This window comes from Eschscholzia californica, unplaced genomic scaffold, assembly GCF_041429995.1.
Source record: "Eschscholzia californica isolate CP2 unplaced genomic scaffold, dmEscCali1.0.p SCAF_3, whole genome shotgun sequence".
Taxonomy (NCBI): Eukaryota; Viridiplantae; Streptophyta; class Magnoliopsida; order Ranunculales; family Papaveraceae; genus Eschscholzia; species Eschscholzia californica.
Genome location: NW_028238420.1, coordinates 41,538,169 through 41,609,647, shown reverse-complemented (window position 1 = coordinate 41,609,647; position 71,479 = coordinate 41,538,169). Strand labels below are relative to the sequence as shown.

Genomic DNA, 71,479 nt, shown 5'->3' with positions numbered 1-71,479 from the left:
TGGTGAGGGTTTGAAACCCACTAGCCGCAAAATTAATTTTAATTCGAAAATCTACTTTTAGATTTTAAATTATATCTTGTACAAAGAAAGAATACATCTTAACAAAGAAATTATAGCTTGTCCAAATTTTGTTTGTAGTTTTTTTTTTGTTCAAAAAGGTCCAGATTCAAATTTCGCACTGGGCCCTTAAATTCCCAGGCACGGCCCTGATGCACTACAAAGTTTCCGACCATGATGGGCGTAAATCCGACGAGATTGACTATGCCAACTACTTTTTTCTCTACATTTTAGTATTTATATGATTTCATTATAATAATTGTCCTAAACCATGAACAAATAACACATTAAAATGAGTTTGGAAAAGAATGATAACATTTAAGCAACAAATTTATTTAAGAAAGAAAAAATCATCTCCATATTTTTCGTGTGTGTTGTTCTCCGTATTCAATTTATGTAATTATTTTACTTTAATTATTCACAATTTAGTTGTGTCATCCTTTTATAGAAGATTTTGGTTTTAATTTTCTTTCGACCATAGTTTCTGTACTCATTTCTTTAATTTATTTTTCTTATGTTTTTATTTTAAACAAGTGTCCGTGACATTTTACTAGCATGGTCAATCTTGTCGTCAAACACATTTATGGATAAATTATGAGTTACTATAATCTATAATTATTTTAGATAATTAAAAAAAAATTGGTGTTTTGGTTAAGTATAAAGAGAATTTTACTTAACCAAGATTTATCCCATGTAATTTAAGTTATAGATAAAGTAAATTATGTAATAATTTGTCAGACTTTAGGCCTCTCTTTGTTTATGGGGTTAAGCCTCTTTCATTCTTGGTTTAAATTAGGCGGTTATCGTGCTATTACATCTTCATGATGTACCAATGCCTTGTTACGACTAATGTAGATAGTAGTCGAATTCTCAAAAAAAAAACTTACGCCAGTCGTGGTCGAAAACTTTCATAGTATAAGCACGGTGGGTTCAAGCATTCACTCGGATGCAAGTACTTAGTTGTCTACGTAAATCGTCGTCTGATGTCAGACTGACCCGACGAAAATGTAGACGTGCTAGCACCACATGATATTAAAATAAGCATTCAAGTGTCTAGAAGATAAATTTGCATCAGTTAAGGAGCTCATATTACTTCCGAAGGTTCGCTCGCTTTCAGAATATAGAAGTGCTATCACAATTTTGAAAGGATAGGCGTTGTATCCCGAAGTCATACACTTAACTATTGGTACTGTTACAAAGGTGTAAAATGTCTTAACGAAAGAGAATTTATTCTCGCATCGACTACAAAAATTCTACTTCTTATTCTCCAATTGTCTTGCTACGTTTGTTTAATTCGGCTAATTCGAAAGCAGGTCTACAGATAATTCAATATTTAACTTATTGTCTATCTCTCTATAATTAAAGAAACGAAGTTTTCTACTTCAAACTGATACTCTGTCTTAATCAAGACAAGGTAGAGAGAGATCGTAATCACGTCTTCTAACTAGAGGAACAATAGTTATTGTTTTTGAGCTTTTGAATTTGACGATTCGGGTCGAACTAAAATTGACTTCAATCCCATGCAAAAAGAAGAATCATCTCTCAATTCTGCATAGGAAAATAACCCTTCTGCCCAGGGGATGCTTTGTCATCCTATAAAATCAACATAAGGGTCCACAATTCGTTTTTTTTGTTTTTGTTTAAAGATCCATAATTCACCTGGAAAGCCGTAGAACCAACATTTCTTTTTCACTTTCTCTTTCTATCAACCAAATATTGGGTGGTTAATTACCATCAATTACCATCAATTGACTTTTTACTCACCAAATTAACACCTCCAACTCCCTCTTAATTTCTCTCTATAAATTACCATCATCTTAATTACTTTCAAACTCCTCTCATACTCTCTCTCTAAGAAAAAAAAAATGGGAGAACCCAATACCAATAAACAAAGCCTAAACCATGTAGTTGTAATAGCATTTCCATATGGTACCCATGCCATTCCTCTCCTCAATCTAGCTTGTAGGTTAGCAATTGATGCTCCATTAACAAACTTCTCATTTTTCTCAACATCAAAATCAAACCTAACAACTTTTGGTCAAAAACCAATCTCTGATACCATCCTTAAATCCAAAAACTCCCCTCTTAATCTTCCTAGTAATGTGAAAGTTTATGATGTTGATGATGGTGTTCCTGAGGGATTTACAGGACACCCAATGGCTGAGATTGGTTTCTTTCTTAAATCAATGGATAAGAATTATCGAAAAGCGATTGATTCGGTTATGATGGGGCATGATGAGAGGAAAATTACCTCCATTATTTCTGATTCATTTATGTGGTTTGCTGGAGAGATGGCAGAGGAAATGGGTATTCCATGGACAGCTCTATGGATTGGTGGTGCTTGTTCTTTGTCTACTCATTGTTATACTCAACTTATTCGCGAGAAAATGAAACTCGGAGAAAATGGTAATTTTAATAAGAACAAATCGTTGTCACATAACATTATATCATTTTTCGTACTAGAATGACTAAACTCAATCCCATATTTATGCTTTCGTATCGGAAATGAACACAAGCGTCTGTGCAAGAATAGTCTCACGTAGACAAATTTCCTGTCTTAACCAAGAATGTAGTATCTATTATCTTCCGGCTCGTTGCTAAATGATTTTGGGATGGTCGTCCACAGACTTAACATGGTATCAGTGTTAGGTCAGACACGTGATAGACCCAAGGCCAACATTTTTCGTGTCGCCTTAAAAGACACGTTTTAGACTCATAGAACACCGTGTTTGGAAAAAATAATCTGAGACTAGTCCCAAGTAAATAATCTGCCATAACCAAAAATAACACATCTAGGCAGAGCATATCTGCATATTGCTAAATTGGTTTTGAGTTGAAATTCAGAAACTTAATACAATTAAGAATGACATAAAAAAAATTCGAACTTCTCAATTTCTTCAAAATGCAGGTATTGCTGGACGCGAGGAAGAGCTCATCGATTTCATTCCAGGGGTATGTAATATACGCATCAAGGACTTGCAAGAGGGTATAATTTTCGGAAACTTGGAGTCCGATATATCGATCTTGTTGCTTCATATGGGCCATAAGTTAGAAAAAGCAGCAGCTGTGATTCTCAATTCCTTTGAAGAAATAGATCTTCCAGTACTTAATGATCTAAGAAAAAAGTTTCAAAAGTGTCTTACTCTAGGACCCTTTACTCTAAATTTAGCTCCCAAATCTAATAATAATGATGTTCATGGCTGCCTTCCTTGGTTGGATACTCAAAAACCAGCTTCAGTTGCTTATATTAGCTTTGGGACAGTTACTACTCCACCACCTAATGAACTTGCAGCTTTGGCAGAGGGACTAGAAGAGCTTGGTGCACCATTTATATGGTCACTTAAAGACCATAACAAGGTTCACTTGCCCAATGGGTTCCTTGAAAAGACTAAAGGAAAGGGATTAGTCGTCCCGTGGGCCCCACAAGAACAAATTTTAAAGCACACTGCTACCGGTGTTTTCGTTACACATTGTGGATGGAACTCGATAATGGAGAGTGTATCTTCTGGGATACCGATGGTTACACGCCCATTTTTTGGTGATCAGAGGATTAACAGTCGATTAGTATCTGACGTATGGAGAATAGGAAATAAAGTTGAAAACGATGTCTTCACGAAAGAATCAACAAGGAAAAGTTTGGATATGATCTTGTTTAGTGAAGAAGGAAAGAAAATGATGGAGAAGGTTGGTTCCCTTAGAGGTCTTGCTAGACATGCTGTTAGTACTAAGGGAAGCTCTACCAAGAATTTCAAAACTCTTTTAGATATTGTTGATGGAAAAATGTGAATGTGGAATTATTTGTTGTAACCCTAGTTAATGAATGAAATGACAACCACACATTTATCTTTTCACAATAATTCTTTTCTACGGTGAAATATTTAAATACGTCAGTATCTAGTACGCTAAAGTATCATAGCTCAACGTGAATATGTGACGTCTCGTTTGCATATAACTAGTCATGATAGATTGCTAAAAACTGTTCTGAACGAGATCAAATTGAGTTTTCATTGTAAACATTAGCTAGCCGCACCTCTTGGCATTATGTTAATACATGTCTTACAAGTTGCTCAGTTGTCCTCTTACAATATACTATATAAATGCCAAGATTTACAACGCGAGCAACCCCATCCCAAATTCATGTTTTCAAATTCTATCTTAATTATTAGTAATTATAACTAATCTTTAATCTTACACCCCACAAACACAAATTAAACGATAACATACCGTTCGAAAATATAAACCCTAAGAAGTATTTAGTTGTACATTTGGCACAGGACATCATTTTTCATTGTTGTAGAGATTTGAGAACAAGTAACTTGTTTGAAGAATAATGTCTAAAGAGATTGAAGGCTAAGATGGATGAGATAGTAGACATCAAGATTGATGCAGCTAAGCTACAGAAAAGTGAACCACCAATTTGAAAACAGAATCTTGTGTAAGTGTTACAAAGTTTCATCCATTGGAAGCTATCTGCACCTGTTACGGCTAGCATTGATGCCTGAGTTGCTGCCGATGTTGCCGCCAAGCAAGCATACGCAGCTACCTGCTCATCCATTAAGAATTCAGTCTATAGTTGTCACTGTTATAATAAAACTGTATCTTAAAAAAAATAGAATCTTTTTATATCAGATTGATCTTCGAAATCGCTCCAAAAACGAAGTACTTTTAAATGTGTCTGACTATCAAGTTTGAATATAATGGTTGGGTTTGGTCTTTGGAGGCATTCCCCAGCCTCCCCTCTAATTTGGGACTATAATCTTTAAATCTCAAGAATAGGGGAAACAATAATAGAATTATACATTTTCGTACTTGTGCAAAACAAAATTTCTGATAACATTACATTGTTGCTTTTTCGAAAATAACCCCGATAAGTAACCTTCTAATCTAAGTATGGAGTAGTCCTGTAAAGTGGGTCAAGCTATCCCGAGCCAGACCAAGCTCAACCAGTGGCGAAGCCAGAAATTCTTATGAGTGGGGGCACCTTTTTGTTATAGCTAATGAAAGAATTTCATAGTACACGATTAAGCTAGAACCGAAAAGAAAATATAACAAATTTTATTTATAGTTTAGATATTCAATACTATTTTAGATACATAACAAGCAATCTCAAATTTTCTCATCAATATGGCTCGAGGATCTTTCCCCAACTGGATTCCCAAAAGATATTGAAATAAAAAATAAAAGAGGGGATGAAGAGATATTGGTGAAGATTGAGAAGAAACAATGGTAGATGATGACGAGGAAGTGATCGTAATGGAAGAAAAGATGAGGATAAATTTTTCTTTCTAATAACATATTTACTATGACAAAAAATGTAAAAAAGACAATTTTGAAGTCCAAAATACAAGTCATGGAAAAATCACACAAAATCAAAATTAATGGGGTTGTTTAGAAAACTCTTCATATGCCATTTTTTTTTTTTTTTTGAAAATTCGACTACGGTCTACGTTAGTCGTTACAAGGCATTGATGCATCATGGAGATGTAATGAGCACGATAACCGCCTAATTTAAACTGAGAATGAAAGAGGCCTAAAGCCCGACAACGAAGAGGCCTATAGCCCGACAAATTATTACATTATTCATAGCCTAAATTACATAGGATAAATCTTGATGGTAACTGCTTCCACCGAGACTCGATCCCACGACCTCATGGTCTTAAGAGGGGTGTCCATCCGTTACACCAAAGGGTGGTGAACCATATGCCATTTTATTTAGTTGGTGACTTTGAGTAGGTCAAAATTGAGTTATCTCAATTAATAAGAAGCAATTTTAAACCAAGCATACTCTTCATAATATATTTTTAGTGAACAATTCCAACTAATAGTAGACATTCTAGAGAAAAATATGTTAGTAGAACCTTCTAGAAAAAAAAGTGATTTGCATGGTTCTCGATCCCCTGACCTTTGTGATGTAATTCCACTGTTTCACCGCCTAAGCTAAGAAAGGATGGTAGTTATAAATTGAAATAGAGATATATAATATAGTAGCACATGAAGTATAACATAAGTGAGTCACATTAGGGTCGTGGGGGCCTGCGCTCCCACGGGTCCCTATGTGGACTCGCCCCTGAGCTCAACACAACCTATTGCACAGTGTGTACCGCCTTGATAGGGCGAGCCTGTCTGCCTGTGTGACCCCTGCAAGAGTCACCTCCAACTTAATTTTTTTTGAAATTCAATAGTTTAACGGGTATTTTCTTTTGTCACCCCCTGAAGTGTTATTGGCACTCTTTTTCCTCGTACTCCCCTCAAAATTGGTCTGTTGTGTGGGGAGGAGGGGCGGGGTTGAGATGAAGGTCAAATTATGTCGGGGAACCCAAATTTGGTTGGTTACTGGGGATTAAGCCGCCTGACTCGATCGTAAAGACCAGTTAGCAATGAATATCCAATCACAACTATCCGGAAAATAAGGTTCCACACTACCAGAGGGAGATAGTGAAATTTTGGACATAGATTTTTTTTTTTTTGCAAATTGGACATGTAGGTTTGGATGGTTGGTTTGTGAATAAATGCAAAGTTTCTAGATACCTTCTATATAAACTTCCATACACATTTCTAGTTAGATATTTATTGTTATGGTTATTTATATCTACCCCATTGAGTGATGATCCATCACTTTCTACTGACCCTATCTGAGGGTAGAGGACCTGTCAGTGTCTTCCTTTTTAACTATTATATATATGAACTGATTTCCTCTTCTTCATTTTTCATCTGTCAAGTCTCTTTTGTCTTATTTGTCTCTAGGCCTAGGGCATTAATGAGTATAAAGTAGATCATCAACTAGGCAACTACACAGTTTAGACTCATTGATGGACTTCACAAGATGATAGTGATCAAACCTCATACCAACCTAGGTGAAGGGTTTCTTTGGCTTTGAACTTATAAAGTGGACCAAATTTTTATCTCTCCAACTTTTACTCTAAATATGATTTACTCTTTACAAATTATGCTATAGTCCCTCGAGAAATAATGACGAGACGTCTTCCGTTTCCTCTTGTTAGTGACTTAGGGTCGAACTGTAACATGCCTCCCAAACTGAACCAATGCTTACTAAACTCTAACTACACAAACAATCCTCAGTGATTATAATGGGGTAAGACGTAAGAGGTCTCTCCGGTCCCAGTGAAGTCAATCATTCACTAGGAAGCTACAGAAAGGTCTTAGGAGGATCAACTCCAGGAGTAATTACTAAGTTAGATACTACAAGAACCACTATGCATTGTAGTCTACCCTCTTAGAGAGGGAAGGCTAAGGATGTAACGGTGTGATAGAAGCAGTGGTTCGAGTAGTTGAAATGGGAAAAAAGCATATAGAAAGGGTAAAAGTAGAAGAAGGAAGCTTTAAAGACCTTCTCATAGAATTATGTTGTTAGTTAATTTTGGGTGGTTTTGCCAGTTAGACTAATTTTGGGTTAAAATTGTGAATGGACTAAAAACAAGGAGCAATTGGGAAATCAACTGGCTTTTTATCCAAACCCTTTCAAATGAAAATTTGTATAAACAAATACTCTTATTCTTATAACTTAAAAGCAAATCAGATTCAGCCTTAAACACAATAAAATGCAATTTGCGTTTCATTGCGGACCGAACAAACAATTTAATGAGCGAGAGTTGATACTGTTAGCAGATCGATCCTTGTCTGATGCAACGATCATAAGAACATTTTAATTTTCGTATTTCGTAAAACTGTAAAGTGAAAACTCTGCATGGGAGCTTAACAATTTAATTTGATTTTTATTAGAAAAAATAAACGAACAAAATAAAGCATAAATGATAAATAAATAATTACCTGGTCTAACAAGAAACAAAACCAAGCCAGTTTTATGTTGATCACTTTTGGGTTTGATGATCTCTTGAAATCAGGTCTAATGAAGAAACATCTGCTTAATTGAAGGAAATTATATCCAGCTAACACAGATGCCACAATCACCAAAACCCTAATTAATTAACAACAATATTAACAAAGAAATATTAAAAATAAATAGAATTACATAAAACAAATTACGAAAAATGATACTTGGCCAAAAAAAGCTACTCATTACCCTAGCCTTGATGGATGGTGAGGTCGGTCAGGATGGGTCAAGTACGTATATCCTCTATCTGTAAGATAGTTGTTGCCCTAACCCTGATCGACCACATCAACTGTCCAGTTGTGTCAGCCTGTTTTTTCAGACCGACCACGGGTCGAACGGTGATGTAGCCTGTTCTAATTGGTCAAGACATTTCTTTCTCTCCATAGCCTCACCAATTGGGACCGGCCACATCACCGTGAGGCACGTTGGTTTTTTTTTTTGAATTGTTCATCGTGTGCTTCGAACCCTTGACCTCTAGGTGGAAGATTATACCTCTTACCACTACAACCAAAGGTTGTTGGCCGTGAGGCACGTGGTTGGCTCCTAATTTCGGGCCATTTAACATTTGTGAAATTTATGTTAAGCAATGAAAACTAAACATAGAGAGATTAGAGAAAGAGAGATATTAGTAACATACTGAAGAGCATCAAGGTCTTTGACGGTGGCTTTTCTTTTAACCATACCAAAAACCAATTGAGTTTCAGTATCTAATCCAACAAGACAAGCAGTAAGAATTAATAGAATCATTGAGAATATCCTTAAGAAAATCTCAACATTCAAAATCCCTATACTCTTCAACATCACCATCTCCATTTCATGCAATAATCTCTTCCCCCCTCTCTCTCTCTTTCTCTCTATACTCTCTATAAAAGTGACTAAGGAGTAGTACTAGTATATATGCTACTCAATTTATAGATTGTTTGAAGTGTACATGTGTGAGGGGCCACACAACCAAACAGTTGGGAGACATTAATTTAGGTCACAAAATTCACTTTCTTACCTACTCTCACTCTCACTCTCTTGAATGAATGAAGACCAAAAAGTTTGAAATAAATCCATTTTAGTCCACTAGGAGTTGATATATTAGGTGTTGATAATTGATGATGAGTTTTGTTCATTCATGGGTTCACTACTTCACTTACCGCACCATAGTGTTACCGCAATGATACTTCTCGTGAAAAATGACAAAAACTCTGACAACATTCATAATAAACGACTAAGATGTTAGTTTCCACATAAATTCATATAATCAAAATTGTTGTAATTTAGGCGTGCACATCTTTTTTTTTTTTTTTTTGTTGAGAAAGGCGTGCACATCTTGAAAATGTGTATTAAGAATATTGTTGAAGTTGTCATGATTTTTGTGAAAAAGTAGCATTTAAACAAAATTTATTGAACAGTAGGAATAGTTGATATATCATTTATTTTGAAAATTAATGATCAAATGGATTGAAAACAAACATTTTACTGTACTAACTTGAATGTAAGAAAGATTCAAAATAGGGTGCCTCTATAGGCGCCTGCATTAATTGCTGTAGGGGCCTCCCTCTGTTGGCGCCTCCCATACAGAAGGTTTTAGCATTAATTTAGTGTGTGTAGTAGTGAACAGAGACAAATCTGAGAAGCACTTCTAAGAATTATCATAGCATCAATTATTTCGATACCTGGTTCTAGGGTTTTAGCATTTGAAATATCACTAATTAATATTTGATCTCTTCAAATGATAGATCAATCACTTATTCTGATCTATTCAAACCACTAATCTCAAATTTGTTTGATCTTTCTCTCAAGAACAATAAGCATTTTAGATGGATAGCCCATTTCTAGAAGTAGAAAAAGAAAGAAAAGTATGAAAAAAGAAAATAAGAAGAGGTGCGGGAGGAGCCTTTTGGTACGATAGGGGAGGCGCCAACAGAGAGAGGCCCCTACAGCAATTAGGAGAGGCGCCTATAGAGGCACCCTTCAAAATATATTTTGAGCCCGATATGTGTTGGAAGTGAGGTGAGGTCCCACAACTGATGAACCTCGTGATATCTATTTTACTATCTTTTTTTGATGAGATTGTTCTGTGGCCAGGCCCGTGGATGGCCCAGTGCGGGCAGGGCGGCTGCACTGGGCCCACCACTACAGCAGGGCGCTGGGGGCCTTTTTACATTTAAAACGGTAGTGTGTATATAAGTGACTATTCCACACCCTTACATTAAAGAGTCAATAGCTGGGTTGGTGCTTGTGTTGTGCATAATTTGGTTGATTTGGTTGATTGTTTCAACGGCTAGGGTTCGACTCCCATTCCCAACCATTTTGTTTAATTTTTGAGATTTCCATCTCTTCTTAAAGAAGCTTGGGCCCAACTTTCTCTACCTATTTTATTTTATCCAAAATGGTTCTGGTTCTTAATGAAGTTTAAATCAAACTATGGTTGAATCAATCCTATTTCTTGAACTTGACACAATCTCTAAATAAATTCAAATTTAGCAAGCACTAGCTTGTCAAAGTAGAATTTTAATTTATAAAACTTTTCGCCTCTTAATTCTTATTTCTGGATATTAATTTCGGCCATTGTCTCCCAATTTCATTATGTTTAGTTTCGTAGTTTAAATGTTTATAACTTAACTTGTTTGTATCAGAGAGAAATTTACTTGGATAAGTGTTAGGTAGTAATTTGTAAATTAGTATTGAATTTCAGTTCGTCGACAATTTATTTTTATATATAATTGAACTGTAGTATAACAGGGCCTCGCCTAGACTTTGGCACGGGGCCTCCAAATCTTCGGCCACGGCCCTGTCTGTGGCAACCTTGAGTTGATGATATTTTGTTTTGTGATAACCAATATGTAACAATCAACAAAAAAAAATTGTTCTTCCGGCCTTCCAAGGGTCCGTAGCTCGCACCGTATGTCTTTAGCTGATATATGATCATTAGTAATTGTGGAATTCTTTTTTATGTAAATAATTATTATTAGTCCGGTGTAAAATATTAACACACAAAAGTTGACCAAGTCCACTTAGTTTCGTGAATGATTGAAATGTAGATATATTCACCAAGGGCCTCGTTGTTTTCCTTGCCCATCTTTACAAGTTGGGTGTCCTTTCACATCCAGAATTCCACTTGTGAGAGCAAGTCCAACCTCAGCCTTTCTTACGCTCTAAAAATCACTATTTCACCTAAAATTTTCAGCCTGAGTGCAGTCCCAAAAATTCAGCTCCAACCTCGGCCTCTCTTGGGGCCTTCAATTTGAATTTAAATTTTAAATTTTCTTCTTTTCTCCCCACCCAACGACCATATTAAATTTCTCTACAAACTCTCTTTCTCTACAAATACAACTCTCTTTCTCTACAAACTCACATCAAACTCTATCTTCTTCTTTCTCTACAAACTTGGTGTATTTCATCTTCCATATTCTTTTTTCTATACCCTATATCTTTCTCTACAATGAAAAATAAATTTACTTTATTGAACATGATGTTTGAAGAAGACAAATGGGTTGCATAAAGGGATGATGATGATCTTAGAATGTTAGAAGAAATGGAAAAGAATGCTACACGAAAACGTTCTTGTCATGTTGGTTCTGTTATGGGTTACCAAACGATAGATCGTAATAGACAACTCAGTCATGAAACCATTATGAGAGACTATTTCAATGAAACTCGAAATACAATGTTTCGCACATGGTACAGGATGAATCGTGATTTATTTTTGCGTATTCTAAATGTCGTTGGGGAATACAACCCCAAATTTACCGAAAGAATTGATGCAATGATCCAAAAGGAATTGTCACCTCTTCAAAAAATTACGTTTGTAATGAGAATGCTTGCATATGGATGTCCGACCGATTCACAAAAAGAATATTGCCGGATTGGTAAGTCTATTGTAATTGAATCTTTAAGAGAATTTGTAATAGGAGTCATCCATGTCTTCGATCCTAGACACTAGAGGGATCTGAATGAGTCAGATATATCTAGACTCCTAGCACTTGGTGAATCACAAGGATTTCGTGGAATGCTAGGGAGTATTGACGGTATGCATCGGGAATGGAGTAAATGCCCTGCGGCATGACATGGAACCTAAATTGGCTATGTCAAAGCCCCAACTGTCATCCTAGAAGCAGTTGCATCGTCAGATCTCCATATATGGCATGCATTTTTTTGAGATGTCTGGATCATGCAATGACATTAATGTTCTTGAGCGTTCATCGGTTTTTGATTAACTGTTAATGGGTGAGAGTCCCCCGGTTAATTACGTAATTAATGACAGACAATATGATACGGGTTTTTATCTTGCTGATGAGATATACCCTCCATGGAGTATCTTAGTCAAAACTATTTCTAATCCATGTGGCCCGAAAGAAGCATACTTTGCCAAAAGACAAGAGTCAGTTCAAAAAGATGTTGAACTAGCTTTTGGCGTACTACAAGCTCGATGGGGAATTATTCAGGGATCGTCACGTTGGTGGGATATAAAGACAATGACTGATATCATGGAGGCGTGTATCATGATGCATAACATGATTATTGAAGACGAATGACCAAATGCTACAACTAATGTCGAGGGGTGTGAGATGGATCTGATACATCGCGGAGAATCTTTACCGGACGAATTGCTTGAACGTATTGGTCGAGTTAGAAGCCAGGAAATGCATATCCTGTTGAAGGCAGATCTTTTTGTATACTTGTGGAATACGAGATCTGACGATGACAATGAATAAACTTTGATCGTTGGATTATTAAAAGTATATTTTGGATCGTTGGATTATCAATGTAAACGTTTGATTATTAATGGATTTAAATATTTATTATTAATGAGTCATAATCATCATAAAAAAAATACTTATTTTTTTTTAATAATATTTGTTAAAAAAAAATTGGACCGTTGGATGTGATCCAACAACCAAATCTGGTCATTGGATCACATCCAACGGCTAGATTGGAAGCCCCAACATGACCATTGGGGACATCCCCAACGGTTAGTTGGGGCGTTCAACCGGCCCTTAATTAAGGGTCGATTGGGGTTGGACACTGGGGAGGGGGTGGAAATTTAAATTTTCAACTCCAGCCGTCACAGGTTGGAGATGCTCGGGAGGAAATATATTTCCAAATCACTCACCTTGTATTAGAAAATAGAATTACTTAGGCAGTGCCAATAAACACTTTTTTATTAGCATTTTTTCACATTTGTGATATTGCAAACTGCGTTTGCATGTGCGACAATGCAAACAGAGTTTGCATTTACGACATTACAAAGTCAGTTTACACACGAACTCTGAAAAATGGAAAACGAAAGTATGCAGTCAAAGAGTTAATATAATCGAAACAAAATTCTGTCGAAATATCATTGAACGCCAAGTTTACAACTTATTTTACAACCCATGAATCTCTTAAAGTCCTTATTCGAATATGACATGGGCAACTGAGGATCTACGAGAAAAGGCGAGTACGTCCTCAATAATATTTTCTTTTTTTCGGAACCTTAAAAAGAAGTAATCGAGATAGGAAACAAATGAAAAATGCAGTCATTAAGATACTGAAGTTGTTTATTTGTGACCCTTTTTCTTCCACAAGTCGCCGAACATTCGAATTCCAGAGCCTTTCTTATTAACTTATCAAAGATTAAACGAGCAGAATCAACATCCCCTTGCTTTTCAATAATGAGAAATCATAATAGTCTATGAAACTTTTATTATCAGAGACATTTCGTCAAACATATAACTTACATTTAACATACTACCACAAGAACTATACATCAAAATCAATGTATTCCTGACATGAACATCAACAAAGAAAAAGGAACAAGTTCAGATAATGGCATAGATAATGGTGTCGGTGATAGTGAATTCCAACAAACAAGGCAAGAAGCATTAGATCTTAGCCAAGCTTCATCAAAACATGAGAGATGAAATAAAAGTGATGATAATCATGCATCATTCTCAACGATTCACCATAAAACAAGTACTATAATAATCTACAAAATTGTAACCACCATTATTATCTCTCTTAAGCATTTAATCATACACATCATGTGCAACATTAGTTATACAAAATTTAATTAGGTCATCCAACAATTAACAATCCATTACAAGCAAAAAAACTTAATTAGGTTCATTGGCATTTGATTTAGGAACTTTTGGATGCCAAAGCTTTATAATTTTGTTAAACATCTCTCACTTTGTATATGAACCTTGACTCAAAGTCAAAATCCTAAAAAAATCAAAACTTTCTCCATTTCCCTAACATTCCACCAACTAATCAACAAATAAAAATTAAAAATTGAACAAGTATCTCTACATTGAAAATTACAAGACTAATAGTACCATAAATTAGAAAGCTTTATCTTCTTCTTTTTATCTATTCAATCTCCTTCTCCCTCTAAAATCTGGAAAGAAGTAAAATGCAGTACCTCTTCAGAATCAAATCTTCAAACGGTACAATCAACTTTCAAACAGAAGAGCTCTTGAAAACTTGACAAAAGAGAATGTTAAAAAATCTAAATAAACTCAGTTAATTAACCTGGAGCATTTAAATCATAAACCCATAAATGTCAGTTCAAATCTCGTCTCAAAAAGTAATATAAAACTAAGGGTAAAGGGAAACTTCTTTGATTTTCATAACAAAAACAAAACATATAGTAGTAATAAACCATAAGAGTAAAGGGAAACTTCTTTGGTTTCTTCTTCTGCTTCTTCCTCTTAACGGTAGGGTTTCTGGAAACGGAAACGAGCTCCACGACCACCAAATTGGCAAATATCGAGCTAGAGTTATGATAAGGAAATGAAACTTGGATTCAGAGATGGAGATTGGAACAATAGATTCATCATCATCACCAAATGAAAAACACTAACCTAATCAGAAGAAGAAGATGAAGAACGGCAATAACGTGAAAGATAGAGAGAGAACATCTTTTATTACTTTTGGGGGTATTTTTGGGATAATAAAGATTCAAAATGACCTGATAAGTAATTAAGAATATTTTTTCTTCACTGATCATCAATTCAAATTATTATTCTATCACTATTTACTTATTTATAAAAGAACTTGGCTTTTTGAGTTATTAAGTAAAATATTCTGACCTGTACGGTCATTTTCCCGAATTTCTATAGCACGGCTGAGATTTTGAGGGTCCGGTATGAAAGTTTAGTTACAAGCCTAATATGATAATGTAAAAACGAATGTACATGTGGTATAATAAAGAAAATAATCGAGACAAATGAACTCTAAATAATATTGAAGTAAAATTTAATGATACTTTACTTCTCTTGTGTTGACGTAAATGTTCTACGATATCATGATTAACTTTTTGCAAGCTAGATGATTAGGTCTCTTATTTGGAGTAATATAAGGTTCAAGTCCCCTTACACTGATAGTTTTATTTGATCAAGAGAAAGATAACAACCTTCATCAAAAAAAAAAAAGAGAAAGATAACAGAATAAGACTTGGGAAATTTGGTCAAAACTCTCTATAAATTTTTTGTTTTGGTGAAACAAGATCAGTCAATTTTTTTTAGTCTTTATCACTCCGGATACTTTTTGAATTTGCGACAACTTTGCGACAGCTTTGCAATACCTTGCGATAGCTTTGCAACACCTTGCGATAACTTCACACAAATATTGAGGTTTTAATCAAATAAAATACAAATATTTAGATTTTTAACAAAAAAAATTACAATTTTGAATTTTAACAAAAAAAATATATAACTTGTCTTTTTAACTAAAAGAAATTTGAGATTGAGTCTTCACTCTAATTTCCTTACAAGATTTTCCATTGAGAATTGACCTTCTAACATCATGCATGAGAACAAAGATTTAATAAAATGGATGTGCTTGGAAATTGAAGAGGAAACAAAATTGGTGCCCAAAAGTATTTTTGGTTAGAGTCATATCTTCCCATTTCATAAAAAAGAAGGGTCATATCTTCCCCACATTACACAACTATTGAACTAATAAGACAAAATACTAAAATCATTGTCCATAATTTGTAATAGTTCGAGATATGTTACAATGGAGGAGCTCACTAGATGGCAAATAAACGTCTTGGGGAGGATTGGATGTGAAGATATTTCAATCTCTCCCTTACAATCTAAGGACTAGACCAGTAAAACTAGGCCCTCACTAACATACTTTATTTGTTGAGTATCTATTTGACAATAATATCTTCACACTACTTCTTATGGACCCTTTGGAGAGGGAGCATCCGGTGCCACCACACCTCTAGCACTCCCTCTCCCACATCCCTGCTACATTTGGGGAAGGTGGTGTGTGTATAACATTTGACTTGGTGTGTTAAAGATTTTTTCTTATGTTGTAGGTGTCTATTGGGAATTTCTGACGGTGACTACCGCTAAAAGCGACCATAATGCTTTTTGCTCGTCGTTTGATTCTTAAATTCTATTGGCGTTTTTTATAACCGTATCGACTGAATTAAAAGAATTAGCCATTTTATTTTTGTCTGTTTTCACCAATGTTTGAAGTAGGAAGATAAAGAGTACGAGAGACAAAAGAGTAAAGAAAAATAAGTACATACTAGTGACAATTAACACAAAAAAACTGTAGATGTAATTGTTATCATTGGAAACCCAGAAAAGAAAAATCTTGGGAATGCAGTGAGGACAGATTTTATTCCTTTAGACTTTAGAGAAGTTAGTAGTGTTGTCTTCTATTTTTAAATTCAATCAAGTGACTGAATAATATACTGTAGTAGTGGTATAGAGGTAGTGTTCTCAATTCTCATTCTCTTTTTTTTTTTTTATGGTGAAAGGTTCTCATTCTTCTATTTGTGGACATTACTATATCATATTATCATGTCAAAAATAAATAATTATGTGACTAACCCAAGTAGAGTGGGTAGAGATTGTAACAAAAAAAAAAGTAAAGTGGGTAGAAAGAGATTAGATAAGAGAGGGGTTGGGCAAAAGGCCCAAAATCAGCCCAACAATATGTATCAGGCCCACTGCAGATAAAGAATGAGGGGCAGGTCCAAAAAAGTCAGGCTAGGGGTGGAATTTCCGAAACACCCTTCTTCTTTTTGAAATTTACGAAACGACCATCGAAAAATTCCCGGGAAACTCGAAAATTTCTGACAAATAATCTGACACGCTTCCCATCAGACTGTGTACTTTCCATAAATTCACAAAATTGCCACCGAAAAATTCCCGGGAAATGCGATTTTTTTTGGAAAATAGTCTGATGCACCTGACATTAAACCTTGTACTTTCCACGAATTTACAGAATTGCCATTACAAAATTTACCAACTTGCCATTTTCGTTCTTTTTTCCAGATTTATTTCTTATTTCTTTTTTATTTTCTCCCACACATATTTCTCTCTCCAATCTCAACAAATTTCGTTCTTTTTTTCCAGATTTATTTCTGATCTCTTTCCAATCTCAACAAATTTCTTCATTTTTGGTAGTATTTCATTGATTTGTATAAAGAAATTTTCTTGTGTACCGGGAACTATTTAGTGTACTGGTCATTTTTTAGATATGTACTACACATTTTTGTACTGGGAATTTTCTTGTGTACCGGGAATTGTTCTGTGTACAAGCCATTTGGTTATGTACTAGAAATTTTTGTAGTGAGAATTTTCTTGTGTACCGGGAATTGTTCTGTGTACACGCCATTTGGTTATGTACTAGACATTTTTGTACTGGGGAATTTTCTTGTGCACCGGGAATTGTTCTATGTACTGGCCATTTGGTTTAGTACTGGACATTTTTGAACTGGGAATTTTCTCCTGTACCGGAAATGGTTCTGTGCACTGGACATTTGGTTATGTACTTTGATGTTTTTAGAGATGAAGAAGATAAAATGTGAAACAAATAAGAGTGATGAAGAAGAAAAATAAGAACATAAAACTTTTAGAGAGAGAAAGACAGAAAACTTTAATGTTTTTAGAGATTGAACGAGATGAAGAAGATAAAATGTGAAACAAAATAAGAATGATGAACACCCAAAAATGAGAACATAAAATTTTTAGAGAGAGTAAGAACAGAAAATTGATGTTTTCAGAGATTGAAAGAGATGAAGAAAATAAAATGTGAAACAAAAAAGAATGATGAACATCCAAAAATAAGAAAATAAAATTTTTAGAGAGAGAGAAAGAAAAGAAAATTTATGTTTTTAGAGATTGAAAGAGATGAAGAAGATAAAATGTGAAAAACAAAATAAGAATGATGAAGAAGATTTTTGGATGTATAAATAAGAAGAAAGAAGGAGTTCAAACAAAATATAATGGGAGGGATCCAAAAAAATTGGCTGAAATTTCGTCAAAAAAAGTCGCCATTTTTGAATTTTCAGAAAATCTGAATGTTTCTCTGACATGACGTCATGTACGGGGAATTAATTGCTTCGCTGTCGTCCGTCAGATTGTCAGAAAACACAAAACTTTCTCGTGGAGGGGTAAAAGAGGGATAAATAAAATAAAAACCAGAAAACTGTGAGCTGTCCTGACAATTTGGACTGGGTTCTAATTTTTTTTTTTGACTGGGGGTAATGCTTATTTACCCTCCATTCTTTGGGCCTCTCACTCAAAAATCCTAGAGAAGAAGGCATGTTTTGTGCAGTTTAAATGTTGTGGTCAAAACAGCAGACTCAATTAGAGATAGACAATAGATAGATGGCAATATTGATCGACTCCATTGATGAACTTTCCATTAATTAATGGAACAATTATTATCAAAATTTGGTCTTACCAGAACCTCTCTCTCTCTCTTACAACTATTATTGGTTGATAGTGAAGTTTGACTCTGAAACCACAACCACCCAATGACTTGATACCTTGCCCCTACCCAAAAATCAAAATCCACTTTCTTCATATGCTCCCTGATATAATAATATAGCACAGTGGTCAATTTTTTCTTTTATTATTTTTATAAATGTCTGAGTTTTTTTCTGGTTGAAAGGATAACTGTCTTCTGTTTATTCCAAATAATTCTGAGGCTAAAAATGTGAACGCCTTATTGAAGGATATTTGTCCTTAAGATCTAAAGGTATATCCTTCTGAAGGAATGTTCTTCGATCAAGATGACAATTTGACTCATAGGATAATGATGACTTTATCGGGAAGATCAATCAATCTAGTTCAATTAAGAGTCGTAATGCTTAGCTAGAAGGCGCTTACGACTGTCGGATCACTTCGGTTATCCGCGACTAACATAGACCGCATCCTATAACGGGTTACACATAAGAATGGTAACTTGAACAACGAGAATAGACTGATGGGAACTAGCACATAGATGAATGATCCAGTCTGATGGTGCAAAGGATAGAAAAGAACCGGGCTCGAAAGGGAAGCCCGAAAAGGAACCCGCTTTTGGGTCAACCAAGGAAAACCCTTAGAGGAGATCTCTGGCCGACCATAACAAAGGGGTGGGCCGGACAGACTAAGCCCATTAAGGGCTAGTCTGGCCGGCCATTAAGAGAAAACCCTAATTAGGATTTGATCCTAATAGAGAATCCCAGTTAGATAAAACTATAACTAATGTTTATCTTTTCTGAGGGACTTTTAGGAATCCTTATTTGAGTAGAACTCTACTAAAGTATTGCCTATATAAGGACCAACTTAGAGTTCAGAAAAGGTGTGGAATTTTCTCAAGAGAAAGTAATCTCTCTCATACATCTTAGAGAGAGAAGGAGATTTTAGAGAAAAACTTCCCATTCTATCTATCAAGTCTAGAAGAAGGTGTTCTTTATCTCAACCTTTAAGAAGGTCCTAACTGACTGAAACAAGAGAGTTCAAGTTATACATTCGGTGTCTCAAGTAGAGGAGCTACACTTGGAGCTCTTTATCTTCCGAATACTAGTCGGAATTTAGTTCGTGGGAAAACGAATAAGGTATTCTTCTTCCCTTCTAGTTCATTGTTAGTTCATGTATATGATCCTGGATAACTTAGTGTTAAACATTAGATGTTTGAGATTCCGCTACCAACACTAGTTAGATTATTATGGTAGTCTTAGAGACATGTAATTCACTACACTTATAACCCTATAAGTTTCTTTCTCTAATTGTTTACTTCTTCTTGGAGTGGAAAAAAGTCTAGAAGTATGATATTCGCCACGTTCACCCGAGTCTAAATGGACATGTAGACACAAGAAGCCAAGATGAATTACCTCACTGATCAACTAGATTGAGTAGCTAGACTCGGGTAGCAGTAAGGTGGAGGCCCCCCGGAGTCCGACTCAGGGTCGGTCTTGAGATTTGAGAGGTCCGAAGCGAGTTTTAAGAATGTGACATACACTCGTTTCACCAAATTTTTTTCAAAACTTTTTAAATTTTTCTTATACATAATGTGAGAACGTAACACTTATGAGGCCCTTTGGCCCGGGGGCCCGAAAGCGAAGCTTTGCCTGCTTGCACCCCAGGACCGACCCTGGTCCGACTTGATCTATCCATTAAGTTGTCAAGACACAAAGTTTTTCTTCAAATAGATATTGTAATGGATCCCAGCTTGGTTCTTGTATGTGCAGACTACAGAGTCTACCACTTGTTTCTTGCTATTTCATCCAATTTCTATTATATTTGTCTCTAAATTACCCAAGTTTAAAATGTTTTATCTACTATCTCACCTTCGTTGTTTTCGTAGTCTTTCTTCAAAGAATAAAATGTTGAAATATTTGTTCGGAAACACCAAAATACTTGGTTTTATCATAGTAGATGCACGAAAAGTAGATGACAAATTTATAGTGTAGGTTTTCTATCGGCATCAGTTGGAATTTTGATTGAACATTGTTCAAGTTCTGAAACATTCTTAATTGGGAGAAAATATAATACCTTCGTTTTTCTTCTTCATTTTTTGATTGATTTCTTCAATTTTATCTAAATAATTCTCATTCACTATTTTCATAATCGCCATTTGAATTGTCAAAGACGATTTGATACAGTTTGAAGAGATTTCAAAAGCAGTTTAAAAATATTGAAAGAGAATGAGAGACGACATAGAAAGATGATGATTCAAATGTCGAACAAATGTTGAATCACAAACCCGAATCTCTTTTGGTCTTTGATCGGAAATATTTAGTCGTACATAGGTACATTTTTTTGGTTTTTTTGTGTTTTGACTTTTAAGTCTATTTAGTATTTTAATTTAGTAATTTATCTCATGTTATAACTCTCTAAATTTATATTACTAGGTTTCCGCGTCCTACGGACGCGACAGATCCCTCTTGACTAACGTCGGAGATGACATTCAAATCAAAATTCCTAAGAAGATTCCTCTAGAGATGACAAAACAGAGAATATTTAGTAATAAAATAATGGTGGGAGAGAAAAAAAAAGAAGATAATATCGATTTGGGAAGGGATATTAACAAACTCATATATAAGTTGTAAAAATCGCGGGTAGGGAGAGAAATCGTTAGAGACCTAAGTTAATATATAGTTAAAGCTACATTAACAAAACATAAAGTTCATTTGTTCAGTTGGTAACTCATCCTATTATCCATGTGAGTAACTCGGGTTCAAGTCCCTTGGCCTGCAAATCACTATTTTTATCTACCATTTGTGACTACTATTGTTAATTAAATCTATATTTCTTCTCCATTACACCTTTTTAATTTTTTTTTAATGAAATTAGCCTTTGTCTATTTAATAATTTGTAAACCAAATATTCAACATGATATTATGTTAAATGGCATACAATCCATAAGAGTTTAACATTTCATTGTGTTATTTTAGTTATAAAATTATAATCTAAGATATAATAAACAAATTTTTTTTTTCACAAGTGATTCTAGATTCTTAGATTTGATTTTTTATAAAAAGGAAAAATTGAAATGATTTTTTTTTTTCTATAACTACTTTCTTCAAAATACATTTGGATCATCATGATTCTCATCTATCTGTTGTTAAATTATCTTTTTGATTAATTTATATTTGTAGATTAGTTACTTTACTTACTAAAGGTCCAAATTCAAATTTGGCATCGAGCCTCTGAATTCTCAGTCACGACCCTGTTGCAGAGATATCCTAACCGATTTTGGTCGATTTACACAAATATCCTTCTATTTCGATTTAATTTACATGAAGAGGATTTTATAACAGCCGTCGGATGTGATCTCTATCAAACTGTAAATAAAAATAGACGGTCAGACTTATCACTCATCCTGACCTGTTTTATCATATAAGATTTAATTTACATTTCTCCGGTCAAAATAAATGTATAATTGCAAATACCTTCTCAAAGTAATAAATTATTTTACAAATATATTTATTGTTATAGGATGGTGTGGACCAGCCTTCTGGGCTGCCAGTGATATTGTCTGTTTTGGCACACCTGGGTCTCATGGTTTTAAAATGCCTCACTAGGGAAGGGTGCTTAACCTGTTAAGATGAGCACCACACTCTGTTTCACCGCCGACGTGGGGTTGCTTTACAACACACCCTCCCAAAGACCCACATCACAGTAGAGTGAATCGTGCTGATAACGTGTTATAGGATGGTGCGGCCCAGCCTTCTGAACTGCTAGTCATACTGTCCACTTTGACACACCTGAGCTTCACGGTTTTAAAAGACCTCACTAGGGAAGGATGCTTAACCTCTTAAGAAGAGCACCACACTCTGTCTCACCACCGATGTGGGGTTGCTTTGCAATATTTATTTATTTCTTATGTTATCCTTAACATCTTTTTTATGTTACATTATGGTTAAAAAAATTGTTATAACAAAACAACATATTCTGTAAAATTTCTACATGGGACCAAAAAATATATGAATATCTTCATTTTTAGACCGACCAAAATTCTATTATTTACTTTCTTCATAGTTTTTTTTCTTTATTTTCTTTTTCTATCTACAGGGATAAAATTGAAGCACGAAAAACGTAATACGAAAGAATAGAAGATGATGAGAGAGTAATAATAATAATAAAGAATAATAAAAATATTTACATATATGTTTTGAATCCCCTTCTTAATCTCATGAGGTCGTGGCATCGAGTCTCGGTGGAAGCAATTTGTCATCAAGTTTATGTCATGTAATTTATGTTATAAATAAAGTAATATATTTATCGGATTTTAGACCTCTTTTATGTTATCAGACTTTAAGCCTCTTTCATATTGTTGGACTTTAAGCCTCTTTCATTAATGGCTTAAATTGAGCGGTTATCGTTCTTACCACATCTTCATAATGTATTTATGAATCTATATAATAAAACAGAAGGGAAAACGATGACTGAGACAAACATCCTTTTTTAATAAAGGATATTGTCTAGAAGCCCTTCCCAAAATTTAAAATATAGTCCTTCGTAGAAATAAAGTTACCTATTTAAAAAACAATAATCCTTTCCTTCTTATTAAAAAAATTTCTAATTCAAGAAGAAAAGAAACAAAATAAATTTTAAGGGTTAAAAAAAGAAATTAAAATCTCTCTCTCTCAAAGAAATTAAAATCTCTCTCAATAAAATAATAACTAATTTAAGAGAAAATAAACAAAAAATAATACAAAAAATAATAACTAATAAAAATCTCTCTCTCTCTCAATAAAATATAACAATAAATTTCGTAACATTTGATTCATACAAGTGTCCGTGCCCTAGGGCACGGGATATACCCTAGTAACCTATAATTGTAGTGGAACTCTCAAAAGAAGTAAACAAATAATACTCCAGAATGGAAAAAGGTGGAGAACAAGAAAGACAAAAGACTTTGGGTGGAGAGGCCACTAAAAAGGGCCAAATTCACAACCACAAAAACCGTATAAATTAAACGAAAAATTGATGATAAACCAGATTTTTTTTTGATCTATCATAAACCAGATGATCAAACCAAAATTTCTTTGGAAAATATTTGTTTATAAATTTAGTCGGTCCGCAGAAAACCTTTTTTTTTTGTTGATGAAGAGTCCGCCGAGAACCTAATAAAATAGGCTAATAAAACGAGCCATAATAATAATAAAATTTTGGAAATATTAAATTGATAAATATCGAGTTGGAAGAGGGACCCAAAGAAAAGGTTGTTGACAGCCCCAAGTAATAATAAAAAACAATGGCAGCTACAACAGCAAAGAATATAGAGAGAGAGAGAGAGAGAAACAGAAGTTCAGAACAAGAAGAAAGAAGAAGAGGGTTTGGATTACTTAAACGTCTCTTCTTCTCTTTTTCTTTGGCTTCTCTTCAACTTCATTCTCTTTACTCAAAAACCTAATTCTCTTACTAACAAAAGGGTGGGTTTTATTTTATTCATTTTTTTCTTCAATTTTTGTTGCCTTGTAAAGAAATGATGGCTGTCGCTAACAGTTTTGATCTCTGGCAAAAAGATGTCTTCTTCTCTGCTGCTGAAGAAGTCCAGAGCTCTGCCGACATGTATGTATTTCTCTCTCTCTCTCTCTAGATTTGGTGATCTGGGTTGTGACAATTTAGGGTTAAATCGTCGCTATTCCCTTGTTTTTTTTTCATTTTTTCATAACAATTTATTTTGATGATTCTTTTAGTTTCTCTGATTGTCAATCTCGTTTTAGGGGTTTGTTTGTTATTAGTAAAGGTTCTAATTTTAATTGAATGGTTGTTTCAGCTAGGGTTTTTCTGGGTATAGGTAATTTAGGTTTCTCTATTGGAAAATTTACTTTTTTTGATGTTTCTGCTTATAGTTATATAAATTTGCTTGATAAATTATGGGTATATCCAGTTGATTAAATGATTAGGTTTCTCTTTAAAATTGAATTGTATAGTTGCTAAACTTTCAATTGGGTTGTACAGAATGGAATCAATTTACAGAACATGGGTAAGAGAGAGAAAAGGGCTAGAACTAGAAGACTCTGATGAATTGCGTAGAGAACTTCAAACTGCTCTTGGAACTGCTAAATGGCAGGTAAGTTTCTAATTTAGTCTCTCTCCCTCTCTCTAATAGTCCCACCTCACTTGGGTCAGCGGCCGAAGCCTGGCCTACCGGTGTGAGCTCAAGCTTAGTAAGTGTGCCTTTTGGGTGGCCTCGTGAAGCCTTTACCAAGAGCAAAACCTCACGCGGATGGGCTTGGGGTTTGGTGTCTAAAGTGGGGACAGATCGTTAACTGCTAAGGCTTTGGTCGTTCTCCTCTTTTACTACTTTTCTGTTCATAATAGTTGTATTGTTAGTTTGTTACCTCATATTGTTAGTCTGTTCATAATAGTTGTATGGGTAGTTCTAATTTTACGATTTCGATGAAACAGTTGGATGAATTCGAGAGAGCAGTTCGATTAAGTGATGGATGTTGTTCAGAGGACAACAAAAAGACCAGACATAAACAGTTTATTAGTGTCATAGAAGACCAAATCTCCCGAGTTGAATCGGCATTGAAGGATTATCTTACTGAAGAAAGGAACCAACCTCTTCGATGGGTAAATTTAAACGAAGAAGAACGAGATGATCTTGCTGCTTTTCTCTCCGGAACTTCTCTAGGAACCTCTCGAAGTGGAAATGATGAATTGATTAAAGGGAGATCAGAAGAAGATGGTTGCTTTTATAGTGATGCTGCCCATGAAAAAGAGATAACCGACTTTAGGAGAAATGGGTTCAAAGAGGTATTAACAATTACTAACGATTCTAAATATGTCGTAGAAGTAGAAGCAAAAGAAATGCCTGAAACCATGGAGGACACAATTTGTCAAGCAGAGAGACTAGCTGGTCAAAGTCGTTGGGGTTCACCAAATTTTGGTGCTTGGAAGATTGTAATTGCTGATGAGGATGATAGAAAGAAAACAATAGACACTACAGATGAATCAACATCAAAAGGAAAAGGATCCAAAAGTGGTTTTTGGAGGCAAAGGGGTGGGGAATATCTTCAAACCCTAGGAGGGTTATCGAGTTCTCTCGACACTAGAGGAATCAGTAGGCTTTCTCAGGTCAGAATTTATTCCTTTTTTTCGAGTTATACTGGAACATGATTCCAAGAATGACCGTTATAGGTTATTCCTTTTTCTCTCGACACTAGAGGAACCAAAACCGTTTTGTTTCTGCTGAATTTCTCTTGTCTTGAGGGTTAATTGCGATCAATAGGTGATTAAGGTGGCTTTTTGTCGTTGTTTTCAAAACTGAGGATCAGAAATCACATTTTATTTGGCTTTTGAAAACGAATTCTTTTATACAATCATGAAAACAGAATTTTTTTTTTGAAAAAGGAAAGATGTCACTTTTGTTGTCTTCAGTGAATTGCTTTTATGCGAAGTTACTTCAGTTATTCAATGGTTCCCAAATTCAAGGGTAAACACTTCTTTTTTTTTTTGTACAAATTAAGAATAACGAGAACAAAATAGTTTTTAGATTTATTCCGCTCTCTGGAAATTTGTGTTTAATGTGAGTGTCTGACAAACCTTAAATGTCCAGATACAAGCAAGGCAGATTCTAACGCATCTTCATTTTGTAGGTCTTTGGATGGTTTGGTGGCTCCCAGCGACAGTCACTTAGCCCACGGCGGATGAAGTTAAAATCTCCTGTACGAGCTACACTATTGATCCTTTTAACTATTTTCTTAATTGGTGAGTTTTTCCTCTCTTTTTGTCTGTCTTTCTTCTTACTTTGTTACTAATTTTGTTTATTTGTGGGTAAAGATTAGTACATTCAAGTCAAAATTATTAGGAAGAATTATGCACAACTCGTTTTATCTTCAAAGTTTGTTGAATCTCTAAAACTAGGACTCCACCTTCAAGTTCTTTTTATCGGGTTGGCTTTTTTATCCTATTGAAACACTCACGGTCAACTAGGTTATTCTTCGCCTGTTTCAGCTTATAAAAGTGGGCATCAGAGATCTTGCTTCTATTCTTAGGTCTTGGCTACTTTTATGTACACCCAAATACTAACAAGAGCACACAGACCTATAATTTTAACTATGCCACTTCAAAGTATGATTTAACTGGCGAGAAATGAAAATGAAAAGCATTTAGAAAGGAAAAAGGAACTAGACAAGAGGATCTTGAATAGAAAATTAGCTAATTTTAGATGTTATGATTAGGAGAACCCATGCTAAAGTTCTTCCCTGCTTTTTGTGTGCAGTGCCTTTTGTATTTTATTCAGCTTAAGGATGTCTGATAAAGAGAACAAGGTATGCCCCAATTTATTAAGTGTAGGCATAATGGGAGAAGTCTGCCTTCTTCCCTCTTTTCTTTTAGTAATATGTATGATGAATTTGTTCCTAGTTAAATAGGAATGCTAGTTTAAACCTTCTCACGCACGTAAAGGGATGACCATCACCATTTATGTGTTATGGTTTCTCGTCCCTATGAATGATTGGAGATTTGACGGTAGCGAAGCCTTTACGTGCAGAACCATACTCAGGGTGCTTCCCTAGCAAATTGATTAGAACCTTGTCAACGACTGCTAGCTCATTTGGTAGTTCATCTACTCCAAAAGGTCCGAGGTTCTATTCGCAGCGGAAGTGGAATCCATGATCTATTAGGTTTATTAAGGGTATAAAAACAACGGTGTATAGGGTAGTTTGTCTGTCCTTTAGAGGGTATCGTTAAGATGGTTGATTTCAGTTATGAGCATATTTTCATCTTTTCACATATCAATTGCCAATGAATGTAATCACGTTTTTTAAAAGTTGCCATTTATTCTGAGTCTAGTCTCTCTCCTTGTTGAGTTGGTGGGTTTTGTTTTTTCTTTTGGGGGTTATTGGATTTTGAATTCTGTTCATGATGTAGGAAGGGAACCAAATATGGAGGTCAAGGATGTTCATGACAGCAAACTCAATTCCTTCTATGTTGATGATACATGTGGGGCTGGATGTATAAGGATGATTGAGCCCTAATTGGTTCCTGGAAAGAGGCTGGAAGAGTAAAAACAAGATTTGGCTTCTCACTTCAAACTCATGTTGATCATCATGGATGTTTGTTGTATGTGGAGTCAAAAATGTCATTTTGATAGACTGGCTTCTTCTTTGTTCCCTCCTTATGTTCTCTATGCTTTTGGTCAACCTTCATCCTTGTATATCTTTAATATAATTTGACTATAATGCAATAGAAAGACTCTCTTGTTCTCTCTCCTGTTTATCAGAAGACTTGTTTTAAGATCAGACATTAACCAAGTCCATTCAAAATATGGAAAAGAAAAACATGATAATGAACAATAGATCCTGTGACCATATGAGTTCCAATTATATTTTTAAATGGTTCATATTATCCAAGAAGAGTGACATATATCAGTGTGTCTTAGTTGAAGTACCAAAGAAGCAAACTAAAACACAAGTGAACATGAATCAAACTTGATCACCAATTACCATAATGGAAATTCCCTTTTCTTAAGAATTCAGTAGACTCAGAGGTAAAGTGTCGTGGGTTTTGGTATGAAGCCTCTCAAGTAGGTCAGAAGACGCATACTTAGGTACGGAATGAGCACATTGATTTTACACAATACGCTCCAACTCTCTTGCGTAACTGAGAGTTTGATTGATGAGTTGTAGTGAAGGTATTTCCTTGCACGGCGCTGACTCTTTTGCTTTCTGAAAAACTACGACTCCGTTCTTTATCTCCCAGTCGGATCTCTCCTGCGAAATAACAATTACTATTAAATACTTTATATTTTGCCCATCCAAATGAATATTTGTTACAAGCAGGTTCCTACTCAAGGGCAAGTGTTGTATTCCGATTAGAGATGGAATAACAGTTACTTCAAGAACTCAGAGGACGTTACTTAGAAGTTGTTCTAAAGTTAATCGCCGTCTTTTATCAGTTGAAACTTCGCTGATCACGTAATAAATTACAGAAGCGGAACGAAAAATGGAAATTAGGAGCACCAAATCATGAGTTAAAACACTAAATTACCTCTGTCACATATTCAGATAGCTCTTTGTCAGAGGAGAACATCAATATTTCTTTGGCATCTTTAAGAGAAAGAGAGTCATATGCCTTCTCACTGCAACTGGCGATTTCGTCTCTACAAGGTGCAGAAGCATTTTAAGAACATCAAACTCATAGTTTATAAGGATTTTAGTTATTTGAAAATACATTTAGAATGGCCAACGTAGCTGCTAGTAGACTGCTGAGACAGTCTTCACTCTGTCTTTCGATACACAAGCAAGCAAATTCAGGGCCAAACAGGACCCGGCATCTGATTTGTCTCACCTATGGCAATAAGATCTACAAAACTCTATATAACAACCATAAAGTAATAGACTATCTCGTGTCTTCTACCAGTCATTGTTAACTTTTGAAAGAGAAAAAAGTGAAACCATTTTTTAACCATAGGTCCATAAATCATGGTTATGTTTTACCTAAAACTTATTTTAAGTTACACGAGTGCTGATGTTAGTAGCAAATTATGGTTATGTTTTTCACCTAACAATTAATGTAGTTGCGTGAAGGTCAATTCTGAATAATGAAGTTCAACCATATTACCTAACTGTTTTTGCCAGAAGATCCATGAAGTAAACATAAGTCTCATGTGGCACGGTTTGTCTGGCACTCAACACACGATTGTAAGCCCCTTCCATGAAAGACTGCTCCAACTCAACGGCATGCTTGATGCAAAGATTCTCCATAGCGCTTGGAGAGAGCAACTCTAGTTCAGTGTGGAATTCTGCAATCCTATTTTGCACCAGAAGCCTTAGAAGGTTAAGACCTAAGATTGGATACTCCTGAGGGGATGGTGGGAGACGGCTACTGTTCCAGCAATACAAAAATGATAGTAGTGAGAAGATTAAACAATTTAACACTAGAATAAAAATATTAAAGAGAGTTCCTATAATTATAGCAGTAACAAATTTGTTTTAGCTTAAAAGAACCTAAAAGCCACTATTTGACTTAGCTTTAGTTGCTTATAAGTGCATTTGGTAAAAAAGAGGTCCTGCTATTGAATGTCAGAAAGTGCTTTAGTTGGGAACAGCAGAAGCCGGTTTGCTCCGTTATCTCAGCTTTGATTTTTTTTCCTTGTTCATCATTTTCACCTACGTTTTCAAATTTAAAGCTCTGATACTCATTAACTGTTGTTATCCGTGTTTCAAATCAACCATCATTAACATCTTCAAACCATTGAATAGGTAACTCCAATATAATCTCTTGGAGGATGATTGGTAGAGAAACACCTTGCTTGGTCTATGTTGTCAAAGGCCGCCATAGATTTCTAATACTTAGGCATCATTCTTTTCTGAGGTAGCACCATAGTTCATTGACAAAAATCACTTTTGGTGTTTGGCTGTTCACGTAACTATAGAATAGAATGTACTAACATATATTTTGGTTTAAATGACTAAGTATCATGTACAATCTTATATCAAATAGCCACATTTACTAATATGAGATGTAATTTGACCTACATAACAAGCATCCTACCCTGACATACGTATGATGTTTCAGATATGGTGAGCTTAGCATATATATATGCCATCGGCGTTAAGACGTACTTACCCTATATCTGTATAATAAGGTTTCAACTGAAAGAAATCCCTCTCAAATGCATCTTGATCTTCTGCCTTCACACTAAGAACGACTGCATGCTCATAAATATCCCCTGAATATATATTTAAAACAGTTTGAAATGGTTCTGATTAGCAAAAATTACTGTAGTGCTTTATAAACCTTATCAGAGGAAAATACTCTTATGATAGTTATGGATAGCTCATAAGAATTAAACATAGAATGGTCCGAGACCGGACGTAAACAGTCGAAGGAAAAAAAATTAGCTGCCTAATAGGACATAAGTACATAACATAGTACAAAGATAACATAGGACATGCACGACCATGGATATGCATACTGCTGCAAAACATTGAATATGGCTACTCCAATATGCAAGAGCTTGGAATTGCTTTCAGGCATCCTACTCCGATACCTAACCAGCAGAAACTGGATTGCATTTTTCAGTTTTCAGTTTTCAATTGCCTATAACTATTTATAAGACCATAGTGTTTGGTTTCTGGCTGCAACACAAAATGAAATCCAGATCTAAGTAGTCAATATTGAATTCATTTGCATATCTGGTGGGGGCAATACAATTTAACAATATCTTGGAGATATATCGGCTATATATATTGTGATATAAACTACATAGATTCCAAAAGAAAGAATTAGAGGAATAATACCATATGGAAACCCGTCAAAAGTCAACCATCTACGCTCTGATTGACACAACATCTAATCAACTAACTACTTTCTAGCAAAGGTATAAGACGAACCCCCAACCTCACTAGCCGAATCCGTCAGATGTGTGCCTCATCAACATTCAACATTGTGGTTGGAAACAAATCCAGGGAGAGAGGAGAAACAACTAGAAAACTTTTTTGTGTCAAAAGGGTTAGTTGTTAATAATAAACAGAACAATATTTAGATCCAATAATCCAAGTTCGATCATTTCTCTAGTAAATATCCCATCTCCCTCGACCTACTAAGTCCTAAGAAGCAATCAAAATAAAAATGCAGGAATTCTAATTCATGACGATCTATACTTCTATAATAGAAGATGGTTTCAATAACATCGATATTTTAATCAACTAACCCCTCCATATAATAGAAGATGGGGATAATCAAGAGCTAAAATTTAAATGAATAGAATTAACTAAATAAGAACATACTTGCTATTGTCAATTCATGGACAGCATTAGGTGATCCTTCCAACAATGGTGGAAGACTTTTAAATCCTGTCAACATTACCTAAAAAGAAAATCAAAAACATCATAAAACCTTAGTTTGGGTACATCATAAGAATATCAATAACTCAAATTTCCAACAAAAACTTATTCTACACCCACGAATTAACCTTTTCAAAACTAAAGATATCCTTTTTGAATTTGAATAGTACCCTCAACAAAATTCTAAGTAAAAAACAACCAGATTCATAGTGACATACAAGTGACCCCAGATTCCAGAATTATCATTGACACTAAAGAAACTAATCAGAGAATTAGGGCTTTTGAAGAAGGGGAGTATACCTTGAGTTGCGAGAGAAAACTAGTGCAAGTATCAAGATCATTCCTGATATAAGCAGCCTTGAAACGTTCAAATAGCTGAGATACCTCTGTAAGTTTGGGATCCATCTTCTCACTCCTCTCTTTCTCTCTCTCTCTCTCTCTCTAAAATCAAAAGTGAAGAGGAACCAGGAAGTTGTTTGCTTGGTGGATTGGAAAGCAAGTAACCAGGGGAGTGAGAAGTTTGAGAACCGGATTCGAGATTGCACCGGGTCTTTGGTCAATAACTCTCTGGAATAGTCACTGTGCAAGAGCTGGCCCAATAATTCTCTGGAACCGGATTCGAGATTACTACTGCCTAGGCCTAGGGCGAAACTAAATGGCCGAAAGCCCGACGAGTTAAATGGCCTAAAGCCCACATGAACTATTTTATTTATACCCAAATTCGATATTTCTAGAGTTGCACTTCCATGAAATCGAACTTGGGACCTCCGCATTGCGAACTAGATGCATTTATCAGTTGTTGTCAATTTTAAAGTGTTAGATTGGCTTTGTATGAATGTCAAATTTTCTTCAAGAAGTTTGGTATATTTCGTGTTTGGCTGTGGGAGGATCTTTTTTCTTATGTTTTATGGAAGGTTACGCTCCCGGTGGGGGGAGTCCCTATTAAATTTACTGCAACGTCTATAACTACACATCTAATGAGAATCACACATCAAACTTCTGAGTTACAGAGTAGTGTCACTACAACTAAAAGTAGTATACAACTATCTTCTCTGCAATTGACCAAATTTTATGAGTTTTTCTTCAAACACAAAAGAAACTGTACAATGTTTTCTTCTTTGTAATTGACCAAAATTTTATGAGTTTTCCTTCAAACACAAGAGAAACTGTACGATATGTCTTCTTAAGATTCTATTTCCAATATGTTTATGTAGTCTATTTTCTCTAACTCTATAACGAAAAGTGATAAACTGTACGATATGTCTTCTTAAGATTCTGTTTCCAATATGTTTATGTAGTCTATTTTCTCCATCTCTATAACGAAAAGTGATAGCATGCATGAAAAGTTGGACTGAAATCTCTCCAAAATCAGAGATGCACGATCAGATTTCGCCAACCAATCAGGAGACAAAGACAATGGTCCAAATTCGCTTCGAATTTTGGCCATACTTCGAGCCACCTTATTGTGAAAATAGCCTCACATGGAATAAGGGTAATTTAGTAACCAAGATTATACGTCTTATCCGCTAATCTGCTAATTGGTTTTGAGTTGGATGACCTCAAAACTTAACATGTTACGAAAGGTCGAAAGCTAGACCCAAACATGATAGATTTAAAAGTCGCATGTATTATACATCATCCGAAAAGAAACACGTATTAGCCTCAAAGAACGCCACACGAGAAAGGACGTGAAAAGTAGTTCCACATAGGAGAAGTGTGATCTGGTAACCGCAAATATAATGTCAAAGTCTTCTCTACCCAATTAGCAATTGGTTTTGAGCTAGATGACCACAAACTTAATACTTACCATAATTGCTCGATTATTTGGTAATCTTTCTCCCTCTTCCCCTTGTTTCTCCATCAAATTAATATAGTACGGAAGGAGTCGATTATGAGATGTTTTATTCTTCGTAGTCCTTTCATTATTTTCTAAACCCTAGGTTATTATTTCATATTTTATGTAATGATGTAGAGATGGTATAATAGCATACTACCAAATCCCACTGTTACCATGAAAAAAAACAGCTATTGTGAATAGGAAGGAAAGGGAAGACACAGTAATATAATCCAAGGGTACAACAACAAAATACATCCATGTTTTCTTAAATTCTAAGGGCAACACAATTGATTTACTTTAATGAATAGCAAAAAGAAACACACAAATATTATGTCAAATGCCAACTGAGAGGAAAAAGATAAGCTTAGAATGAAAACAACTAGAACATGAGGAAGCATCCAAGCAACATTCTTCACTAACTTGCTGTAATTGGAACTATACCTAGAGGGATCAGTTACACTCATGAACTCATAGGCAGTCTCATCGACTTGATATTCCACAATTTCAACGGACGTTAGAGAAGAACCCTCATCAGAACTCGAACCATCATAGCTAAAACGATTCCTTGTCTCACTGATGCTTGACCTTCTTCGCTTTCTCAATGCCTTAAATATATCAAATACCTGAGACAAGATAAACGAGGTCCACCAGTTAGCATCATTGGCACAGAAGTTCTGGTTTTCATCTTGTGTTTCATCTTCTTCTCCATACTCAATAACATAGTCCCCCACATCTTCTTCTCCATACTCAAGAACATAGTCCCTCACACTTTCTTCTCCATACTCAAGAACATAGTCCCCCACCAATACCCCATGGGGAACCTCTGAATTGATCGAACTCAAAACGTCAACAATCTCAGAGGACTCTTGGAAGTTATCCCAATCAAGTTGTCTACAGGGGTCTATCTTAGATTGTTGAACATGAGAGTGTTCAAGCTTGGAGTGGTCCTGGAGTTCAGAGTAGTTTCCCTCAAATGTACATTTTTCTTGTTCGCAGAATCGTGATTTTTCGTTCAGATATACACGGACGTTGTCAACAACTACCCACTCAGTAACTTTCCCTCTACATAACGGACAAACGAGATGCTGCTTTTCTTCTGATTCAATGGGATCAATTATTTCCCCTGATGTTGCATCTGACATTGAAGGATCATTACCAGTTTCTAAAGCACCGAATGCATTTTTAAAGCGATCGAGACAGTTTGATTGTGTGTGGTCAGTGTCACACATGAACGGCCGACAACCTTTCTCGTAAGATGTGCACAGGAGGAGGACTCCATTGTGAGGGTATTCCAAACATATGGGGCAAGTTATATATTCCAAACTGGGTAGTAAATGAAAAACTTCAATCTTGGAGGAGTTGGTCTCGAACTTGCTCCTGTGAGAAGTATCGGATTCCATTAAGAATTTTACTACACAGATGGTCTAGAGTGAGGTGTCCAAAATACCCGACCTGCACATAATAAACTAGTCAAGAAGTTAGTTGAGAAATATAGAGAGAAAGCTATGCTCAATATAGAGAGACCCACCACTGTGGAGTAAGTCTAGAAAACAACATGACATCAAGCTCATAGCAGAAAAGGTCAAAGGATCTGAGGATTGCATGTATAATAGATTTATATGAACTAAGAGCAAGAAGACCGATGTAAAAAAATATTATTACTCCTACGTGTTTGATCTCACTCTCACCAACTATTTTTCGTTTTTCTAACCACATATCTTCTCATTTTGTTAAGGAAAACGAATGCATTTCTTCATGAGGTTCTTTTGCGTGGAGAAAATGAAAAATGCATAACTTGCCAATATAAATTTCAAATGCCTAATCTTGAGAAAAAAATGCACAACTTGCCAATATATATGTAGAAATCTTGAGAAAAAATGAAATAAAAAGTCGCGACGTAGTTTCATGCTTTGTCAAACATCCACAAAGGTGGTGCTCGAAAGTCGCTTGTGTAACTCATTTCCAAGAACTCGAATTACTCTAATGGCACAAAGCTTTAATACCGCCTAGGCTCGATGAGCTACAATTTCTACAGCATCGGCATAAAATTACGATCATATTTTAACTACTGAAATTGGAAGGAAAGAACATTCAAAAGCATTCAAGATTCTCAAACATGATTTAATATGTCTATTTGTATATCAAAAGAGAGATTAGTTCCTAATTTTTATGAAATATAAGGACATTATCCATTTCAAGTATCATCTCAAAATTGGATATCTTTTACCTTCCTAGTACAATAGCTTCACTAAAAGTATAATTCGAGTCGCCCCAAACCCAAACCCAAACCCAAACCCATTGCGCTGAGATATTCCTTCAAACAAAATATCATTAGTAAACATTTAATCGATGGATTATATAGAACATTTACCATTACTATCAATTTTCAAAGATATTACCAGCAGACCAATGAAATTATCTCCAAAGCCAACTACAAATCAAAACCAGGAAACCTTATAGAATGTATTGGATCAAACCCTAAAAAGTTCACAATTAAAATTCTCAAACCTCAAGCTAGAAATAAAAAAATTAGTATTTCATAATACAAACTATACAAAAGATAAAACCCTAATTCAATTAGAGATTTCCTAATGAGACTAAACATAAAAAGGAATTCATTTGAATTATGTCCATTGACAACAAATGACCCAATAATGTATTGAAAGGAAAAGTAGAGAGAGAAAGTATGAATTTTTCGATCAAATTTGAATTTTAGAAGGAATTGTACCAAACGTTAACCAAATACCTGTAAAAAAAATCTTCTTCCGAGAGTCGAACTGACGGAGAAAAATGAACCCCTTCAAGAGAGAGAGAGAGAGAGGAGAAGAACAAATGAAAGAGAAGTTTTAATGGTAACGTGATCTTTTAGGCCGCTCAATTTGGGGAAATAAGAATGTTGTGCCGGGGGCAAACACTTTATATTCCATTTTGGCCCCCTAAAGATGACCAACTGACCAAAATGGCACCCTAAAGATGACCAGCTTCCAATATGGCCCCCTTTTTCATTTTTCCGTCTTTTTCTCTGTTAGACGTTAGTGAATTGACAATTTTTTGCCAGTAATGCCCCTGCCCGTATCTACCCCAAATTTTGGATGACGAGAATATTTATGGTCATAGGTTGTCCCATCAATTCAAATCAAGTTTACTTTAAAATTTGATACCCAAAATATAATCCTGATCGAATACCACCTTCAACTACTCACCATAAATACCCCCAAAATATCCATTAAAACCACCAGAAACTTTGAGAAAGAAACTTGTCTGTTTGCTTTGATTTCAATTTTTTGTGTTGGGACTTTTTTTCGCCCATACTTGTTTCCTTTCTTTGTTCATCTTCACCATTATTAATCTGTAAAAACAAGAGTTTAGTGAGAGAATTTTGCGTGTGGTTGGGTGGGTTATCATTATGATGGGATGAATGTATTAATAAACAATTTGTTACTGCAATGAGAGAACCCATTTAAGATTTTGGTAAGAATATCAATTTCGATATTTAGAAATTTTTAGTTGCTTAAATTTAGTATTTCGAATAGGAAATAATTGGTTTGGGTTGAGACAAAGATAATTGATTATGATACAACTCAAAGAAGATTTTCAAATATATATGAGAGAGAGAGGGTTTAGAGAGAGAAAATCAAGATGTGTGAGAGAAGAGAAGGGAGAGAGAAAAAGAGAAATTTAGTATTGATTTTGAATAGAAAATAATTAGCTTGGTTGAGATAAAGATAATTAATTATGATACAACTCAAAGAAGATGTTCAAATATATATGAGAGAGAGAGGGTATAATGTTTAGGGGGGTAGGAGTCATGATTTTTACTTCTATATCTTGTTATCTTATTACAGTTAAGTCAAATTGGTTCTTACATCTAGTTGATTTTATGGCAGACATGGAAGTCTATATGTTGATTAATAAATCTTCTACTAAATTCCGCCTTTCCTTCTCACCAAGGTCTCTCTTAAACCTAACTCCAACTATTGAATAAAATAACTAGATATAGAGAGAGAAAATCAAGATGTGTGAGAGAAGAGAGATAAGTTTGCTTATTCTAAATCCAATTAAAGTGTTAGTATGGTATATCATGTGGTAATGGGTTTGGTTGAAATAATTAATTAGGATACATTCCCAGGTACTTTTGCTTGTTTATGAACCCAAAGTAAAATTGATTTCTTTAACAAAAGTAAAATAAAACTGATTTGACAACTTTGGGACCTTAAAGATTTTAAATGTGTCCTCAAAGATATGTGTAGATAGGGGCAGGGGTAAATCTGTTAAGAAATTGACAGCTCGCTAACGTCTAACGGAGTAAAAGACGGAAAGATGAAAAAGGGGGCTATATTGGAAGTTGGTCATCTTTAGGGGGCCATTTTGGTTAGTTGGTCATCTTTAGGGGGCAAAAATTGAATTAACCCTAAAAATAATTGGTCAATCTTAGTTAACCAACACTTGGGCTACCAATTGTTGACAAAAACTCCACAGAGTCCTAGAGGTCTCAGGTTCGAATCCCAGAGAAGGTGGAATATTTGGTTATTTGAATTGGGATTATGAGGGTATAAATAATGTTGTTGGGCTTCAGGCCATTGTCTTGTTGGGCTATAGGCCCGGTCATGTTAGTGTTTGAGTGAACGGTTATCGAGCTTATCACATTTATGATGTATCAGATGCCAAATATCACGACGTACGTAGATCGTAGTCGTCTTCCAACAAAAAAAAATTCTAGTTGTTAGAGAAAAAAGAAATTGTGTACACCAGTCGGCAAGAGTCGTCAATAAACTGTCATTGTTGGCGACTTTAAGTATTTATTTTTTGCAAATCTTTCTCTCTTATTCCTCTTTTTACGACCACCACCTCCCGACCACCACCATCATCACTTCTCTCTCTCTCCATTTAAGTGTGAAGGCAAATGTTACAGATATAATTTAATTTTTTTTAGTTCAACAAATAAAAAATAATTTTTTATTTTATTTTGTTGAAAGTTACAGATATAAGTTGGTGTTCAATCCATGAGTAATAGGTGTTTACTTTTGGAATTGAATAGAAATTTTAGTGCAGGAACTTGTGATCTAATAAATCACAAATTTATGAAATTAATCAACAAATGAAATTTAATAAATACATGAAACAAGCATGTGGAATTCAACTGTGTGAGATTAACTAGTCAGGATGGTGGTGGTCATGCGGGTAGCAAGGTTCAAAATAAACCCCAATTTTTCATGAAGACCTTCAGGAGGGGATGAACGACCAAGAGTTCAAGAAATAAAACCCTAAAAGTAACTCTGAATCCAAAATGAGAAATAAGAATACATATATTAAAGGGGATGGGATTTAAGTCCAAAATCGCATGATCAACGAGTCTAGAGACCAAAGATAATCTAAAATAGAAAAAAAAATCCACTCAAAGTAAATTACATGTCTATCCTCTTATTCTCTTTTACTGCCTAACCTATCCAAAGTAAAAAAAACAACCCAAAATAAAAGATTCCATAATATATAGAGATTCATTAAATTATTTCTTCAAAAATAAATTTTCTTTCCCCAGAAAAATTTGCCTTTTCCGTTTAGCATAATAAAAAAATGTAGCCTTTTCTGTTTCAAAAAAATAACCAAAAACAATGTTGTCTTTTCCTCAAATATCAAATCGAAGAGAGAGAGGGAAACTCTTATCTTAAACACGCCCAAAATAAACCTAACAGAGAGAGAGAGAGCATCGAGTAGGAGAGAGGGACAATCCATCGTTGGTTTCGTTCATCATCATCAACAGTAAAGAGTAAGTTATTTTGGTTTTCATCATTTTTATTGTTCCTTCAACTTTGTTTATGATTTAGATTAATTTCTACAACACAAAACGTATTAGGTTTTGATTTTTACAACTTTACATATGATTTATTTTTCTGAAATTGATTAGCTAATAAGAAATTTCTAGGGTTTAGTTGTTTCGAAGTGGTTTAATGGAAGTTATTTTCAAAACCCTAAATCAGTTCAAAGTGAAGAGTATGTTTCTTTTTTGCATGCAACAAAAAATTTGTATGGTTACCTTGTCTCTGTTGTTGTGTAATTTCTTTGAAGAAATAACATACGAAGCTTGATCTCTTTATAAATTGTAGTTACTACTACATCTTCTGCTTAAATTACTAAGCATCGACTATCTAGCTATGTATGCACTATCTAATTGCGTGTCAATAGACGATTAAGATCGAGGCCTCTAATTCATAAAACTAGACGAAGTTAATTGAACTCGCATTTAAGAAATAATAAGTAATTCATCATAAATCAAATCATGCTTCACAAGTATTCGAATACAAGAGTTAGCTAAAATATTGAATGAACAATAAATGGAAAAGAAAATGATGAGAGAATCTCCCTTTTTCGATGTGGTTCGAGGCTAAGATCGTCAGAAAATATGAATCTCCATTTAGAACACAACCTCCATTAAAGCTAACCCTAGCTTTCTCTCTCTAGAAATTTCCCACCCAAAATCAAATCAAACCACATGGGAAGCTAGCCAAAGATGAGGGGAACAAAAACCCTAAGGTTTCCGTCCAAGAAAGTGGCTGGAAAGTATAGAAAAATCCGACCAAAGAAAGCTTGAAATTCCGACCAAGAACCAAGTATACAACGGATTTAGAAATAATATACTTTCTTGAATTCAAAGAATATAGAGTTACATAGATAGAAACTCGTTTTTTTGAGAGGGCAACTCGTTTTTGTTAAATATCCACTGATTTGGTTAAATATTTATGGAGTTTATGGAAAGAAAGATTAGTATTAAATAGGGTTAATTCCGTTTTGGCCCCCGATTTGTGACCAACTCGTCGTTTTGGCCCCAATAAGTGTCCGGCAGTTCGTTTTGGCCCCAATTTCCAGTTTGGCCCCCACATTTTTTTATAAGCTTCCCCATTTTACCCTTATGGCAATTCTGTAATTTAATTCATTTGTTTTTCTCTTTGTCCACCTCACCTCAAATTTCCACATCATTTTTGCCACATAAGTTCGCCGGATAAGGTCGTCGGAGAACTTCGCCGGCTGATGAGCCATGAAAATGTCTTATCTGAATCTTTTAACTTGTACTACTTAGTCCAATTTGAGCAGTTACTGTGATGAATTGTTTGTTTTTCTTTCTCAGGTGTCTTTTACGGAGTTCAGTGTGAAAAACAGATAAAATCGGGAGAAATTGATGTCAGGGGCATTTTGGTCATTTGGTGACAAGGGTAGCATGGTAATTTTGGATAATGTTGATGCTCGGATGAGAAGAGGGGTCCACGACGAGTCCGTAGGAGAAAACGGAAGTCAAATCGGAGTCCGGACGAGAAAGATAGAGCAAGTCAAAGTTTGGGTCAACATCAATTGATAATGCGCTAGAGGACACGTGGCACTGATCCAGTTGGGTGGTGTGGTTCAATCTGACAGCAACGTGAAATTTCGGTACATTGTTGGGCGGATCAGGAGTCATTCGGGAATTTAGACCAGCTACAAATCTGGTGCGGCCTGAAATACTTTATTACAATAGCCCTTAAGATCGGACGGTCCTAAAAGACTGGAGCACGGGACCGACCATTTCAACGTGCATATTGCACCTTTTTAAGTTACTTCAGATGCACTGAATCATTCTCACAAGATAGCCAACCCATATCTCACGTAACCTTCTTACCTTCTCCTATCATTTTGGAAACAAAGAGTTCTGTATCTCTAAGTTAGAAAGAAGTGAGGGCTGAAAGAGAAAGAAATCTCTCAAGAAATATAGAGAGAGAAACCGAGAAAGGAAGGAGGACATGGAAAGAAATAAAGATTAATGGAAGGAAGATATGAGATGGAGTTTTTCTTTCTTGTTAAAACAAAGAGAGAGAGAGATGAAAGATTTTTAGAAGTAAATCCAAAGAGAGGATATACTTTAAAGAGAGAAGGAGATCAGATTTCGTCTGAAGATTGAAGGAGATTTTCAGAAACGGCAAGAGATTGATTCTTAGACAGAGATAAAGAGATTAGAAGATATTTTCTCTCTTCTTAGCTTCTGATTTCTATGAAGAAATATTTAGAGATGATAAGGCATTGCTGGAGATAAAGGATTAACAAGGGAATCGATTGGAAATCAGATTTTAGAAAGAAATACTAAAGAAAGAAGATTGAAGATGACATAGAAGGGGATTCGGCTGAGATAATATAAACAGAGAGGGATTCGATTCATATAAAATCTTCTCTCCTTATCCCTTCTCTCACGTTCATAACATTCTAGAGAGAGAAAGAAGGATTGAAATACAAAGAGAGATAGTTTCTAAAACAGAGCTCGGCTGGAAGTTGCATATATTCGGATAGAGAGAGAGAGAGCGTGAAAGAGAGAAGTAAAAAGGGAGATTGATTGAGATTTTAGAAGAGGAGTTTGAATAGATTTCATAGAGAGAGAAGGAATGAATTCGAATTCAAATATATTCTATAGAGAGATGATGGAAAGTGCTGATTGAAGAAATATTTTTAGAGAGAGAAGGGGTCGACTGGTTTAGTTATTATAAAATAGAGAAGAACTAAGTTAATGATATCTGGGATTAGGGGGGGTCAAATCATCCTCTCTCGAGCTCACCAAACCACAGAAATATCAGAGAAAGAGAGAGAGATAATCTCTCGGCTGGGACCAAAATTACACCATTATCATCTTCATTTTCTGCTTCTTCTGTATTCTTTTTTTTTTGTGAGAGAAAAGAGAGATAAATAGAGAGAGAAAGAGTGATTGTAAGAGAGATGAGGGTATTTGCAGAGTGAGAAAGAGAGAAAACAGAGTTGATATTAAGAAAGATTTGTATTGAGAAATCAGAAGTTTAATCCATTAATGATTCATACTATTACTGTATTTTCCTTCTCTGTCTAATAATTTTAGTGAGAGAAATATTAGAAGAAAGTGAAAAACAGTAAACAGAGAGAGACTACAGAAAGTTAGAGAGAAAAAAACAGTAAGGAAGATGAGAAAATCTGTGGGAAAATAATTTTCCCATAGAGAAATTATTTCCGGGAAGAAGAGAAAATCGAATTCCTTAAGGCGCGTTTGGTTGCAGACGGGAAAATCAGCAGAAGAAACAATTTCCAGCGAGAAAAAGTTTAGTTCTTCTCCTTTTTCTCTCCTATTTAGTTTTAATCTTGATCATGATTAGCTAACATTCTTTTTCTAGGGTTTTAGGATGAAACTCATACTTGAACTTTTAGAGACATATTTTTTACTTTGTTAATTCTCTTGATTGTGATTCAAAGTTGAAATTGTTTTAATTTGTAGAATTGATTTTCTTTTCATTGTTTATACTTTTAAATTTGATATATCATGCTTAGATTAGATTCTTTGATGATATATGCTTATTGATTGATAAACAATAGTTTAGAGATTTGTTTTTTTTCGAAATAAACAATTACATTGTTATAGATTATTGGGTTTAAACGAAAACATCTTCCGGAATTAAGATAGTTCATTATCTGAAATTTCGAGTTATAAAAAAAGAGGATTGATTAGATAACTATTTGTTTTAAAGGTGATTTTATGTAGTAGATTCCGAAACCCCTAGACTTCTCCCCCCATTTGAGTTCATCTTTTTATTTGTTTTAATATTTTATATATTTTATTTTAAAACCAAAATCAAAACATTTGAAAAATCTTATTACTTCCTAGTTTTAGAATAAGCTTAACTAGTCTCTGAGGAACGAACCGGTCTTACCGGAATTTATTATGACTTGACACCCGTGCACTTGCGGGTGTAGACCTATTTAGGAAACTTTCTAGGCCCATCAAGTTTTTGGCGCCGCTGCCGGGGACTATGTTTTAAATTTGTTCTAATCTTGGAAAGTTTCTATTTTTGGTAAGATTTGAATTTTGGATACTTTGACTTGCTTCTCTGTTTTTGGTGTGCAGAACACTAAGGAGCTGAAGAGGAGGCGCAACAAGGAGGAGGACCTCAAAAGAAGAAATTTACTGTTTTTATTTTTATTTTATTTTTTTTGTATTTATTTTGGTGAGAGAGAGACTTAGACTTTTTAGTACTTTCTTTTGTTTTGACCCTAAATTGGAGGGCTTTTATAAATTGTAACCGAAAATCAAACGAAGCCTCGGGTTCGAACACTTGAGGGAAGAGTTGCCCGGGTCGTCTACAAAGGTCATCTCCCGTCTTGAACGGGAGGTAATTTTTCTAATCACCCACGAATCCCCTGTTAGTGGGTACTTTTTATAAGATCTTCGTAGTGCTTCCTCGGTTTTCGTGTAAAAAAAAAAAAAAATTGACCAATAGAAAGGAATCAAGTGTAGTTTTTGTAAGTGTCAATTCTCATCTTGTGATCGTGCCTAACCATCATGGCACATTTTTCTAATGGTTGGACGTACCCTGCTGATGATGATGACCTTGATCTAAAGGGACCCGTCATCAACCGAACTGATATAACCTTAAGAGAATACCAACAGTTGCGTAAAGACTGGCTTAACCGACGTGGTACGACTCTAAGAGATTATCAACGACTTAACGAGGGGAATAGGCTAGTTGAGCCTAACCAAACTAGTATGACCCTAGGAGAGTACCAACAGATGTGTAGAGTCGAGCCTAGCCGACCGGGTATGACATTTGGGGATTATCAAGGAATGTCTGGAAACAGTCCGATTAGTGAGTGGAGTAGACCAGAACCTGATCGATCTCGTATGACATTGGGAGAACACCGACAAATGTATAGAGATGGTCAGATTAGTGATGGATATGGTCCGACACCAAATATGTATGAGAGACCTTATAGTCCACACTATTCTGAGACCAATGACTTTAGAGACAGGTATGATCCTAATATGTACGGAGGAAGTTATTATCAAAAGTCTTCATTTAATTACACTAGTGAGCCTTATTATGAGGAGACTCTTGAAGATAGATCTCGATCAGAGTCCGAGAGTCGTCTTATTGAGATGATGTCACAATTTGCTACTCAAACGAGACAGAGGATTGAGTCCTTAACTCAAAAGATAGAGATGCTCGAGTCACAGTCATTTGTCGACGAGGAAGGGGTTTCACCATCCCAAACTCAGGAAGGTACTAGGTACGATGACGAGGTTAATACGTCTAACCCTAGTACTAAGTTAAATGTCGATGAATTTACTGATAATATCCTAGAGCCTGAAAGGTCTGATGACCTTGTTGTCTTGCTTCCTCCACCTATGTCATCTCACCATGATAGGACTGCATTAGACGTTGATATCCAGGATGATGGCTCGATGAGCAAGTTTGGGGATGACACAATTCTGAACTTTCTGACATTTGAGATTTGTAAGGAGTCAGTCTTAGATGAAAAGCTAGGAAGGCATGATATTATGAATAACTGCGAGGCTGCAGATGTCTTTGAGGACATTGATGACGCTAGAGACATGTTGGATAGTTTGTCAGTCTGTTTACCTAAGGAAACCATGGACCTTGACGTAGTCCCCGAGCATATTTGCTTACCCTTAGAGTCTAGTTTGACCTTTCACATGGTCTCAGACTCAGTTGTTGATCCCTTTTGGGACACTTCAGATGTCTCTTCGAGAACGTCTATGGAAATAGTGGATATTCTATCCACTAAACTTGCAGATGACTTTCTGCCTTCGACGGATATATTGGCCCTTCATTGTTATGTCGATCATTTTGATGACTTTCTAGACGTTGGTCCTGGTATTTATATTTACTTAGTGGACTGTGCATCCACTAAGTTTGGGGATTGCCCCTCTTCTTTGATAGTCTCGCATGCACTCTCTGCAATTCACAAAAATGTGAGACTATCGTTCACTGAAAACTTTGTGTTTTGGGTGGACCCACAGATGTATCGGTTATTGGTTTACAGTTAATCACATATTTGTAAACCAGTAGGTATAATTTTTTCTATTTTTCAAGTCATCTGTTTCGTCTGGCTGAAGACGTTAAACTTAGCGCTTTCTGGGAGGCAACCCACTCTTAGGACGTCAGAATCAGGTATTATCTTTCCCTCATCCTATTATTTTTACATAGTCTTCAGAACATTGAGGACAATGTTCGGTTTAAGTTTGGGGACAGGGGATTGAAATTTTTGCTAAGTCCTTATTTCAAAAATTCAAAAGGGTTCAAAATTTTAAATTTTTGGATTGAAAATGTGAGTCTAGTTATTTTGCTTGTTAATAGTTATAGAGTCTAGTTGGTTGTACTACACTTTTGCTAAAGGTTTTTCCACGAATTTCGAGTCTTGAAGTTGTTTGTGCACTAGTCATGGGAGTGTTAGATAGGTGAAGAGTTGACTTTTCTGAGAGAACTTAATCAATCATTAGTGGAGACTTAACCTATGTGAGATTCTGAGCCTTTGTTGTTGTTTTGAGTGATCTCTTCTGAGCTAATTCTGAGTAGAATGAAGAGCTACTCAACCTCGCAACATTCATTAGAGCTCATTCGATCTCTTGAGTTCAAATTTTACAACCACTAGGGATGTCATCAGGAAGTGAACCTTTCTCTTGTAGTCTGGAAACTTGAAAACAGTGTCAACTAGAGGAAGATAGAAATCCATTTGTTAGAACCCTGAGAATAAGGCACGAACCAAAATGAAGAGAATATTACCAAGGAAAGAATGATATCAAGAAAGTAGTATTCGTATTTTGAGTATAGTACCAGTGTACTGCAAAAAAAAGAAAAAAAAAAAGAAGAAAGAAAAACAGAAAAAAAAGAAATAGATATAGAAAAAAAAAAAGAGTGTTTGTTTGTGTTTAAGTGTTTATCCCGAAGTAGTTTTTAAAGATTTGAAGACGTCGAGTTCTCGGGAGTTCTAGTTCATCCTTAGTCTATCGACCTCTAGGAAGCATTGTTAGAAAGTAGATCAGGTGAGAAGAGTTGGTTAGCTTCCCCATTCCATATTAGTGGTTGTTTCCTTCCTATGAGATCAGTCGTTTACGAAAAAATTAGTCCGTCTTTTGTAATGTGTTGAGTTTTCTTTCATACTCATACTTGCACATTGAGTGAACCATTTCTGAGTGACTTTAATTTTTGAGTGGACCGTGAGGCAGTAGTCGAGGCGAAATGTGTTGAGAGGGTAATCGAGGACTTGTCTTTTCGGAATTAAAATGATACTCATATTGGCTGGTCATGTCCACTTCAAGTTTAGATTATTAATGAAGGGATTTTTAGCGTTTGTATGGTTTGGTCGATTTGGATATCATTTCTATTAACTTTCGAGAATCTACTGGATAAACATTTTTAGTCCATGTCATATTTAGATCCTTCTGGATTTTTTGAGATTTTTGAATTTTGTGGGTATATTCACTGCAAACCCTCACGAGACAAAACTCGTCCTCTTGGGTAACCTAGAGGTTTAACGGCTTGTTGCACATGCTAAGTGCAATCGTGGGTCCCTACGAAAGTGGTGAAATGGGTTTAGTTTTATTCTCTGTTTTGCTCGAGGACTAGCAAAATCTAAGTTTGGGGATGTTTGATGAGACATGAAAATGTCTCATTTGAACCTCTTAACTCGGGTTAGTTAGTCCAGTTCGAGCGGTTACTCTGATGATTTGTCTGATTTTCTTTCTCAGGTCTCATTTACGGAGTTCGATGCGAAAACATCGTGATAAAGACATACTTGAGGGGCATTTTGGTCATTTTAATGACAAGGGTATTCTGGTCAATATTAGTGCTCATGTGAAAGTAGAGTCCAATACGAATCCATCGGCGAAAGCGGAACTGGAATCGGAGTCCGGATTAGGGAGATAGTCGAAGTCAAAGATCGGAGTCAAAAATTAGTTGACCAGAGCTTTAAGCAACACGTGGCGGGTTCAAGAACAAAAGATGGATGGTGGTTGTGCATTCCGGTACACATTCGGGACATATAGGACGTCACGCGGGATTTTCCCGAAAACGTGATTTGATACTCACGTGTATTTAAGCTCCCGTACCCCTGGACAATATCCGACGAACGAGGTAACTCCCTTGCTGATCTGACGGATGTCCTTCATGTGATGCATTGTAATCCGAGAGACCCTGCTACATTGAATCAATTTCAAATAAACCTCAACTACTAATCAGCAGCGTCCCGTGAAGTTTCTCTCTCATCCCCTCCATTCTTCATTAGAGCCGAGAGCTAGAGAGATTGGGAGAAGAAAGGAAAGGAAGACAGGGATGGAAAGAAAGATACCGATGAAGGAGTTGAAGGAGATGTCCTTCGACCAAGGTGACAATGCGGACAATTTGTCGGATAGGATAATTGATGTGGAAGATCATCAAGTCCGATTGATTTAGGGATCGTAGAGTTGTAGCTAGAGACCAACTACGATCGTCGAATTACGAAGTAATTCGTGGCTAACTTCGATCGGATCCTACAGTGGGTTACACATAAGAGTGACAAATTGATCTAGGATATGACTAGTGGGAGTGAGATATAATCATGGGAGTGTCCCATAAACATATCTCATAGGCCTAAAAAGGAATTAGGCAAAGATAGTACAAAAAGGCCAAAAACAAAGTTTTTGGGCCTAGGCCGATTCGGGCACTTTTAGTCCTCGGATTGGGCTGATTTTTGGAGGGACGCTTCCTTATGTTATGAAAATTAAATCTGACAATTTTGGCTGGGTTTGGACGTCATCTCCTTAGGGAATTGAGAAAATATCAATAGTTGCTATTTTCGACTATTTCCCTAAATCTTATTCTAAAGGGTGTATTGGGAAACCTAAAAGGAGGTGGATTCTTATTAGGGTTCTATATAAACACTCTTAGGGCAGAGAATAAGGTGTGGAATTTCTCCCTAAGCTTTCTTACTCTACCACATCAAGTAGAGAGGAGAAAGTGAGCTAATTCCCATTACTATCAATCTAGTCAAAGAAGAAGGTGTTCTTCTTTTCCAACCACCATTGGTGTGCTAACTATACAACAAGGTGGGAGATCAAATTGATTGCTCGTGTCCCAAGTAGAGGAGCTACACTTGAAGCTCTTGGTCTTCTTTAATCAATTCAATTAGTTCGAGGGAAAAGCGATTAAGGTAATCTACTATCTCCATTAAATTAATTACTAGTTTTGCATGTGATCCTGGGGATACTAGTGTAGACATTAGATGTCTTATTTCCGCTATAAACACTAGTATAAGGGTTTAATTCCCTACAGTGGCGTCAGAGCCTCTTGCAATTAACTAGTTTTTGCTAAGAATCGAACTAGTTCACATTGGATATGATTGATAGTTTAATAAATTGAGTTTAAAAAGTATTTTAAAAGTGTTTTTAAAAATTATTTAAACTCACAATTTGATATTATTGAATGGGATTCAATGAATTTCAAATTGAGAATCAAATTGTTAAAAAGTATTTTAAAAGTCTCAATTTGATTGAATTTCAAACTAATCCATGCTTGATTAAATTGATAGTTATGTTTAAAAAGATTTTAAACATAGAATTTGATTAATTTTGAATTGGATTCAAAGATTTTTCAAAATTGATTTCAAAATTGTTCTTTGAAAAATTTCAAAAACCTAGACTTTGATCCAAAATTGGTTTGATTAAGAGTTGTTTTTAAGTTTTGGAAACTTTTGAAAAAACAAAAATTTGGAATTTTAGAAGTGTTTTGAGTTTTAGGAAACTCTCAAAACAAAATTTGGAAAATTTTAAAAGTTTCTACAAGTTTTGTAAAATTTTAGAAGTGTTTTAAAAGATTTCAAAATTTAGAAAGAGTTTTAAAATTAGAAGTTAGCAAATAAGATTTGCACAACAAAAAAAAAAAAAAAAAAAATTGGAAACTAGGGTTTTAGAAACCCTAGTGTCCGGCCAGGAAGCTTCCTGGCCGGACAGAAGGTGCTGGTCGCGTCCACTGGACGCGTCCAGAGCAGCTGCTGAGACACGTCCAGGAGACGCGTCCAGTAGCTGCAACCAGATTGCCACTGGTCGCGTCTAGGACGCGTCCACAGCAGCTGGGACGCGTCTAGGTCGAGTCTAGGACTCGACCACCAGCTGTAATGGAAGCATCTGGACGCGTCTTGGAGACGCGTCCAGAGCAGCTCGGAAGCGTCTAGGACGCGACCAGAAGCTGCACTGGTAGCTTCCTGGACGCGTCTGAGACGCGTCCAGAGCTCTCGACCAGACGCGTCTGGGAGGTTCTGGGTGTCTCGGACTAGTCCGAGACACCTAGTGCTGGTCCGGTCCAGCACCAGACGCGTCTAGGACGCGTCTGGTACATGGACTAGCGTCCTGGCTCCGGCCTGGACGAGACCAGGCCTTGATAGGCCTCGGCCAGGACATGCCGGCCCTATGGGCCGTGCTATGTCCGGACCTTGTCCGAGCCCTTTTTGGGCTTGGGCCGGGACTTGTCTAGGACTTGTCCCGGGCTTTTTCGAGGCTTTTTGGACCACAAAAAGGGACCATCATTCGAGTGGGAGTTTTTTGCCAAAATTTCTTCCGATTCCAACCAAATAATTCCAAAATCAATCCGGGCCATCCAAGGGCCCAAAACAGATTTCTCTTTAAATTGATTTATGAAATCATTAAGAATCGAACCAATATTTTTTCCGAAATTGACCCGGGCTTTCTCGAGCCCAAAACGGAGTTTTTCTTAAAGTTGATTTTAGAAATCATAAAAGATAAAATCGGAACGCACCATTAGTTGAATTCTTCAAATTTAGACTTAAGGTCCGTAATGTGACATGTGATGTCAACAAAAGTATCTCCCAAGATAATCATGCATATATAGTTCTTAGCCTTGATATATTATATGATTGCATGTGATGAGAATGCGGGAAACTAGTATGGCCATAGATTTATTTCTTTATTCTTGTTTTAAGCACGAATGGGTGCATGCTTTGTAATTAATTTTAATTTCAAGTTTATACGATCTGCGAATCGTTAGAGTCTTGTAATTAGAGTTTAAGGGTCTATAAGTCCATTGAAGAAACTCGAGGATGAAATTCAAAGTCGAGTGGGAGAAATCAATGGAGGTTCAAAGATGGCGATCTAAGACGAACCAAAAGGCGAAACAAGAAGAAAACCAAAGGAGATTAGATCTTCTAGGTTAGGGGCCATACTAGGATCCATGTCTGCTTGATTTACTTTCTCGCGCGCATTTACTTACTTATTTACGCTTTATGTCATGGACGTTAGTTAGGCTAAATAGTTCACTATAACAAAACGTCAGACTAGCGTAAAAGTCCCCAAAACGTAATCTTGAGTAATCGCCTATCCAGATTAAGACACTCGTTGCGCCCTTGTTCGAGGAAGGTGGGTCGGCCTTCGCAGAGTACCTCCTCTACCTTGGGACAATGCGGGTAGGTCTATAAAAGAAGCCTACACGTCTAAATGGTTCTACTAAACGAGATCAGCAAGAGAGTCTTGGATACTCGAGGCAAAAGGATAGATCAGTCATTCATTAATGAAATCTATCAACCAAGAGTCATAAGGTATGATCAGTGAAGTAGTTCGCTCACCCGGAACGACGGAGTCAAAGGGTAGGGCCTTCGTCCGCTTTACTCCGAAGAACTGGGGTCTTGGAATCACTTATTCAATCGGGGACAATTTTATATTGAATAATGTGGGAAAACTAATGTTTTTCAAAAACGATAACGAGTTTTAAAACTTTGCCAATTCTTTATGTAGTTTTAAGATGACACATGAAAATGGTTTCAACATTGAATCACACCTAAGGGAGGTGTTGATCCACTTCCTAGAATGGAAGAATGAATCCGAGAATAGTTCTCAGATTCAAAAGGAAGGTTACTAGAATACCCAATCCCAATGTTGACTCATACAAGAGAAGGTCAAAAGCCATTTGCAAGCAATCGTATAACATTCTCTTTGGAAGAGTAATGAATGCTAGCATAACCATTAAGACAAACTGAGAAAGAATTTCCCACAGAAGTCATAAATGGAGAGGTACGAGACCTCCAAGGCAATCTGAAAGTCATCCTAACGGAAGACAACATAATACATCTATCACCCAATTCAATATCGATTGAACAAAGATAGATAAGACCTTAGATGAGTCACTCAGGTTGTCACAAACAAACTGAGCAGAACATACGGGAATATCCAGTCTAAGAAAGGTTCTTGAGATTTGGTACAAAGAATCTAAGAAATAGATCTTGAGATTCAAAAGGGCAAAAGGATCAGTCAAGTGAGACAAACATTTGATCAAAGAAAAGCAGTTGCTGAGTACATGATCAAGAGTATTCCTCATTACTGTGAATGTTTCTAAAACAATGGCTAGACCATTTAAAAGGAAACTACCTTTAGCACCTGGAGGACAAAAGGAATGAAATTATGAATTCCGGTTCCATATCCTTGCTAACAAAGTTAAAGACAAGTATCGTAAAATTCCTTCATCAGGTATTTAAGACTAGATGAGCGGCTCAGTGGGAGCTTAAGGGAATTACATACTTGACTAAAAGAAGTAAAGATCCAAGAGGGAGCAGAAGCAGTAATGCTAGGGATGCTGAAAGGGATCAAAGTCTTCTTTTAGACACTGATCTAGCTTAGAACTTAATAGTGATTATTTTGTTCTTCTAGAAACATATGATGTTTTAAACCAGTGGTAAAATTAACTGAAGGTTAACATTGATAATGGCTAAAATCAAGAGATTCAAACTCATTAAACTTCAGCATTGTCAATTAGGCCTTAAGGACTGAATTGACAAAGTCACCCTTTTCAAAAGGCATAGAGACTGGTAATCTATTAGGACTCATACAGTGTTATGCAGACCTATAAGTTTACTTGCAGAAGCTAACGAGAGAAACTTCAAATACGTACTCTGACAACTTCATGAAGTATGGAAACGTACAATCATAAAGTATAAGTCGGAATATTTGAAAGGTTCAAACAAAGTACAAACCGAAGTAAAAGAATCATTTTGACAAGAGAGTTTAAGTCATCCGATTAGATTGGAGTGATAAAAACTTGAGTCAAATACTAAATAACCATCAAAGGAGTTGAGAAAACGTTTCCTAACTTGCTCCATGGAACACATCTGAGGGATGGTGGATTCAGTGGGAGTAATCGAACATTGCTATGCATAATTCGATCAAAGATGGGTTTAAGCCAGTCTTCCAAATATTTTTGGACACATTCTAGAAACGATTGTTTTCACACTTACCAAAGTCCGTCTAACAGCTAAGCTTGTAAAAGCATTACAAAAACTAGCTAATATCTGACGCAATTTCTTTTTGAAAGAAATTTGGGCTTCTTCCATAACCAATTGATGCACCCGAAAAGGTTGCACACCCAAGCGGAGGTATCAAGTAGTAACCGGTAAAACCGGAGTCGATCCAAGGATAGGAAGGTAGTTTGGATGTCGAAGGGTCTTATCCCCCGGTCTAGATATCAAATGCCAACTTAGACTAAAAAGGAAAGGAAACAAAGATGAATAAGGGGTTTTGATTGAAAGAATAACAAAAAGAATAAAGCGAGTAAAACTAACTAAACAATAAATGTAAATGGGCAAGAGAGATTCGAGAGAAGAGTCGGAGGAACAAGAGTCGGGAGACGGTAAGAGTTGATTCGGGTGAAAGTTAATTGAGACGGTTACTTCGATCCACAAGATCGACAATGACAAATACTATGTATCTATTCACATGAAAGTGTAATTAACTTCACCCACATTGACAATCCTAAGCATCATGTGTCTAACTAAGCATAACCGATCAAACGTCACTAAGCATCGACTATCAAACTTACACACACCATCTAATGAATTGAGAATGAACAAGTATGACACTAATAAGCATAATACGTCAAACTAAGTATAATCGATCAAACGTCACTAAGCATCGATTATCAAACTAAGTACGCATTATCAAAGTTCGTGTCAATAGACGATTACGATCAAGGCTTCTAGTTTATAAAACTAGAGAAAGACAATTAAACTCACATGTAAACAAATAATAAGTCAATCATCACATTCAAATCATGCTTCAAGAGTATCCGAATACGAGAGTTCATGTATCGAAGTCCGGGAATCTATAATGATAATCTACAACTATGTATTGTCCGATTTAATGTGTCAAATACAAGCGATGTTCGACTCCTAAGGTGATGTCTATAAGTACTACGTATATTCGGAAATTATACTTAGTCAAATAAACGTCCTAAATCGGTTAATCCCGAGTCATATCAAATGAACATCAATTCATAATCAAAACATCAAATCATATTAAACATAATCACAAATTCATCACATTTCATCTCATATAATCGACACACTTGATTTAGCTAACATGGTGAATAAGTAATAAATGAAAAGAAGATGATGAGAAATTCCCCTTTTTCGATGTGGCTCGAGGCTAGGTTCGTCGAGAAAAATGAGTCTCTAAGTGTAGTCGATCTCCCCGTAGCAATTTTCTGGATTTCCCTTTAATAGTGAACTTTGGGTGTCCCCGAGTAAAAATCAGATTCCCCATAGCACTCATTATCATCTTCTCCATCTCAAGAACATCCACCATTAAAGCTTCATCAAGCTTTCTCTCTCTAGAGATTTTTCACCGAAAATCAAATCAAATTACATGGGAAGATAGATCAAGACATGGGGATTAAAAGCCCTAAGGTTTTGAATCAAGAAAGTTGCCGGAACACCACGAAAAATCCGATCAAAGAAAGTTAGGTTTCCGGCCAAAATCAAGATTTCCGGCCAAAGGAAGCTTAGATCCGGCCATGTCCCTTTATTCCAAGCTGTCCCGTGCCCCGTGCGCGCGTCCCATGCACGTCCGAGCCGCAGCCGCATCCCGTGAAGGCGTCCCGAGCTCGGAAAAGCTTGCAGCCCGAGCTGCTGAGCTGCTGTCGCTGCTGCTGTACTGACCGTCGCTGCTGCTGTGCTGACCGTCGCTGCTGCTGTGCTGCTGTCGCTGCTGGCCGTCGCTGCTCTAGTGCTTCCCGAGCAGCCCGAGCTGCTGCCGGCCAAGGCTAGGCCGGCCTTGCCTTGGCCGGCACTCCTCCTCTTACTCTCTTGCTCTCAAACCCTTGGTTGTTAGTGAAGAACACCGAAAACCCTAGAAACTCTAGCTCTCTTGCCTCCTTCTCCCTCTCTCCTCCTTGGTTGTTGAATGATGAAATGAGGAAGAAGATGAATAGTGTATTTGACTCAAACCCTAGACCTAGTCAACCTTGACTTTGACTCAAACTTGGGTCCATTGGGTGCCTCCAAAATCTCTTCCTTCTTTCATCTTCTTTGGGCTTGGGTTTTATTCCTTCATATCTAGGCTCTTGGGTTTTAGACTTAGGCTTTAATCTACACTTGGAAATCAAGGGGGGTGCCTTCATAGAATCTTTGTTTTAAGACCGAACCTCGACTTCTTTCTTTCACAACTTCCCCGTCCGAACTCGGAATGGACTTCCGTTTTCACCGTTGGACTCGTCTTTGACTCTTCTTGTCATTTGATTTGGTTGAAGTCTTTTTCTTTCGTTTTCGACACATGAAATGATAGTGACAATTCGTTTCCTTTATTCCGATTTACATGTTTAACTCCAAAATAGGTACCTAGCATGAAAAACACATAAAATATTATTGTTAGCACTTGAAAAGGGACTAATTAGTCTAAGTTAGGCTCTCCAAATGTGACATTTTCGTGTCACATCAAGATCCCCAAACTTAAACATTGCTAGTCCTCGAGCAAGTAAAACAAAATAAAAGCCTAACTCACTTTCGGAGGCATCCCGGTTGCATTTAGCGTATGCAACAAGCCGTTAAACCCCTAGGTTGCCCCTAGAGGACGAGTGTCGTCTCGTGAGGGTTTCCATAGATGATACCCACAAACATCGAGTCTCATGAGACACAAGGGTCCAACATCCAAATCGTAGATAAGCATAGTTCACATAGTAAAGGGTTTAAACATGTCAACACATAATGAATCAAGTAAATAAGTTCTTGTAAAAGCTAAAGGCCCCTTCACTAATGATCTTACCCTAAAATGCAAGTGTCATACCATAATGAGCAACATCTATGTTCCGAAGCCACAACGCCTTGATTCCTAAGTTAGTACATTTCGCCTCGACTTCGGCCTCACGGACATACACTCCAAATATAAAATCACTCAAGAATGGTTCGCTCGTATGTGTGAGTGTGATCACTAACATGGACTCAACACATAAAAAGGGGTGAGGACAACATTTTGGAACGAATGATCTTCGAAAAGGAATTAGCCACTAAATAGAGTGGGGAAGCTCACTCGCCCTTCTCACCCATTCTACCCTCTAAGAATGCCTTCTAAAGGTTAACGGATACTAGAGATGGATGACGATGGAGGATTCCCGAGAATGTCGAACTCTTCATGATAGAACCTCTTAAGCACTTCCACATTCGTTTCTTGCTTCGAATACTTATTCATGAACATACACACAAACACACATATATACAATCACATCACTCACACAAAAGAGCTAACATGCTCAAACATAACATAAACAACTTTATTCATCATTAAGTTTTTTTCTTTTTGTCTTTCTTTCTTCTTTTTTTTTCACTTTTTTTTTTTTGTTTTTCTTTTTCTTTATATTACTTTTTCTTTTTCATAACACAAAATCACATAAAACAAACATAACACAATACTATATTCTTGCAATCAACTTTTTTTCATTTCATACTTGCTTTGACATTCTTCTTTCTTTCTTCTCATGTCTTCATTCTCAGGATATAAGATGATGATGGTAATGGAGTATCCGCCTCCCTCTAGTTGGCAATCTCATTGGGTTTCATGGACTACAAGGGCAAGGTTTATTCGCTATCCTAATGTCACTCCTAGTGGCTAAGGAAGTTGAGCACACGAGATCAAATGAGCTCTTTTAATAGGTACGAGGTTGAGTAGCTCTTCATTCTACTCGGAGTTAGCGCGGAAGAGTACACTCGAAGGGCAATTTAGGCTTTGAGCTCTCACATGGGTTAAGTCTCCACTAATGACTACTCTAGGCCTCTTAGAGATGTTTCTTCTTCACTAAGATGTTACTCCCATAGTATAACACAAACACTCAAAGACTCGACTTTCATGCAAAGACCATTAGCAATCACAAAACCCATCAACTCGATACATATGCATCAACATTCTTAAAACTATCACTATAATCACATGCAAATCTACTCAAAATGTTCAAAAATTTTCAAATTCTAGCTAATTTGAACCCTTTTGTCTTTGAAACCCATGGTCATGCATTGGTTATGGTCATATCCCGCATCCCCAAACTTAAAACTAACATTGTCCTCAATGTTCAAAGCATACACTCACCAAATGATAAAGAGGCACATCAATTTAAAGAGAAGAGTGGAGAGATATTACCATAATCGAAGGAGATAAAAGATGATACTACCAAGACTCATGTATAACGAGGTTCCAAGTTGATGCCTAGCTCACGCCATCCCCAAACTTGGAACAAACCACGCCTTAGAAGTAAAACAAGTAAGAAATGCTCCTAAAATATCCAAAAATATAATGAGAATGAAGCACATAAAAAGCAAGACCATATAAAATGACCACTCACGCGGGATCACTCGATTGCATTTCGCTATGCAATTAGCCTTTGATTCTCTTGTTTTCACACAAGAGCACGAGTTATGTCTCGCGGAGGGTTTCCAGAGATGCTACCCACAAACATCAAAGGCCACCTTAGTCGGCTAACGACCATAAAGTAACAAACGGAAGATTTGGGGATCATCCCAAAGAAAACTATATACAAATGCTAAAAATCTCACAATAATATCGAAGCTTATAAGTGCACGTGAGACTAAAAGCGAAAAGAGACCATCCCCAAACTTAGTGGATGCACGGTCCACTAAGTACGCATAAATGCTAGGGGCGACGACTAAAAAGTCGTCAAAAGGGTCGACATATAAGGGAAATGGGAGGAGGTCAGTCCGAGGCAAATAATCAAACTCAAGCTTAATGGATAAGACATCCACTAAGTCCCTAGACATGCTAGGAAAGACGTCCGAAGTGTCCCATAAGGGGTCAACAACCGAGTCTGAGATCATGTGGAAGGTCGAACTAGACTCTAAGGGTAAGGCAATAGGCTCGGGGACCAAGTCAAGGTCCATAAGTTCCTTAGGTAAGTAATCCAACAAGCTATCCGCTATCTCTTCAACTACTATGTTATCGACATCCTTAAAGGCATCGGGAGCCTCAAAGTTAGGCATAACACCTTCCATTCTACATAATCCATCCAGATAATCACAAGTGGTAAAAGTTGGAAAGTTCAACATCGTGTGATCCCCAAACTTGCTCGTAGAGCTATCATCCTGAACATTCAAATCTAATGTAGTCGGATTATGGTGAGATGACAATGGTCGAGGGATTGAGCAATAAGGTTCATCGGTCAGTTCATGCTCTAAGGGTCTATCAAGAGCTTCTTCGACATTTAACTTAAGACTAGAGTTAGGTGTATTACCCTCACCATCATTCATAGTCTCCTCTTGAGTTTGGGGTGCGCGAACCCCTTCCTCGTCGATGATAGGCTCTGACTCAATTCTATCAACAATATTGAGAATCCATTCCGTGATCTCTTTTATATCTCGATTGAATCTAGTTTGATACTCTAACAATGCTTGGAGAGTTCCTTCAGACATCTCCTCGTAATAAGGCACATGAGTATAACTAGACGAAGACTCTCGCGAAATACCGATCATGGGACAATACTCGGTCAAGTGGTCTAAGCTCGCACAAATAGCACAAACCGGGCTAATGGTCTCCATGGTCCTTTCTCCACTACCTTCATGTAGATACCTAGCCTCGACTCTTTGAGTGGAATCATCGAGTCGAGAATTGTCATCAGTGAGTGAACCGTTCATATATGCTTGTCGATAGTCACGAAGACTTCGACGTGGTCGATCAATACTAATAGCACTACGGTCCTCAACAAATGACGAATTCATACATGAAGGTGTGGTCATCCCAAATTCTTGTCGATAGTCTCGAAGACTCTTACGGGGTTGATTACCCTCATGCTCATAATCCCTAAAACCATGTTCATGACGAGTCTGACCGACTCCATACATCCGTCGATATTCACCCATGGTCATCCTAGGTCGGTCAGACTCAACTCGCCTGTTCCTATCACTAGTCGTAACATTCCTATATAAATTTGAGTAGTCCTGATGACTTGTAGATGGTCGACTAGTGTTGGAAAGGGTTCGCATAAGGTCATTCTCATCAAATGACCAACTTGCCATGATCTCACAATGTTCAAGGATACTAACACACAATTACAAAATGGGAGCTAACACTTAAAGAACTAAACAATCACACACAAGTGAAAAAGGAAGAGATAGAATGTGATACTATCGAGTGCTCCTCTCGTTTCGTTCGCCTTTCTTCTTAACTGCTCGATTCCTTCCTTTTCCCTCGCCTTTATGTCGCTTTTGGCTCTTTTCTTATAATGGTACCTAAAGGAAAATGAAATTAAGAAAGTACAAAATAAAATAAAGACGTCTAAGAAGCAACTAACACTAAACTAATGAACAAAACAACTAACGCTATCCTAACTACTAAACCTATCCCCGGCAGCGGCGCCAAAAACTTGATGCACCCGAAAAGGTTGCACACCCAAGCGGAGGTATCAAGTAGTAACCGGTAAAACCGGAGTCGATCCAAGGATAGGAAGGTAGTTTGGATGTCGAAGGGTCTTATCCCCCGGTCTAGATATCAAATGCCAACTTAGACTAAAAAGGAAAGGAAACAAAGATGAATAAGGGGTTTTGATTGAAAGAATAACAAAAAGAATAAAGCGAGTAAAACTAACTAAACAATAAATGTAAATGGGCAAGAGAGATTCGAGAGAAGAGTCGGAGGAACAAGAGTCGGGAGACGGTAAGAGTTGATTCGGGTGAAAGTTAATTGAGACGGTTACTTCGATCCACAAGATCGACAATGACAAATACTATGTATCTATTCACATGAAAGTGTAATTAACTTCACCCACATTGACAATCCTAAGCATCATGTGTCTAACTAAGCATAACCGATCAAACGTCACTAAGCATCGACTATCAAACTTACACACACCATCTAATGAATTGAGAATGAACAAGTATGACACTAATAAGCATAATACGTCAAACTAAGTATAATCGATCAAACGTCACTAAGCATCGATTATCAAACTAAGTACGCATTATCAAAGTTCGTGTCAATAGACGATTACGATCAAGGCTTCTAGTTTATAAAACTAGAGAAAGACAATTAAACTCACATGTAAACAAATAATAAGTCAATCATCACATTCAAATCATGCTTCAAGAGTATCCGAATACGAGAGTTCATGTATCGAAGTCCGGGAATCTATAATGATAATCTACAACTATGTATTGTCCGATTTAATGTGTCAAATACAAGCGATGTTCGACTCCTAAGGTGATGTCTATAAGTACTACGTATATTCGGAAATTATACTTAGTCAAATAAACGTCCTAAATCGGTTAATCCCGAGTCATATCAAATGAACATCAATTCATAATCAAAACATCAAATCATATTAAACATAATCACAAATTCATCACATTTCATCTCATATAATCGACACACTTGATTTAGCTAACATGGTGAATAAGTAATAAATGAAAAGAAGATGATGAGAAATTCCCCTTTTTCGATGTGGCTCGAGGCTAGGTTCGTCGAGAAAAATGAGTCTCTAAGTGTAGTCGATCTCCCCGTAGCAATTTTCTGGATTTCCCTTTAATAGTGAACTTTGGGTGTCCCCGAGTAAAAATCAGATTCCCCATAGCACTCATTATCATCTTCTCCATCTCAAGAACATCCACCATTAAAGCTTCATCAAGCTTTCTCTCTCTAGAGATTTTTCACCGAAAATCAAATCAAATTACATGGGAAGATAGATCAAGACATGGGGATTAAAAGCCCTAAGGTTTTGAATCAAGAAAGTTGCCGGAACACCACGAAAAATCCGATCAAAGAAAGTTAGGTTTCCGGCCAAAATCAAGATTTCCGGCCAAAGGAAGCTTAGATCCGGCCATGTCCCTTTATTCCAAGCTGTCCCGTGCCCCGTGCGCGCGTCCCATGCACGTCCGAGCCGCAGCCGCATCCCGTGAAGGCGTCCCGAGCTCGGAAAAGCTTGCAGCCCGAGCTGCTGAGCTGCTGTCGCTGCTGCTGTACTGACCGTCGCTGCTGCTGTGCTGACCGTCGCTGCTGCTGTGCTGCTGTCGCTGCTGGCCGTCGCTGCTCTAGTGCTTCCCGAGCAGCCCGAGCTGCTGCCGGCCAAGGCTAGGCCGGCCTTGCCTTGGCCGGCACTCCTCCTCTTACTCTCTTGCTCTCAAACCCTTGGTTGTTAGTGAAGAACACCGAAAACCCTAGAAACTCTAGCTCTCTTGCCTCCTTCTCCCTCTCTCCTCCTTGGTTGTTGAATGATGAAATGAGGAAGAAGATGAATAGTGTATTTGACTCAAACCCTAGACCTAGTCAACCTTGACTTTGACTCAAACTTGGGTCCATTGGGTGCCTCCAAAATCTCTTCCTTCTTTCATCTTCTTTGGGCTTGGGTTTTATTCCTTCATATCTAGGCTCTTGGGTTTTAGACTTAGGCTTTAATCTACACTTGGAAATCAAGGGGGGTGCCTTCATAGAATCTTTGTTTTAAGACCGAACCTCGACTTCTTTCTTTCACAACTTCCCCGTCCGAACTCGGAATGGACTTCCGTTTTCACCGTTGGACTCGTCTTTGACTCTTCTTGTCATTTGATTTGGTTGAAGTCTTTTTCTTTCGTTTTCGACACATGAAATGATAGTGACAATTCGTTTCCTTTATTCCGATTTACATGTTTAACTCCAAAATAGGTACCTAGCATGAAAAACACATAAAATATTATTGTTAGCACTTGAAAAGGGACTAATTAGTCTAAGTTAGGCTCTCCAAATGTGACATTTTCGTGTCACATCACCAATCAAGAGAACAAAGTGTTTGTTGCTCATGATAGTATTCTTCTAATAATTAGCACACCTAGTAGTCTGGGAGAAAACACTAATTATTACAAGAATAAGTGGGAGAAAAGTACAAGTCGATTTAATTCGATCATGAGAAAAATCATGGAGGGTCATGAAGAACAATCATGAAACTTGTACAAGACGATTAAATTCGACCAAGAGCAACAAACTGCGACTCCTTGGAAAAGGAAAGGTTAAAGATATGATCTTGTAAACCCACCGCACAAATGCGAATGTCATTCGCAGGAGAACTCTCAAAGCGAGTGAAAGTGTCTCTAAAGGTATATCTCAAAGCAGTTGAGATAAACTCCAAGTTGTTGTTCAAAAGCCCTGAAAGGTCAAAATAAAATCTCAAAGACACAGAAAATAAAGGTTATTTCTGAAGAGATAAAAGACCTGCGCAGAAACGGAAACTGACTCTAGATTTTGGCTAGAAGCCAAAATCATCGTGGAATCCATATCTCGTCAAGACATGAAGCTTGATAATTTAAGTCAACAGAAGACCTAAATTGGTTTTTCAAAATAGAAAACTGAGAAGGATGGAAACATTCATGTTTCCCGAAACGAGACAAGAAGAATAAAGATTCTTCCAATCAAGTTATGTCCACAAGCATGCTTCAGAAATCTATCGACGGATTAAAAGCACGCAAGAGTTAGAATCTTCGATTCAAAAGGCAATCAAAGAAGTTTTATTCCTGAGGAATGAAGAAAATCTTGACTCACGAAATTTCAAGAAGGTAAGTGGGAGTAAACAAACCTTCCGGGTCCGTATGCAGAGTACATACAAAAGATTGAGTACGACATAAGGTGTTGTATAACAGTAACGAACTGACTCAATAAAGGACCACACAGAAAAGGATAAAATGCCATTTTGGGCATCTGAAGATCTATAAGCATAGATCAAAAGGATGATAGGATTAGAGAGACTCAGTACGCTGAGATGTTTGAGATCCGAAACAGAAATCTAAGACTCGGAAAGTCTAAAAGATTTCGACCCAAAACTCATGACAGAGGGCGTTGCAAAACTCGGAGTCTGAAAAGACACCGATGAGCTAGCACGCATGAGAGAGACATTTATGTTCAAAAACATAAAGTCAATCATGTTGGACATGATTAGCATTTAAACATCCGAATTAGGATTGGAAAACCGAAACACTACTTAGTACATCCTAGAAGGCTAAAGGATGAAGTAGTACAAAAAATTGAACATGTCATCGTAGCAAACTTTCAGACATGGAAGGAAAGTAGGCTAAAAGTGTTTAAGCCGGAAACTGTTGCAAATACTACACAAAGAATTAAAAGCCTTAACTCTAGTAAAAGTTACTAGATATTATCAAGGTTGAAGTTAGCAATCTTCAAATTAATTGATAATAAGCAAAGTTTAAAACCGACTACCACGGTAGTCAAACTAAACTGTCACCTAAGACATAGTATGAGATTCATACACAGTCTAAGACATGAGGTATAATTTTAAACCTCGACAAAGTAAAATTGAGTGGGTAAAAGGAGTTTTACGGAAGAGGCTCAGATTTACAACTCTCGTTATCAGAAATAATAGAGTTATTTCACCAGTCGTCTAAATTTGGTTTAGTGTTTAAACGACAGTCCATCGATAATAAAACGTTCCGAATAGGTTTGTCAGATACGTGATCTGATGAATGAAACCCTATTAAGTGAACTTGGAATATTTATTATCAAAAACCCTGGTCCAGGTCATTGCATGGACAACAATGACTCATGAAGACTAGCACGGGAGTCGATGGGATAGCGCAGTTTCATGGGCTATAGGAATAGTATATTCTATTCGACTACGTGGGTGTGTAAAAGGTTTATACACTGGATAACCCTCAAATGAGAAGTACATCACTCGTGATGAACGTCAATACTTCTCATAAAGACAATTGGAGAGATTCCTCAAAACATGAGTGCTCCACTCATCTTATGTAAGGAATGCCCGACTTTGGTTCCGTTAAACGCCGCGCCGTAAAAGGAGGTTATAAAGACGGATACTGGGAAGGACAGGATAGACATGAAGTTAAGTGGGAGCGCAAGAATGGATTGTGTCACCCTAATCACATTAGGTACAAGTGTCTCAAGGCCACTTGATGAGTAGCAACTGAAAATGCGTGGCCGCGCTCAAACGGATTAAAAGTTAATCGTTTGTCTTTTACAGTTGTACTCGGATATCAAGAAAGTCTGAATGACGTGACGTATCAGATGAGATACTAAATTGACACGGGAATCGAGGCATTGCACTTGTTCTAAGTCCAAGTGGGAGTCTGAAGGAGTTGAAGGAGATGTCCTTCGACCAAGGTGACAATGCGGACAATTTGTCGGATAGGATAATTGATGTGGAAGATCATCAAGTCCGATTGATTTAGGGATCGTAGAGTTGTAGCTAGAGACCAACTACGATCGTCGAATTACGAAGTAATTCGCGGCTAACTTCGATCGGATCCTACAATGGGTTACACATAAGAGTGACAAATTGATCTAGGATATGACTAGTGGGAGTGAGATATAATCATGGGAGTGTCTCATAAACATATCTCATAGGCCTAAAAAGGTATTAGGCAAAGATAGTACAAAAAGGCCAAAAACAGGGTTTTTGGGCCTAGGCCGATTCGAGCACTTTTAGGCCTCGGATTGGGCTGATTTTTGGAGGGACGTTTCCTTATTTTATGAACATTAAATCTGCCAATTTTGGCTGGGTTTGGACGTCATCTCCTTAGGGAATTGAGAAAATATCAATAGTTGCTATTTTCGACTATTTCCCTAAATCTTATTCTAAAGGGTGTTTTGGGAAACCTAAAAGGAGGTGGATTCTTATTAGGGTTCTATATAAACACTCTTAGGGCAGAGAATAAGGTGTGGAATTTCTCCCTAAGCTTTCTTACTCTACCACATCAAGTAGAGAGGAGAAAGTGAGCTAATTCCCATTACTATCAATCTAGTCATAGAAGAAGGTGTTCTTCTTTTCCAACCACCATTGGTGTGCTAGCTATACAACAAGGTGGGAGATCAAATTGATTGCTCGTGTCCCAAGTAGAGGAGCTACACTTGAAGCTCTTGGTCTTCTTTAATCAATTCAATTAGTTCGAGGGAAAAGCGATTAAGGTAATCTACTATCTCCATTAAATTAATTACTAGTTTTGCATGTGATCCTGGGGATACTAGTGTAGACATTAGATGTCTTATTTCCGCTATAAACACTAGTATAAGGGTTTAATTCCCTACAACCGAGAGAGAAGAAAGGAAAGGGAGACAGAGATGGAAAGTGAAGATTTCGAATTCACATAGAAATGGAAAGAAGAAGATAGAAGGAAAGAGAGATTCGGCTTGCTTGATAAAGATGAATAGAAGTTGCCATTTTGAGAAGGATTTGTGGGATTGGTTTCTTATCTTTATAACAGAAGGTTTAGAGGAGGAGAGAATTATCTCCTCCACGGCTAAGAACTAGAAAGAGAACAGTAGAGAGAGAGACAAGGAGACTCGGTTTTGGGAGCAGGAATGATCAGATAGACACACGGCTAAAGAAATCTCTCAAGAAATATAGAGAGAGAAACTGAGAAAGGAAGGAGGACATGGAAAGAAATAAAGATTAATGGAAGGAAGATATGAGATGGAGTTTTTCTTTCCTGTTAAAACAAAGAGAGAGAGAGATGAAAGAATTTTAGAAATAAATCCAAAGAGAGGATATACTTTAAAGAGAGAAGGAGATCAGATTTCGTCTGAAGATTGAAGGAGATTTTCAGAAACGGCAAGAGATTGATTCTTAGACAGAGATAAAGAGATTAGAAGATATTTTCTCTCTTCTTAGCTTCTGATTTCTATGAAGAAATATTTAGAGATGATAAGGCATTGCTGGAGATAAAGGATTAACAAGGGAATCGATTGGAAATCAGATTTTAGAAAGAAATACTAAAGAAAGAAGATTGAAGATGACATAGAAGGGGATTCGGCTGAGATAATATAAACAGAGAGGGATTCGATTCATATAAAATCTTCTCTCCTTATCCCTTCTCTCACGTTCATAACATTCTAGAGAGAGAAAGAAGGATTGAAATACAAAGAGAGATAGTTTCTAAAACAGAGCTCGGCTGGAAGTTGCATATATTCGGATAGAGAGAGAGCGTGAAAGAGAGAAGTAAAAAGGGAGAGGATTTTAGAAGATCGAGAGGGAGATTGATTGAGATTTTAGAAGAGGAGTTTGAATAGATTTCATAGAGAGAAGGAAAGAATTCGAATTCAAATATATTCTATAGAGAGATGATGGAAAGTGCTGATTGAAGAAATATTTTTAGAGAGAGAAGGGGTCGACTGGTTTAGTTATTATAAAACAGAGAAGAACTAAGTTAATGATATCTGGGATTGGGGGGGGGGGGTCAAATCATCCTCTCTCGAGCTCACCAAACCACAGAAATATCAGAGAAAGAGAGAGAGATAATCTCTCGGCTGGGACCAAAATTACACCATTATCATCTTCATTTTCTGCTTCTTTTGTATTCTTTTTTTTTGTGAGAGAAAAGAGAGATAAATAGAGAGAGAAAGAGTGATTGTAAGAGAGACGAGGGTATTTGCAGAGTGAGAAAGAGAGAAAACAGAGTTGATATTAAGAAAGATTTGTATTGAGAAATCAGAAGTTTAATCCATTAATGATTCATACTATTACTGTATTTTCCTTCTCTGTCTAATAATTTTAGTGAGAGAAATATTAGAAGAAAGTGAAAAAAAGTAAACAGAGAGAGACTACAGAAAGTTAGAGAGAAAAAACAGTAAGGAAGATGAGAAAATCTGTGGGAAAATAATTTTCCCACAGAGAAATTGTTTCCGGGAAGACGAGAAAATCGAATTCCTTAAGGCGTGTTTGGTTGCAGACGGGAAAATCAGCAGAAGAAACAATTTCCAGCGAGAAAAATTTAGTTCTTCTCCTTTTTCTCTCCTATTTAGTTTTAATCTTGATCATGATTAGCTAACATTCTTTTTCTAGGGTTTTAGGATGAAACTCATACTTGAACTTTTAGAGACATATTTTTTACTTTGTTAATTCTCTTGATTGTGATTCAAAGTTGAAATTGTTTTAATTTGTAGAATTGATTTTCTTTTCATTGTTTATACTTTTAAATTTGATATATCATGCTTAGATTAGATTCTTTGATGATATATGCTTATTGATTGATAAACAACAGTTTAGAGATTTATTTTTTTCGAAATATATAATTACATTGTTATAGATTATTGGGTTTAAACGAAAACATCTTCCGGAATTAAGATAGTTCATTATCTGAAATTCCGAGTTATAAAAAAAGAGGACTGATTAGATAACTATTTGTTTTAAAGGTGATTTTATGTAGTAGATTCCGAAACCCCTAGACTTCTCCCCCCATTTGAGTTCATCTTTTTATTTGTTTTAATATTTTATATATTTTATTTTAAAACCAAAATCAAAACATTTGAAAAATCTTATTACTTCCTAGTTTTAGAATAAGCTTAACTAGTCTCTGAGGAACGAACCGGTCTTACCGGAATTTATTATGACTTGACACCCGTGCACTTGCGGGTGTAGACCTATTTAGGAAACTTTCTAGGCCCATCACCGGCCGGCAATTTTTTCCGGCGACCTTCATTTTTTTTCTTTTTTTATCTTCTTCTTCCCCAACCTTTTTTCTCCCTCTTCCATGTTTCTCTCTCTTCTGTGTTTCGGCCGGCAAACTCTCTAACAATCTTCCGTGATGAAGCCGCTCTAGTGGATAAGATCGGAACAGAAAGGTCGCCGTTAGAGATAAAAAGACAAATACAACAAGAAAAACAGAACAAGAAATTAAAGTCGAAAAATCAATTTCTTTCTAAGAAAGAAAGAGAAAAGTTCAGATCCTTCCTTTAATGCCTACATAAATAGGTTTGCTTGGATCAGATCCATCGATTTGTTTCAACTGTTGCGCTGTTAGTTCCATCTTCAGTTTTAGAGAGAGAAAGTTCAGAGATATAATTTGGGGTTTGATTTAGGTGGATAGGGTGACTGGGGCAGGAAAATGTTAGAGATGATTTGACACAAACCCATAGTAATGGTGATTTGCTAGTTTATTCCTGATGACCCTCCTCTTTATGATCCTCCATCTCGTTACTATCCACCATCTATTTCCCCTCCTCTTGATCAAGTTTCAGAAAAAGTAAAGCAACTCTCACCTTTTCTAATTGCCATAGTTGTAATACTTGCTAGTTTATTTCTAATAGCAAGCTATTATGTAATTTTAGTAAATGATTGTTCAAATTGGAGATACCCAAGAAGTAGATCACCTCTAGAAGAAAATACCCATGAAGAGTTTATAGTTGAGAATCATGGACCAATTTTAGATCATCCAATTTTGTATATCACAACTGTTGGACTTGAACAATCAATTATTAATGAAGTTTTGGTTTATAAGTATAAGAAAGATGAAGGATTAGTTGACGGTACTGATTGGTCGGTTTGTGGCAGTGAGTTTCATGAATACGAAGAAGGGTTTCCCCAGATCCAGTATAAGAAAGATGAAGGATTAGTTGAAGGTATTGAAGGTTGCGTTCTTATTAGTAGATTACTATGACTTCCTAACATAGCCATTTATGCGTTCCAAATCAAGAGAGAGAGATGAACAGAGATAAAAAGGCAAGGATGAAGAGAGAAATTGTAAGGGTGGTTAATTGATTAGTTTAGGAGGAAGATTTAACTACGGGAGACCAGAGATTTGTGATTGAACTGAACCGATCGGGGAAGAAGAGAGTGAAAGGTGATGAAAGATTTCTTCTTCTTTTTTTATGCAAGGAGATTTTTTTCTGGAGAGAGAAAGATTGGGGAAGAATAAGAAAAAGAAAAAAAATGAAGGTCGTCGGGAAAAATTGCCGGCCGGCGAAGTTCTCCGACGACCTTATCCGGCGAACTTATGTGGCGAAAATGATGTGGAAATTTGAGGTGAGGTGGAAATTTGAGGTAAGGTGGACAAAGAGAAAAACAAATGAATTAAATTACAGAATTGCCATAAGGGTAAAATGGGGAAGCTTATAAAAATGTGGGGGCCAAACTGGAAATTGGGGCCAAAATGAACTGCCGGACACTTATTGGGGCCAAAACGGCGAGTTGGTCACAAATCGGGGGCCAAAACGGAATTAACCCTATTAAATATCCAACATAAATATTCTTTCATAAAATTTATAGAAGGAGTTATTAACTTAACCAATATAAACATTTGGTTTATCAATGGTTAAAAAATATTTATGAAAGGGCAAAAATGAGAGATAATTAAAGGATTGGTGCATGGGGACCACCAAATAGTTAATTTTTGGGCTTATTTTATATATTTTCGGTTTATTTTGATTTTATTTTATTTATTGATTTAGGAGTTGATATATGACTCATTACTATTTTTGGACCTTAAACTCAAAAATCCTAAATTAAATTGAATAAAACTTCCTTCGCACTTAATTTCAACATTCAAGACTTCATCAACAAAAATCACACATACTTCTAAAAGAATTTAGATCTGAGTGAAGTTTCTAAAAATTAACCTTAGATATATACATGATCTTGACGCGCATGAATAAATAAAAATTAACCACCGACACCGTAAAGAGTTCTTCCTTAACATTTTAGGGCATACATGTGACATTCATGGTTGTTACAATCTTATGGCGAGCATGTTCAGTGTAAGTGACAACATCACGAATACTATTCATCAAAAAGATCTTCAAAACACCTCGAGTTTCTTCATAGAGAGAGAGAGAGAGGGATGTCGTGAGAGAGAGGGCCTGTTAGTGAGAGATACCGTGAGAGATAGAGGAACTGTGAGAGATAGAGTAAGAAGAAAAAATAGGATGGTATTGGTGGTGGCGGCTGGAGGTGGTGGCCGGAGTTGAAGAATAAGAAGAAATATTTTATTTAACCTTAAAATTTATTTTTCCGAAAAATCTTCTAAATTTCACATCTTCCCTTTAAAATATTTCACCCGGGATAATATTCTTATTTCCCCTAATCAACAACCTTTTTTAAAGGAAATGTGTTTTTTTGTTAAAGGCAATGTGTTTTGTTCTGAACACTTGGTTAAAAAGTTGACCAAGTATAGTTAGAAGCTCTATTTTCCTTGGTCGATGACAATTTTCGGCCGCAATCTTAACCAAAAGAAATATCCTTCTTCCTTCTCTTTTCTCTATCTCGTCTCTCTCCAGAGATCTGATTTCGTCTGGACGAATCATACCTTTTCGAGACGAGAGATAGAAGAAGTTAAAGATAACTTTCTTGCGTGTGTGTACTTTTGGATTTGAAGAGACCAAAAGTGATTTGAGCTGGGTTTAGATAGATTTTGAATGGTGAAGAAGAGAAGATATAATCAAGTTGAGTTAGAAATGAAGAAATCGTTTGTATGCTTCAAGACATGGCTGACCCAAGTCTACGAGAGGCCTAAGGCGAAAGGGAAAATGGGACCCTATACGCACTAATAGAAAATTAATTTTCCGTTGAGTTTTTATTAAAGGAACTTTCTTTAGATTTTCTTATTTTTTTTTGTTTGTTTTAGCATACCAGGATCACTCCCAAAGCTTTTTTCGACTACTAAAATATAATTAAAAAATACTAAACTTTTGACCTGAAGTAGAAAAATTAAATCTAAAATACATTATTATCAAATAGTGTTACTCCGCTATTTAATTAAAAGGCTATACCAGTATAATAAACAAAAAAAATTAGTGATACAATAACAAGTATAACAATGACAATAATTATCAACTTATTTGTTCCTAAGAGAAAAAATGTTAAGAAAAGTATTTAGACGTTCACCAAAAAAAAGAAAAGAAAAGTATTTAGAGAAAACATCTATATGTATCTAACAAAACAAAATGGGGTTGTGCTGACTGGGACAAAATAAATGCTCCTTGATGGTGTGTTGGATGCTGACTTCGACAACCTCTTAGATCCTTTTTTTAAATCTGGGTCGTTCAGACTTATCTAACATATGGTACCCACGATCATAGCCCTTGGATCCTACTTGACTTAGGTCATTAAGAATTAGAGACCCATAACTCTTGGGTCATAATCGAATATGTTATTACTTTAGTAGTGTAACTTTGTGGTTGTTTTTGTATTGGTTCTTATTGTACATATGATATACTTGAAGTATTAATTCATTAAACTAAGGTTTTGTAGGTTAAGATTGACTATGATAGAATCCCTTTTAGGTTTTGGTGATCAAGGTATTATCAAGCTACTCATTTATCATTTTAGATATTGTATGAGCATCTGGTTTGACACCAAATCAATTTTTTGTCCGCATTGAGAGTCCGTTGAAGTCAACCGTCCAAACCTTCGATAGAGGGATGCCCTTTTATGCGTGCAGAGGTAAAATACTTTCTATCTTTTAGGTATCTTTGAGAGAATATTCAATTTGGAACTCGTATGGACCATGAACGGAAAAATGACCTCATGCCATCGAATAATTGACATATTGTACCTCCTTTTGGGTTCTTTATTGTTTTTGACAAGGGTCTGTTTTGGGTTTACAAAAGGTGGTAAATTGAAGACTTCATGGTAAGCTTTTATGTTTATAATTTGATGGAAGAATTCATTATTTAGTTCAAAATAAATAGATTTTACCCAACTTAAAATGGCCTTTTAGTGTTACCAATGTACTGAATCTATGCATACAGAATTAAAGTTTCTCATGTTGATACCATGTACCTATTAAATCTGATCATTGAATCATTATGAAGGTGGAGAAATTGATGAAGAAGAAAAAGTTGGTAAAAGAGATTCAATGATTGTTGAGTTTCTTTAGCAGGATCCGACCGAAAAGAGCAGTCGAATATGGAGAATAATTTCATCTAAGTAAATATTCTATGGAAATCTTATTCTCTTTAATGTATGGTTTTATTGCTACGGTTATTTGAGAGATATATCTTTATAAATTGTGGAAGTGCAGTAATGTGGTACATCACTACATGGGTAGGCAGTAGGAAGCACCATCTAACCGAGCAACTACTCTCTACACTGGATATTTTCTCCTAACGTGGTTGACCTTCATCGCTCCCTGCACAATATTATAAGTTAACTTTTCATTGCTTTATTAGTTGTACTAAATAGGTGTTTTTTGTTGAAGATTGTACTAAATAAGTTACCTCTATGAACATGGGAATGTGAAGTTGTGAACTAACTCTATGTTGAGACTGTTTGATCTGTCAGTGTATCTTTCTTTTTTGAAAGGATCTGTCGGTCTATCTAATATAATTTTTGGTTGCGAGTTAAAAGTATATGACATTTTTCTACTCACACCAGAACACATACACCCCCGACTATAAATCCTTCAAACCAAATTAGTATTTTTTTCC

General features: G+C 36.3%; 5 protein-coding genes across 9 annotated transcripts; 2 read left to right on the top strand and 3 right to left on the bottom strand.

The window, feature by feature from the left end:
- The first annotated feature begins 1,894 nt into the window (after positions 1-1,894).
- On the top strand, positions 1,895-3,924 carry LOC147550425 (anthocyanidin 3-O-glucosyltransferase 7-like). Its single transcript, XM_086672628.1, has 2 exons — positions 1,895-2,463; positions 2,966-3,924. The coding sequence occupies exons 1-2, from the start codon at positions 1,923-1,925 to the stop codon at positions 3,841-3,843; spliced, it is 1,419 nt and encodes a 472-aa protein (XP_086528754.1). The 5' UTR covers positions 1,895-1,922; the 3' UTR covers positions 3,844-3,924.
- A 117-nt stretch (positions 3,925-4,041) lies between these two features.
- Positions 4,042-8,811, bottom strand: LOC147550424 (CASP-like protein 2C1). Its single transcript, XM_086670991.1, has 3 exons — positions 8,547-8,811; positions 7,846-7,993; positions 4,042-4,600 (listed from the first exon to the last, which is right to left on the bottom strand). Exons 1-3 carry the CDS (start codon positions 8,720-8,722, stop codon positions 4,343-4,345), a joined length of 582 nt encoding a protein of 193 aa, XP_086527117.1. The 5' UTR covers positions 8,723-8,811; the 3' UTR covers positions 4,042-4,342.
- Positions 8,812-23,621: 14,810 nt separating this feature from the next.
- LOC147550423 (uncharacterized) lies at positions 23,622-27,823 on the top strand. Of its 2 annotated transcripts, XM_086665514.1 has the most exons (7): positions 23,622-24,056; positions 24,150-24,195; positions 24,589-24,700; positions 25,039-25,710; positions 26,232-26,343; positions 26,858-26,906; positions 27,508-27,823. In XM_086665514.1, exons 3-6 carry the CDS (start codon positions 24,590-24,592, stop codon positions 26,881-26,883), a joined length of 921 nt encoding a protein of 306 aa, XP_086521640.1. In that variant the 5' UTR covers positions 23,622-24,056; positions 24,150-24,195; position 24,589; the 3' UTR covers positions 26,884-26,906; positions 27,508-27,823. The 2 variants fall into 2 exon arrangements, with proteins under 2 accessions (XP_086521640.1, XP_086521639.1); XM_086665513.1 differs by having other exon boundaries at positions 23,724-24,195.
- Positions 27,824-27,925: 102 nt separating this feature from the next.
- LOC147550422 (26S proteasome non-ATPase regulatory subunit 8 homolog A-like) lies at positions 27,926-32,066 on the bottom strand. Of its 2 annotated transcripts, none has more exons than XM_086665516.1 (6): positions 31,728-32,066; positions 31,371-31,449; positions 30,208-30,310; positions 29,200-29,463; positions 28,627-28,738; positions 27,926-28,349 (listed from the first exon to the last, which is right to left on the bottom strand). In XM_086665516.1, the coding sequence occupies exons 1-6, from the start codon at positions 31,830-31,832 to the stop codon at positions 28,209-28,211; spliced, it is 804 nt and encodes a 267-aa protein (XP_086521642.1). In that variant the 5' UTR covers positions 31,833-32,066; the 3' UTR covers positions 27,926-28,208. The 2 variants fall into 2 exon arrangements, with proteins under 2 accessions (XP_086521642.1, XP_086521641.1); XM_086665515.1 differs by having other exon boundaries at positions 29,200-29,470; positions 30,209-30,310.
- Positions 32,067-33,458: 1,392 nt separating this feature from the next.
- On the bottom strand, positions 33,459-36,127 carry LOC147550421 (uncharacterized). Of its 3 annotated transcripts, none has more exons than XM_086671871.1 (2): positions 36,011-36,127; positions 33,459-34,716 (listed from the first exon to the last, which is right to left on the bottom strand). In XM_086671871.1, the coding sequence occupies exon 2, from the start codon at positions 34,662-34,664 to the stop codon at positions 33,537-33,539; it is 1,128 nt and encodes a 375-aa protein (XP_086527997.1). In that variant the 5' UTR covers positions 34,665-34,716; positions 36,011-36,127; the 3' UTR covers positions 33,459-33,536. The 3 variants fall into 3 exon arrangements, with proteins under 3 accessions (XP_086527997.1, XP_086527998.1, XP_086527999.1); XM_086671872.1 differs by having other exon boundaries at positions 33,459-34,730; positions 36,011-36,098; XM_086671873.1 differs by having other exon boundaries at positions 33,459-34,888; positions 35,235-36,038.
- Positions 36,128-71,479: the final 35,352 nt, after the last annotated feature.

Coding starts and splice junctions, on each gene's coding strand:
- LOC147550425 (XM_086672628.1), top strand. CDS start 1,923: ATGGGAGAACCCAATACCAATAAACAAAGCCTAAACCATGTAGTTGTA. Junction 2,464..2,965: donor AATGAAACTCGGAGAAAATG/GTAATTTTAATA, acceptor TTCAAAATGCAG/GTATTGCTGGACGCGAGGAA.
- LOC147550424 (XM_086670991.1), bottom strand. CDS start 8,722: ATGGAGATGGTGATGTTGAAGAGTATAGGGATTTTGAATGTTGAGATT. Junction 7,994..8,546: donor AAAGACCTTGATGCTCTTCA/GTATGTTACTAA, acceptor TTAATTAATTAG/GGTTTTGGTGATTGTGGCAT. Junction 4,601..7,845: donor TTTGTTTCTTGTTAGACCAG/GTAATTATTTAT, acceptor ATGGATGAGCAG/GTAGCTGCGTATGCTTGCTT.
- LOC147550423 (XM_086665513.1), top strand. CDS start 24,110: ATGATGGCTGTCGCTAACAGTTTTGATCTCTGGCAAAAAGATGTCTTC. Junction 24,701..25,038: donor TTGGAACTGCTAAATGGCAG/GTAAGTTTCTAA, acceptor TCGATGAAACAG/TTGGATGAATTCGAGAGAGC. Junction 25,711..26,231: donor GAATCAGTAGGCTTTCTCAG/GTCAGAATTTAT, acceptor TTCATTTTGTAG/GTCTTTGGATGGTTTGGTGG.
- LOC147550422 (XM_086665515.1), bottom strand. CDS start 31,832: ATGGATCCCAAACTTACAGAGGTATCTCAGCTATTTGAACGTTTCAAG. Junction 30,311..31,370: donor CCATGAATTGACAATAGCAA/GTATGTTCTTAT, acceptor ATATATATTCAG/GGGATATTTATGAGCATGCA. Junction 28,350..28,626: donor TATCTGAATATGTGACAGAG/GTAATTTAGTGT, acceptor GTTATTTCGCAG/GAGAGATCCGACTGGGAGAT.
- LOC147550421 (XM_086671871.1), bottom strand. CDS start 34,664: ATGGAATCCGATACTTCTCACAGGAGCAAGTTCGAGACCAACTCCTCC.